This window comes from Microtus oregoni, unplaced genomic scaffold, assembly GCF_018167655.1.
Source record: "Microtus oregoni isolate MIOR12 unplaced genomic scaffold, Mior012 000012F_ref0000307, whole genome shotgun sequence".
In the NCBI taxonomy this organism is placed as follows: domain Eukaryota; kingdom Metazoa; phylum Chordata; class Mammalia; order Rodentia; family Cricetidae; genus Microtus; species Microtus oregoni.
This window is the reverse complement of record NW_024543071.1, coordinates 20,822,158-20,894,246: the sequence shown is the minus strand read 5'-3', so window position 1 is coordinate 20,894,246 and position 72,089 is coordinate 20,822,158. Positions and strand designations below refer to the sequence as shown.

Genomic DNA, 72,089 nt, shown 5'->3' with positions numbered 1-72,089 from the left:
GTATTGTGTGATCTGTGCATCTAGAAGTTCAACATAAATTCTCTACATTCAAAACGTGATCAAGGCAAAAGGTAAGCCCATTAAAATAAACTGGTCAAGGAAGTTTTAGACAACAATACAGAGGAGCCAAAGATCCCTTGTCATTTTTGCCAGAACTCAGTGTTCCGATAGAAGACTGGACAGTTTTATGCCAGACTCAAAATCAATAACTGATATACAGTTAGTTTCCAACTCTCAGTGTTTCAACTTCTGGCTTCTCTGTAATGAGTTAGTAGAAAATAGCTACATGATTGGTATAAACCATAATGTGAATATTGAATGCTCCTCTTTCTTTGGTTATTATATTCTATTATAATATGTTCCCCTAATGTTGGACAGCAAGCCAGACTTCCGAATCAGCCACACAACCATGGAAGATAGTAACCCATACTCTCCAATGTGCCATGTGAGACCGTGGTGTGTTTTGATTAACTACGGTAAGTAGTAAGTACATTTCCAACTTAGACTAGCTTTCATTTAGATGGATTTGCAGGGATGTAATCTCAGTGTGACCTGAGAAACTTCTGAACTTGCTTTAGAAGCATTTCCAATTGATGGAAACAGTTTCCTAGGGAAGACAATTTCTTCCATTCTGAACATTCCTCAGGTGCATGAAGTTCTGTGTGTAGTGTTGAGGATTTACAGTTCCCCTCACCATTCACTTTGGCATGTCTATTGGTGACATCCTTTTTCACCTCATATTAGGGAAGTCATGTTAGTAAGACTTCTGACACTATTAAGAGACACATTCTCACAGCAAACTCCCTAATCCTGTGGTTCTTCCATTCTTTCTAGCTCCTCTCCACAGTGTTCCCTAGACCTTGGGTGCAGAAATATTTTGTAGATGTTTCCATTAGGACTGGGCTCCACAACCCTGAGTATTAACTAGTTATTCAATAGCAAATGGTTAGCCCTGAAAATATATATACAAGTAACATCATACAGACTTAGCAGGATATATATATAGACATACATATATTTAGATTTTATATATATGCATATATATATTCATACAATGACAACTACCAAAAAAGTTAATGAATTTGAAAAATAACAAGGGGGAGTATATGGGAAGATTTGGAAGGAGAAATTTTGTAATTATATTATAATAATGTGAAAAATAATTTAAAAGGAAAAGAGCGTTTCCATTATCAGGGAAGTACACAAACACCGAGTGTCCCTGAGGCACTCTTAGGGGAGTACGGCTGTGCTTTATTGTTCCTTTGCATTGTATTCAAATATTCCTTATGACTTTTAAAGATAAAAGACTGAATACAAGTGTGTAAATATTCATATTTATACTGGTCCTCACGCTATACACACATAAAATCAACTAGATTCATACTCAGACCAGGAGACAGAACATTTGGTGACTAAGATAGTTTGTCCCTTTCATTTCTTTTCTCTGTGTCAGTATCTTTATCATTATGCCTTGACTTTAATATAAAATGAGTACGCTGGAGTCATAAGTTCAAACTTAATACTTCATGGGGACACTGTGTGTAAAGTTAATCAATTCTGAAAATGGTTTAACGATCCCTTATAAGCAGCACATATCATTAATGATCACTAGAGGTCAGAGGAGGGCCAGAAATGGTGAGAAAAATGAGCCAAATTCATCAGTAGGTGCTATATCTGTTTGCTGAAATGTCACACCAAATGCAACTTATATCTAATAATGCATTATAATCAAAATTTACCAAACATAAAGAAAATGAACACATTTACAGGGTGTAGTCAGTAGTTCAGTGTGTCAACTTGACACAAGCTCGAGTTATCAGAGGACACTCAGTTGAGGAACTGACTCAATGAGATCCAGCTGTAAGGCATTTTCTCAACTAGCAGTGCAGGAGGGCCCAGTCCATGGTGGGTGGTGCCATCCCTGGGCTGGTGGTTCTGGGTCCTATCAGAAAGCGGGCTGAGCAAGCCCTGAGAAACGAGCCAGTAAAGCAGCACCACCGTCCCCAACTCCCTGCCGTGGCATCTGCATCGTTCCTGCCTCTAGGATCCTGCCCTGTTCGAGTTCCTATCCTGACTTCATTCAATAATAAATAGCAAATTGAAAGTTTAAGTCAAATAAACCCTTTCCTCCCCAACTTACTTTTGGTCATATTGTAGCAATAGAAGCCCTAACTGTAAATTATTTGTTTCAAGTAAAGGAAGCCAGACTCAAAAACAAAACAAAAAACCAGCAGTTTTCTGTTATAGAGTTCTAGAGTGTACATAGGTGGCTGCACCTATGCATGTGAGTGTGTGCATGCTTGAGTATGCAAGTGTGTGTGTGTTGTGTGTGAGTGTGTGCATGCGTGAGTATGCAAGTGTGTGTGTGTGTTGTGTGTGAGTGTGTGTATGTAATGAAAGAAGAAAGACTATGAGAGAGGAAGGAGAGATCTAGGAGGAGGGGATAAAAAGAGAGGCTAATATGTGAAAGCAGAGATGGGCTATTGGGGGAGGGAAAGGGAATCAGTAACACAGACAAGAAGAGGGAGAGCAGTGGGCAGATGACAAATCAGAAAGAACAGAGATTTCACAAATATGACATAAGGAAATGCTTTTCCTGTGCTATATTTAAATTGTTTCCAATTTTTACAAATAACTCAAGAATTTATAAATTTCCTTGCCTTTGCAACTTTACTGCCGCATGTGTAGACCTGAATGTGCCCCAACACAGAGACATACCTAACCCTTGGTTTACTTGACTTAATATTGACGATTGTGTTTTGCCAGAAAACTCATCTCCCCGGTCAATCAGAGCTTCCTTCAATACATCGTATCCATACAGCACCACCGTGGGTTTCATGCCCAGATAAACGGTGAACACGGGGCCATATTCTTTTGCTAGCTGCAAACAGAGTATAAGTGGTCAGTGAGGGAATTATTTTCATTCATACTGAAGAGACGTTTCAATAATCACATGTTCATTGACTATAGACCCAATAGTTTAATAACAAATGACAGTTAACAGCCATTATCACTATGCTCTTGCCGACATTGTTACTAGTCCTCTTCTATACAATAGAGATTGTGATACGTATTTGCTCAAATTTTACTTTTATGCTTTCTTGTCAAATCTACATTTGCATTAGATTTCTCTTCCAGCCTATTCTTTTTTTTATTGAAAAGAAAAAAAAATTTCCACCTCCTCCCAGCCTTCCATTTCCCTCCCCCTCCTCCCGCCCCTCTCCCCCTCCCCCCACTTTTCTCCTCCTCCCTCTCCAGTCCAAAGAGCAGTCAGGGTTCCCTGCCCCGTGAAAAATCCAAGGTCCTCCCCCCTCCATCCAGGTCTAGGAAGGTGAACATCCAAACTGGCTAGGCTCCCACAAAGCCAGAACATGAAGTAGGATCAAAACCCCGTGCCATTGTCCTTGGCTTCTCATCAGCCCTCATTGTCCAGCATGTTCAGAGAGTCCAGTTTTATCCCTTGCTTTTTCAGTCACAGACCAGCTGGCCTTGGTGAGCTCCCAATAGATCAGCCCCACTGTCTCAGTGGGTGGGTGCACCCCTCATGGTCCTGACTTCCTTGCTCATGTTCTCCCTCCTTCTGCTCCTAATTGGGACCTTGGGAGCTCAGTCTGGTGCTCCAGTGTGGGTCTCTGTCTCTATTTCCATTCATCGCCAGATGAAGGTTCTATGGTGATATGCAAGATATTCATCAGTATGGCTATAGGATAGGGTCATTTCAGGCTCCCTATCCTCAGCTGCCCAAGGAACTAACTGGGGACATCGCCAGGGCACTTGGGAGCCACTCTAGGTTCGAGACTCTTGCCAACCCTAAGGTGGCTCCCTTAACTCAAACACACATATGCACACACATATACATGTATACACATCAAACACACTTATGCACACACATACATGTATACACATCAAACACACATATGCACACACACATACATGTATACACATCAAACACACATTCACTCTTCACTTGGGTCTGATGGGTAACTAAAACCAAGATAAATATTAACATCTCTGCCTTCAGCTTATACCTCTCTCCATGATCTTAAATTGTGATTCAGTTACTGTTGTACTCGGTAAGCACTCAAGTGTTTATATGAAGTGGCTAATCCTCCTACTTCAATGTTGAAGCCATTGACATGATTGAAGTCTTTTCAACCTCACAGGTTCTGTTAGAGCCTCTATAGCACCCTACAAACCATCCATAATTATCCTAAACCACCAAAATTCACAGAGCTCTGTAGGCAGCTCCCTCTATGAAGGAGATACCTCCAAAAAGGGCAGTTATATTATGGGAACTATAGTACTCCTTCCAGAAAACCAGGAGATTGCCCGTGACCAGTTGAACAACTTCCTGAACACAAAATGAAATCAGCTTCCTCTGTGCCAAATGAGCATTGTCCTCTACCCTCAAGGACCAGAAAACTCAACACTGATAAATTTTTAAAACTGTGTTATGCAAACTCCTCAAGTCTTGTCTTTGTTTTTTCACATGCAAAAACCCTCAAGATTGTCAACACAAAGAAAGCCTCTGCTTTTCTCTCTCAGAGTGGTCACAGTAATAGTAAAATACCTTTTCTTGCTGTACAGTTAACTTCTGTACCCACACTTCTGTTAAGGCAAGTGGCTAAGACTATTAAGTTGGGACCCCAAATGTTAGGGTTTTCTTCTTCATTCCTGGTAGCATCTCCAGGAGTCTAGGATCACATTTTATTTGTGTTGAGGATGTATAATTCACTCATTGAAAACCACTGAGAGGAAGCTAATCACTCTTACCGTTCTCAGAGATTTGCTGATATTTTTAACATCCACTTGCAGAATATTTCCAACAATTGGAAGAGGAGTGGGTCCAGGTGGGAGCTTTCCTTTGCTCCGGTGCTGATTCCATAGGAAAAAAAAGATCAAACAAGACAGGCAAATCCCCAAAATGGTAAAAAGAGCCATTGGTTCACGTTGAACAAATGCAATGGAAAGTTTGCTCTCCAAGAGTCTATAAATGCAGCTCCAAAAAGTACACAGTATTTGCACTGGGGGTGGAACATCTCTCTTTAGTACACTTTGGTCTGTATAAACAAAACTGCCCATTTCCTAACAGTTTTCTGTGTGTTTGCCATTTCACTTTAACACAACACTCCCTTCTTTAATGTGTGTTATAAATGGCTGGGTTTTTTTTCGTTTTATTCATTCATCTCTTAAACAATACATTCTGACAACAGCCTCCCCTCCCTCCACTCTTCCTAGTTCCCACCACACCTCCCCTTTCCCTTCCCCAGATTTACTACTTCACCATTTCCTTTCAGAAAAGAAGAGGCTTCCCAGGGATAGCAACTGAACTCAGCATAAGAAGATAGACTAAGATCTCATATCAAGGCTGGACAGGGCAACTCAGCAGGAGGAAAGGGGTCCCAAGAGCTGGGAAAAGAATCATGCTTCAGTCTCTATGAACCCTGCTTAGTTGGTTCTGTAGGCCTTATTCTCCCTGCATCTTTAACCTCTCTTCCCCTACAATACTTCCTTCACATCTTCCTCAGGTGCTCCCAAAATCTACCTAATGTTTGGCTGTGGGTCTACACATCTGCTCCTAGTAGTAGCTGAGGAAGTCTCTCTGATGATTATTGGGCTAGGCACTGATCTATGAGTAACATTAAAAATCATTACATTGACTTTTTTTTTGCCAGTCATGTTTGTTTCTTCTCTAGGTCTCTCAGCTGTCCAGCCTCTAGTTCCTGATCACTTAAGTAGTGTCAGGCAAGGGCTCCTTCTCCTAGGGTGGGTATTCAATGAGATTAGCCATTGATTGGCCACTCCCACAAACTCTAAGCCACCATTGCTCCAGGATATCTTGCAGGCAGGACATATTGTAGGTCAAAGACTGTGAGTTAATGTTCCAATCCCACCACTTGAAGCCTTGCCTTGAAGATGGCTGGTCCATAGCCTCCACTACTAGGAATCCTTACTATAGTCACCTCATAGGTTTCAGGAAGTTTCCACTCACTAGGGTTTCATATCACCGCTCAAATGACCCCCAATTCCAGTCATATCTCCCCATGTTCTCTCCCTCTATCATTCCATCCCCCACCTAATCCCATGGATGGCTATATTTTAATAATAAATTTAAACACTATTTGTTACTTTCCTGGCAAGAGTGAAGATAACTCTAAACAGAGATGCATGTGGCCCTCCATTTAATCAACAGACCATTAAAACTATGATTTGCAAAGTATTAAAATATCACAAGGAACTTCAGTCTAGAAGAAGGGAAAATATAAAGTCCTGGGTATCAACTTTGCATTCCAAGAGCTTGTCTTTATGAATAAGAACTCTTAGAATGATCATTGAACTTAGAAAGCTAATTGACTGATTAGAACTTCAATGGTGTAAGGATATAAGGATGCTGCAAATCAGAGCCAAATTACTTTAGAATACTTTTAATCCCTTTAATAGACAATTACTGCCTTATTCTGTCTGAGACCTAACAAATTTGTGACTAATAGATAAATCCTTTGGATGTAAAAGCATATACTCTAACTTCTATCAGTCATTACACCAAGAATGTCATCAGACTATGTCTGAGGCCTATGTAGGTTAAGAATTTCCCATTTTTTGTAGCCCATCTATTGAGGCACTCATCAATGTACTTGAAAAATGTCTTGATTTATGATTTTCTTTGTTCTGTTACTGTAAAAATTTATGGAAGTAGAACCACACAGAGACTTGCCATTTGACAAATTTAAGTCTTTTCTCAGGCCACTGTCACTCATATTTGGCCCTAGAATAATGTCTCTTTTCCTTTTGAAAATTAAGAGTAATGAGCTGTGTCTTTCCTGATGACCAATGTGGGGCCTCAAAAGAATGGCCTGCTCTTCCCCAAAGGACTCAACTGCACTGGCACCCGACACCATTACAAGGGATCCCTTGTTGCCAGCTATGTAGTCTTATCTTCTTGTTTAAAAGTATGTGAGTCCTTTCTGGGAGCTGGTTACTCCTTAGATTTGGTCATTAGCCCAATGTTGTACTTTGAGCTGTGATTTTTGTAAGATCCTATTCTTTGGGATGCTTGTTTTGCTTACAAAGCAATTATTTAAAGTTTCTGCTTTGTGTGCTTCCAGAGCATTTTGTTTTCAGTTTCATTGGTTCTTAGAACTTTGAAGGCATTCTAGTTTCTGTTTGGTTTGTCTTGATTTCGTGTGTTCAGTGTTCGATTTGCTCATTGCCCTTTGTCTCCTGATACTCTTCAAATATCTATTTCTGCATTCCTGCCCATGACTTCTTCTTGACACTAGGTTCCCTTCCACTTAGGAATTTCTTAAGCATCTGATGAGAAACATCCTTAAAATATGAGGGACCAATCCAACAGGGTGGTGAGTGGCTGCTAGACGAACATGAAATATACAGAATCTTTATATATACAAATCCTCACAGTGAATCCAAGAAAACACAGTAGTGTTCTCAGCCTAGAAAGAACTTCAATGTCTTGTCCCAGAATACACAGAAGAGTTTGGTCATGCTCATGTCCCTGTAAAACACATAGGTTTATCAATGACACTACAGGAGGGGATGATACTAGGATGATAACTGAGATAGTTAGTCCCAAAAGCCAATCCCATAAGACTGAGCCATAAAGCACATTCCATACCTGACATAGTAAAAGCTACAGTTTTTTAGGAGGAAATGGGAGACACATATTTGAAGAAGGAGGAAGTGTTCACATATATTCACCATCAGGAACTCCAACCTGTGGTATGTGTCGTGACTATGGATTTTCTTCTTACAAGTTAGTAAAAAAAAAAAAAATAGAGAGCTGTAACCAAGACTTACAGTTCCCTCTATGGGGAATATATTTGATGCTCCAAAATTGATATTTTTGTGTGCAAGCCTGGAAGTCCTATAGAATAAAGCAAATGATACCAAAAGGATCATTGTTAAACCTTTTTTTTTTTTTTATGTTTATTTATTTATTATGTGTACAGTATTCTGCTTGCAGCACCAGAAGAGGGCCCCAAATCTCACTACAAATGGTTTGGAGTCCCCATGTGGTTGCTGGGAATTGAACTCAGGACCTTTGGAAGAGCAGTCAGTGCTCTTAACCTCTGAGCCATCCCTCCAGCCCCTGTTAAACCTCTTTTAACTGGAATTTAGAAACATCTAAGAGAAAAAAATAATAAAATTCATAAATTTCAAGAAGTGAGTCAGTTGTGAATAAGTATCAGAATTAAAGAAAGATATTGAGGGATAGATTATTATAAAATACTAGCAATTGTGTGAAAACTAGTCTGCAGAATTTGACCTTTCTCAACAACTATGTCCATTTATCTCTCTCTACTCCTTTGGTCAATAACCCAATCCCGGTACTAGAAACTTCATTTGGTGACAAGAGATGGCCAGTTTGTACTCTGACTCCCCCACTATTTGGTGACATCATTTAGATCGCCATCATAAATGTATATGTTTGAGGAAGTTTCTACTGTATTAGGTTTCTATACTACCTCTCAATTGTCCTTAAAGTTTAACTGTTTATCTCCATATTCTCTCCTTCAACCCTCTACTCCTCCCCCATTTTATCCTTCTGTTACAGCACCCACCATCCCTTCATAATTATCTATTCTATTTCCCTTTCTTAGTAAGGTCTATTCGTATGCTCTAGTACCTTATTTTATACCTACCTTCTATGGTTATAGGTATTATAGTTTTGTTAACATAGACTTAAGAACGAATATTCACATATAAGTGAATACATACCATATTTGTTTTTCTGGATCTAGGATAATTTTTTTTAGTCATATCATTTGCCTGTAATTTCATGATGTCATTTTTATTGGCTGAGAAATACTCCTTTGTGTAAATGTACATTTATACATTTTTTATCCATTCCTCTGTTGAGGGACATCTAAGTTGTTTCCTATTTCAGATTATTATAAATTGAGCAGTGATGAACATGGTTGAACAAAGTCACATTGTGGTGGACGAATCATCCTTTGGGTATATGCCTAAGAGTCATACAGCTGAATCTGGAGATAGATCAGTTCCCATTGTTTGAGGAAATGTCACACTGATTTCCATAGTGGATATATGAGTTCACACTCCCACCAGTAATGTGGAAATGTATTCTTCTTGCTCCACGTTCTCACCAGCATGGGCTGTCATTTGTGTTATTGATCTTAGCCATTCTAACAGATGTAAGATGAAATCTCAAAGTAGTTTTGGTTTGCATTTCCTTAATTGCTAATGATGTTGTACATTTTTTGTTTCTGTTTTATTTATTGAGAATTCTATGTTTATATCCATACACCATTGTTAATTTGATTGTTACCTTGATATCCACTTTCTTGAATTCTTCTTAAATTTTCATTTTAGCTCTCTACCAGATATCAAATAAAAATCTTTTCCCATTCTGTAGGTTATGACTTTGTTCAAAGGATAATGTCCTTCACCTTGCAGAAAATTCTCAGATTCATGAGATTCCATTTATTAATTGTTGATCTTAGTGCTTGTACTAATGTGTTCTGTTCAAAAACTCCTTTCCCATACCAAAAAGTTCAAGGCTATTACCCACTTTTTCTGCTTTCAGGATCAGTGCATCTGATTTTAAATTGATACATTTGGGGTCATTCCCACCAGCAGTGTACAAGCTTCAAATTGCTTCTCATCTTCAGCAACCCTTGTGCTGGCCAGTCTTCTAATCTTTGTTACCATAGCAGCTATGGAGAGTTTGGATCTCATCCTTTATATTATGATTAGCCAGTTCACAAAATAAAGGTAGAAGGTAGGAAAAAGGAGAGACAGTGGCCAGAGAATACTAGTTAGGAAAAATGATTCTAGTCTTGCATTGCATTTTATGGTTACTAAAGTTAATAACACATATACTTAAAAATCTCAGACCAGGATTTGAAGCATTCTCACCAGAAATGAAAGACAAATATTGGAATATTTAATAAATATTCTGGTTAGCCTGATTTGCTTATATCACATGTACACATGTATTGAAAAAAATAATAGTATATTCTTAAGTTTATACAATTATTAGCTATCTATTGAAAACAGAACAACAAAAAAGTGCCTCTCACCTCATGGAGAAGACTCATCATGCCACCCACAGGAACCTCTATGCAATGATGTGGGATTCCCTTCTGTAAACTGTGAACATGGTTTATTATCATTGGTTAATAAAGAAGCTGATTTGGCCTATGGTAGGGCAAAACAGAACTAGGTGGGAAAACTAAACCAAATGCAGGGAGAAAGAAGGTGGACTCAGGCAAACACCACACAGCTGCCAAGGGAGAAAGGTGCCAGAACCTTACAGATAAGTCACAGCCTCATGGTGAAACACAGATTAATAGAAATGGGTTAATTTAAGATGTAAGAACTAACTAGGAATATGCCTAAGCTACTGGCCAAACAGTGTTGCAATTAATATAGTTTCTGTGTGATTATTTAGGTCTGGGAGGCAGTAAACTTAAGTGTAGTCTCTTTTTAAAATGCATATCTCTTCTTACCTTCTCACCTAACACACATGGAAACACTGCTTGCTTGCCTGTTGAGTAAGCTATAAAGTAGTCACTCTTCTTGAAGTTACCTCTCTCATAAAGAAATTTGTACAAATTAGCGCCAATGTGGTGGATTAAATCCACGTAAAACCTGAGAGGATTTGAAAAAGAAATTCTAGACACTAAAAAACAAAGTTTAGACTCATTTGTTTTGCCAAATGAGCTTTGTTTGCTGGTGGCACGCTGCAGCTCCTTTAAGAGAGGTTGTCCCGATTCAGTGGTAGCAGAAAGAAATGCCAGCTTTCTGGGTTGTGCTGCCAGCATGAACTCTGACTCTTTCTGGAGTGTTGGACAGACTGCTACAGCTTGCTTAATAACAACATAGAATGGCAGTGTGCCTAGAAATGGGGCTCTGAGCATGGCTCTCAGAGGCAACAAAAGCTCCCCCATGCTGAACTGGGTGAGACAAGCAGGCAGTAGCATATTTCCCTAGCAATGGTGCCACTTAAATTTTTAAGAAGCATTTAGCATTTTAGGAAGTGCTCCTGGACAGTAAAGAATTACAGATACACAATAGGACAGATTCAGACATAAAAGGCCTCTAAGCAAGACACAGTGTGTTTTTAAAATGTATGTAGGCTTGGGACAGAGTAGAAAAAGAGTTAGATCAAAGGAGTAATAAAAAATAAGCCACGTAAAGATGGACTATACATAGAAAGTCTGGTTTATGTATATTAATGTGTTTTCTTTGAAATTTTTTTTACTGTGAAGGATTTAAGTAACCAACATATGTACTTTAAAGGTATTTATACTTGCAGTATAAACCATGAACACAAATGCAGCTAAACCCAACAGTTTTACATTACCTTCACTGAAATTATTTCCAAAATTCTATTCTTAGAAATAGTCAGAGCTCGATAGGAGGAGATGGGCAGGCGCCAAGGCAAGTATTCACCCAATAATCTGAAAAACAACATGAAAACACCAAAACGCAATGAACTTACAACAGAAGGACTTGAACACCCTAACACAGAAGAAGTGGAAAAAAATGACTTTATGAAAGCAATAGAGTCCCTTAAACAATATGTAAAAAATGCCCTTATAAAAATGGATGAGAAGTATAACAAAAAGTTTGAAGAAAAGAGTAAATGCATAAATGATACCCTGGGATGTAGTAATAAGAGGCAGCGGCGGGGCTGCGTCCCCAACACCCCAGCCGCCTGCCCGGCTAGCTTATGCCCGAAATAATTACACGGAAACTGTATTCATTTAATCACTGCTTGGCCCATTCTCTTCTAGGCTAATTCTCACATATTAATTTAGCCCATTTCTAATCATCTGTGTGTAGCACCCCAAGGTGCGCTTACCGGGGAGATTCTAGCCTAGTCCATCCTGGGTCGGAGCTTCATGGCATGTGTCTGCCCGGAAGCGGGGCATGGCGTCTCTGCTGAGGCATCTGCTCAGGAGAGCAGAGCTGTGGAGTCTCTGAGCTCACTTCCTCTTCCTCCCAGCGTTCTGTTCTGTTTACTCCTCCCACCTATCCTTTAACCAATAAAATGGGCCAGAGCAGTTTTTTTATTAGCCAATGACCTTCCTCCATCATTTCCCCTTTTTCGGTTTAAACAAAAAAAAAAAAAAAAGCTTTAACTTTAACATAGCAAAATTACATATAACAAAACAGTTATCAAGTAAAAGTTACAATAATCTTTATCATAACTAAGGAAAACTATAACTATAACTAACTATTCTTAACTCCATCAAAGACTCCAGAAAGATACAATACTACCTAAGCAAACAGGAAAAAAGCAACTTTTAAAACTCTAGAAATGACAGAGACATCTTGCTGCCTGGACAGTCACCCAAAGTTCCTCTGTACCGTTGGGCATCCATCTTCAGCCTTCAGGCCCATAGTATCCAGCAGACATTTCCATAAAGCAGGAAAATTCAAAGTCAGTTCAGTCACTATCTGTTGTGTCCTGCAGAATGTATCGCAGACTCTCATGAATCAGGAACCCCGAAAGATCATCTCACCTTAGGCAAGTTCAGTAATCCTCTCTCTGTGGGTTCTCTGTGTCCAGTTTATGCAATAGTCCAGGCAAGAGCAGTTTCTTGCCCAAATGGCTATCAAACTCCATAAAGATCCTCTTCGATGCCCATCTTCTTCCTGAAGTAGATTGGTGTTGCCAGGAGCAGAGTGTCTCATTGTCATGAAAACCCTAAGTTATTAAAACATTTAATGTCCTATTCTGTAATCTTTGAAAGACATGAAGAATGTCTATCTAAAATATATCTACGCACATCTAGAAAATATTAACTAACATGACTACAAACTTGACTATTATTTATGATTATCTATTAACAACTTATATTTCCTAATTATACATTACATTTTTTAATGAACTACACAATCACAACACCTTAATCAATATCAGAAATACATATACATATAACAAAATTGACCTTAAATCTCTATCAATAAAGCAAAATCTACACTAATACAAATTATTCATATCTATATCATATCCCCCTTTAAATGTTAAAGAACGTTTATAAACCATATTTGGGAATATGGGCGCAGTTATTTCTCTCCAAACTGCTTCCTGCTGAATGGGGGCGTCGTTAATTAGGTCTTTCATGGTATAACCTGTGTGTTAGTTTCATCTCAGTTGGCAGTTGAGCGAAGCAATTTTCTGAAGATGCTCACAACAATCCTTCAGGAGGGCGTGGTCCATCATACCAAATCGGAATAGAAGAAATGAACAGCGTCTCATCCTCTGTGAAAACAAAATAAGAAACTCCTTTCCAAAGCATCATGTCCTTAGATCCAAATTTCAAAGTCAAGGCATCAAAATATCTATGTCGGATTAGTTCAGCAACATTTATAAATAAATATCTTTTAGCAGCTGTTGCTTCTTCCTCAGCATTCAAACAATTCAAAGAGAGCATAATAGCATACAGTATCAAGATTCTCTGTGTATTTTCCATCTTTGTACAGCTTTGTTTTAACCTCTATTTCATTTATTTTTACTTTTAACTTTTTGCTTTTTGAGACAGGTTCTCTGTATCTTTGACCTGAAGTAACTCTGTAGACCAGGCTATCTTTGAACTCTCAGAGATCCGCCTGTCTCTGCCTCCCAGGCATTGGGATTAAAGGCGTGTACTACCACACCTTGAAGTCACAGAGGTCTATCTCCCTCTGCCTACCAAGTGTTGGGATTAAAGGTGTGTACCACACACAACAACTCTCTTCCTTTTTTTTGTTACTTTAAGAACTTTAAATTTTAGTCTGCATATATTTTTAACACACTTCAAACCATTTAGAAATTTTTTTGTCTTTGAATCTCTCTTTACTGTATATCTCTCTTTTTCTGACCACACGAGTCTTTAATTTACCAAGCAATATCAGTAGGATTAAAGGCGTGGCTTTGCCGGCTGAATCCAGCCCATTCCTTAGCTTTCCAGCCTCATGGCTGAGATACTGGCTGTAGTCATGTTTACTGTGACAACTCTAAGGCATTTCAAGGTCCCTACCAGCAAGCGAGCTTCAGCAGCCTGTGCTTGCAAACCGCACAAACCGCCTGCGTAAAAGAGTCAGAGTTTGCCCTGGCAGGACAACCCAGAAAGCCGGCATTTTTAAACAGCACAGCTTTTTTCCTGCTACGGCTGAAAACCGAAAAGCATGCGTTCAGCTTTTCGTCAACACCATTTAAGTGTTTCGTGGCAGGACCTCTTAAGAGCTGCAGGGTTTTGCACCTGAAGCTGAGTCAGGAAGCTTCTCTTAGAAGAAAGCGCATGCTTGCCTCTAACAAGCAGAGCAGACCCGAGAACACAGCGAGTCTAGTTGCCATCAAACAAATCATAGCACTTTACTCCAAATGCTTTATTCAAAAGCTCTGTCTCCCTCAGGAGCCAGACAGAGATTGCAATGGCGGCAGAGCTCCAGGAATTTGCGCTTTAAAATGACACAGCGTTTTTTTCTGCTACTGTTGCCGAATCAGGAAATCTCTCTACAGCACGCCACCAACAAACAGCAAAAATCTGTGTTAAACTCTCTTTCCCTTATTTTTAAGCCTTCTCAGGTTTTTTAAGTGGGTTTAGTTGTCCACACATCTGGGCGCCAATTGTAGTAATAAGAGGCGGCGGCGGGGCTGCGTCCCCAACACCCCAGCCGCCTGCCCGGCTAGCTTATGCCCGAAATAATTACACGGAAACTGTATTCATTTAATCACTGCTTGGCCCATTCTCTTCTAGGCTAATTCTCACATATTAATTTAGCCCATTTCTAATCATCTGTGTGTAGCACCCCAAGGTGCGCTTACCGGGGAGATTCTAGCCTAGTCCATCCTGGGTCGGAGCTTCATGGCGTGTGTCTGCCCGGAAGCGGGGCATGGCGTCTCTGCTGAGGCATCTGCTCAGGAGAGCAGAGCTGTGGAGTCTCTGAGCTCACTTCCTCTTCCTCCCAGCGTTCTGTTCTGTTTACTCCTCCCACCTATCCTCTAACCAATAAATGGGCCAGAGCAGTTCCTTTATTAGCCAATGACCTTCCTCCATCACTGGGAAACCAAGAAAAACGATCAAACAGGTAATGGAAACAGTTCAAGAATTGAAAACTGAAATGGAAGCAAGGAAGAAAACACAAACTGAGGACCAGCTGGATATGGAAAATCTAGGTCAATGAGCAGAGACTACAGAAACAAGCATAATCAATAGAATACAAGAGATAGAAGAAAGAATCTCAGATTCTGAAGACACCATAGAGAAAATAAATGCACTGATCAAAGAAAACAGCAAAGCCAACAAATTCTCATCACAAAACATTCAGGAAATATGGGACACAATAAAAAGACCAAACCTAAGAATAATAGGGATAGAAGAAGGAGAAGAGTCACAGCTCAAAGGCCCAGAAAATATTTTTAACAAAATTATGGAAGATAATTTTGCCAACATAAAAAAGATATTCCTTTGAATATTCAAGAAGCATACAGAACACCAGACTGGATCAAAAAAAAATCCCCTCGCCATGTAATAATCAAAACACAAAATATACAGATTAAAGAAAGAATATTAAGAGGTGCAAAGGAAAAAGGGCAAGTAACTTATAAAGGTAAACCAATCAGACTTACACCTGACTTCTCTATGGAAACCATGAAAGCCAGAAGGTCCTGGAAAGAGGTACTTCAGAAACTAAGAGACCATGGATGCAAACCCAAACTACTATACCCAGCAAAGCTATCATTCACTATCAATGGAGAAAACAAGACATTCCAGGATAAGAACAAATTTAAACAATACGTAGCCACAAATCCACCACTACAGAAAGTAATAGAAGGAAAATCACAACCCAAGGAATTCAACATAGCCAACAATGCCTATAATAACTCAGGCATCTAGCCACCCTTCACCAGCACAACTCAAAGAAGGGAGACACACAAACTCTACTATCAAAAACAATAAGAATAACCGGAGTAAACAACCACTGGTCATTAATATCACTTAATATTAATGGTCTCAATGCACCTATAAAAAGGCACAGGCTAAGAGATTGGATACAAAAACAGGATCCAACATTCTGCTGTTTGCAAGAAACACATCTCAACCACAAAGACAGGTTTGTAAAGGGTTGGGAAAAGGTTTTTCAAGCAAATGGTCCTAAGAAAAAAGCAGGTGTGGCCATACTAATTGCTAACAAAACTGACTTCAAACTAAAATCAATCAGAAGAGATTGAGATGGACACTTTATACTCATAACAGGAACATTTCATCAGGATGAAGTCTCAATCCTGAATATCTACGCCCCTAATGCAAAGGCACCCACTTATGTAAAAGAAATATTACTAAAACTCAAGGCAGACATTAAACCACACACACTAGTAGTAGGAGACTTCACACCTCTCTCACCAATGGACAGGTCAATCAGACAGAAACCTAATATAGAATTAAGAGAATTGTTGGAGGTAATGAAGCAAATGGACTGAACTGACATCTATAGAACATTCCACCCAAATAGGAAAGAATATACCTTCTTTCGCAGCTCATGGAACCTTCTCGAAAATTGACCACATACTCGGAAACAAAGGAAACCTCCACAGATACAAAAAAATATCAGTGTCCACCTGTGTCTTATCAGATCACCACGGACTAAAGTTAGAAGGCAACAACAATGCTACCCCAGAAAGCTGACAAACTCATGGAAACTGAACAGTCGACTGCTGAACCACACCTGGGTAAAGGAAGAAATTAAGAAAGAAATTAAAGTCTTCCTTGAATTTAATGAAAATAAAGAGACAACATACTCAAACCTATGGGACACAATGGTAGCAGTGCTAAGAGGAAAGTTCATAGCACTAAATGCCCACTTAAAGAAAACAGAGAAAGCATACATTGGGGATTTAACAGCACACCTGAAAGCTCTAGAAAAAAAAGAAGCAGACGCGCCCAGGAGAAGTAGAAGACTGGAAATAATAAAACTGAGGGAGGAAATCAACAAAACAGAAACACAGAAAACAGTCCAAAGAATCAATGAAATAATAAGTTGGTTCTTGGAGAAAATCAACAAGATCGACAAACCCCTATCCAAACTAGTTAAACGACAGAGAGAGAACACACAAATAAATAAGATCAGAAATGAAAAGGGGGACATAACCACAGACACAGAGGAAATTCAGAGAAGCATTAGATCTTACTACAAAAGCCTGTATGCCACAAAACTGGAAAATGCAAAAGAAATGGACATGTTTTTAGATAAGTACCACATACCAAAGCTAAACCAAGACCAGGTGAACTATCTAAATAGACCTGTTAGTCGCGAAGAATTAGAAACTGTTATCAAAAATCTCCCTTCCAAAAAGAGCCCAGGACCAGATGGTTTCAATGCAGAATTCTACCAGAACTTCCAAGAAGAGCTAATACCTATACTCCTTAATGTATTTCACAATATAGAAACAGAAGAGGCATTGCCAAATTCCTTTTATGAAGCTACACTTCCCCTGATACCAAAACCACACAAAGACCCAACCAAGAAACAGAATTACAGGCCTATCTCACTCATGAATATCAATGCAAAAATTCTCAATAAAATACTGTCAAACCGAATCCAAGAACACATTAGAAAAATTATTCATTATGATCAAGTAGGCTTCATCCCAGAGATGCAGGGCTGGTTCAACATATGCAAATCGATCAATGTAATCCACCATATAAATAAACTGAAAGAAAAAAAACCATATGATCATTTCATTAGATGCTGAAAAAGCATTCGACAAAATTCAACACCCCTTTATGATAAAAGTCTTGGAGAGATTAGGGATACAAGGGTCGTACATAAATATAATAAAAGCTATTTACAGCAAGCCGACAGCTAACATTAAATTAAATGGAGAAAAACTCAAATCCATCCCACTAAAATCAGGAACACGACAAGGCTGTCCACTCTTGCCATACCTCTTCAATATAGTGCTTGAAGTTCTAGCAATAGCAATAAGACAGCATAAGGGGATCAAGGGGATTCGTATTGGAAAGGAAGAAGTTAAGCTTTCGTTATTTGCAGATGATATGATAGTATACATAAGCGACCCCAAAAACTCTATTAAAGAAATCCTACAACTGATAAACACCTTTAGTAATGTGGCAGGATACAAAATCAACTCCAGAAAATCAGTTGCCTTCCTATACACTAAGGATAAGGAAGCAGAGAGGGAAATCAGAGAAGCATCACCTTTCACGGTAGCCACAAATAGCATAAAATATCTTGGGGTAACTCTGACCAAGGATGTGAAAGATCTATTTGACAAGAACTTTAAGTCTTTGAAGAAAGAAATTGAAGAGGACACCAAAAAAATGGCAGGATCTCCCTTGCTCTTGGATTAGGAGGATTAACATAGTAAAAATGACTATTCTACCAAAAACAATCTATAGATTCAATGCAATCCCCCATCAAAATACCATCAAAATTTTTACAGATCTAGAGAAGACAAGAATCAACTTTATATGGAAAAACAAAAAACCCAGGATAGCCAAAACAATCTTATACAATAAAGGAGCGTCTGGAGGCATTACCATCCCTGACTTCAAACTCTATTACAGAGCTACAGTATTGAAAACAGCTTGGTATTGGCAAAAAAACAGAGAAGTCGACCAATGGAATCGAATAGAAGACCCTGACTTTAACCCACAAACCTATGAACACCTGATTTTCGATAAAGGAGCTAAAAGTATACAGTGGAAAAAAAGAGAGCATCTTCAACAAATTGTGCTGGCAAAACTGGATGTCAATCTGTAGAAGAATGAAAATAGATCCATATCTATCACCATGCACAAAACTCAAGTCCAAATGGATTAAAGACCTCAATATCAGTCTGAACACTCTGAACCTGATAGAAGAGAAAGTGGGAAGTACTCTACAACACATGGGCACAGGAGACCACTTCCTTCATATAACCCCAGCAGCACAGACATTAAGGGCCTCATTGAATAAATGGGACCTCCTGAGACTGAGAAGCTTCTCTAAAGCAAAGGACACTGTCACTAAGACAAAAAGGAAACGCCCTTACTGGGAGATCTTTACCAACCCCGCAACTGACAAAGATCTGATCTCCAAAATATATAAAGAACTCAAGAAACTAGACCGTAAAAGGCTAATCAACCCAATTATAAAATGGGGCACTGAGCTGAACAGAGAATTCTCAACAGAAGAAGTTCAAATGGCCAAAAGACACTTAAGGTCATGCTCAACTTCCTTAGTGATCAGGGAAATGCAAATCAAGACAACTTTAAGATACCATCTTACACCTGTCAGAATGGCTAAAATAAAAAACACCAATGATAGCCTTTACTGGAGAGGTTGTGGAGGAAAGGGGTACACTCATCCATTGCTGGTGGGAATGCAAACTTGTGCAACCACTCTGGAAAGCAGTGTGGCGGTTTCTCAGGAAATTTGGGATCAACCTACCCCTGGACCCAGCAATACCACTCTTGGGAATATACCCAAGAGAGGCCCTATCATACAACAAAAGTATATGCTCAACTATGTTCATAGCAGCATTGTTTGTAATAGCCAGAACCTGGAAACAACCTAGATGCCCTTCAATGGAAGAATGGATGAAGAAAGTATGGAATATATACATATTAGAGTACTACTCAGCAGTAAAAAACAAGGACTTCTTGAATTTTGCATACAAATGGATGGAAATAGAAAACACTATCCTGAGTGAGGTAAGCCACACCCAAAAAGAGGAACATGGCGTGTATTCACTCATATTTGGTTTCTAGCCATAAATAAAGGACATTGAGCCTATAATTCGTGATCCTAGAGAAGCTAAATAAGAAGGTGAACCCAAAGAAAAACATTTAGGCATCCTTCTGAATATTAACCTTCACCAGGCGATGAAAGGAGACAGAGACAGAGACAGAGACAGAGACCCACATTGGGGTACCAGACTGAAATCTCAAGGTCCAAATCAGGAGCAGAAGAAGAGAGAGCACGAGTAAGGAACTCAGGACCGCGAGGGGTGCACCCACACACTGAGACAATCGGGATGTTCTACCGGGAACTCACCAAGGCCAGCTTGCCTGGGTCTGAAAAAGCATGGGATAAAACTGGACCTGCTGAACATAGTGGACAATGAGGACTACTGAGAACTCAAGAACAATGGCAATGGGTTTTTGATCCTACTGCACGTACTGGATTTGGGGGAGCCTAGGCAGTTTGGATGCTCACCTTACTAGACCAGGATGGAGGTGGGCGGTCCTTGGACTTCCCACAGGTCAGGGAACCCTGATTGCTCTTCGAGCTGATGAGGGAGGGGAACTTGATCGGGGGAGGGGGAGGGAAATGGGAGGCGGTGGCAGGAAGAAGTAAGATATCTTTAATAAATAAATAAATTTAAAAAAAATAGTCAGAGCTCTGAAACCATTCATACATGTTCCAATGTTTATATTAGTCACATCAAACACTAGAAATAATTCATCTAACCAAAAGCCAAACAATGGTTAAATAAACTGCATTATATAAAATGGAGTATTACATGTTCAGTTAATGAGACTCTTGAACAGTTTTTTAAAGATAAGCCCATAGATCACACACATTGCAGGCTATTTCCATTGCTCTTGCTTACCCTCAAGAACTTGACTGTAAGCCCCATTATTGAAGACACCAAACACTTGAGTCATAAAACATTGAAGAAATGAAGCTGGTACTGACCTAAAAGCTTCATCTTTAGTGACTAATTTTCAGAGTTCTAGAAGTTTCTATAGAACAAGCTGCTGGGAAAGAAAAGTCATCAACAGTTTTCTGCAGCTGTGAATTCTACAAGCTATCCTAATGATGTACCTGGCAAGATATGCCTACTGGCACAGTACTGGAATAAATGTCATAGGGGTACCAACGACCTTCTGAATGGACTTACAGCCCACTACACAAAATGGGACCCATATGAAACCATTAACTGGACTTAAAACCTATGAGTGACAAGGCCATAAGCCCTAAGTGAAAATTTGTTATTACTATGCTGCTAACTGGATGTAATAATCAACTTCTTCATAAGTTCTTATCTTTATACCCACAGATTAATATACCTGTCAAGCCTCATCAGAAAAGTTTCCTTTTTCAGTAGATAACTTAATTAGTTTGTTTTCTACTGTTTTGATAAAGAACTGACCAAAAACAACTTGGGAAGAAAGGAGTTTATTTTATCTCACAATTCTCAAGTCACACTCCATCTCTTAAAGAAGTTAGAGAAGAAAGCCAAGACAGGAACCTGGAAGAAGGAACTAAAGCAGAGGCCATGGAGGAATGCTGCTTCCTGGCTTCTTCCCTATGGCTCTCTCATATATATGTGTATATGGCTTTATATACATCCCAGGGTGGCACTGTCCACGGTGGATTGGGTCCTCTCTCAATAATCATTAATCAAGTAAATATGCCAGAGCCTTGGCTACATGACAATCTGATGACATCTACACAATTGAGATTTCCTGTTCCAGGTGACTCCCAATTGTTTTGAGTTGACTGGTGTAGGAGGTCCTTCTGTATTTGTGTTGCTTTCATTGGTTATTAAAGAAACTGCCTTGGCCTAGTTGATAGGGCAGAACTCAGGTAGGCGGGGAAGACAGAACAGAATACTGGGAAGAAGAGCAGAGTGTGGCAGATGCCATGAATCTCCTGCCTGAGATGGACATAGTTTAGAATCTTTCCCGGTAAGCCACGACCTCGTGGTGTTATACAGATTGGTAGAAATGGGTTAGATCAGGATGTGAGAGTTGGCCAAGAAGAGGATAGATATAATGGGCCAGGCAGTAATTTAATTAATACAGTTTCTGTGTGGTTATTTCGGAGGTTAAGCTAACTGGGTGGCAGGAAGCAGCCCTCTCCTTCTTACTAGAGTTGACCAAAAAAAATTACCCAGAAAATGACTATTAATAAGGACCCACAACTAGTCGATTACATAGCTTAAGTAACTGTGGAATACTCAGTCATAAATTGGACATGTCCATCACAGCCCCTCCTCCTGCAGGGATCAATATAGAAGATACAGAATGGTTGTAAAAGCCAGAGAGAATAGACATCTGAACAAAACAAAAATATTTTCTGGACATGACAGTGCACAATGGCTAAGACTAAATATCCAAAAACAAGAAGCATAGACAACAGCATAAGAAAACAGTCAACAACAATCAAGGCAATATGTCATAACCAAAACTCAACTATTCTACTACAGCAAGCCCTGAGCATTCCAACACAGTTGAAGGACAAGAAAATGACCTTATGGCCAACTTTATGAAGATGATAAAGGTCCTTAAAGAAAAAATGAATAAATCCCTTAAAGAAATCAAGGAAAAGACAAACATGCAATTGGAGAAAATAAATTCCTTAAAGAAAGCCAAAGGAAAAAACATACAGATAGTTAAAAGAAAGAAATAAAACTATTCAAGACATGAAAAGGAAATAGAAATCATAAAGAAAACACAAATTGAGGGAGTCCTGGAGATGGAAAATCTAAGTACTTGAACAGGAACTAAAGACGTGAGCATCACCAATACAATACAACAGAAAGAAGACAGAATCTCAGAATCTCAGGCATTAAAAATTGAGAAGAAATAGATACATCTACCAAAGAAAATGCTAAATATAAAAGAATTCCTGACACAAAGCATTCAGAAAATCCAGACACTATGAAAAAACAAAACCTAAGAATAATAGGAATAGAAGAAGGAGAAGAATCCCATCTCAAAGGCCCAAACAATATTTTCAACAAACATTCCAGATTCTTTGGATAAAGGGGGTGCTGGCTCAAATCGCTACTTCCTGCAGGCATGGGGCAACTTGGGAGAGGGGGGAGTTGGGTGTTGGAAGACTCATACTCAGTGAGAGATGTGGTTGGAGAAGCATCAGGTTTACTGCCATCCTGGAAACCTCAGGTATCTGTTCCTTGGGGGAGATGAGAAGGCAGGTGGCCAGAAGAAAAAATATATTGTTATTATCAGCCCTATAAATGAGACTAGTTATGGGAAGGGTCATTAACTGAAAGAATGGGACAGAGAAGTGCCCTGGTTGTACAGGACAGGCACAGGTGAATAAGTGAGAACCGAGTACAGATAGGCCCTTTAAAACCAGATCTTAGTTGGTAGGTGTCCCTTTGAGCCAGGAAAGTTGGTACCAATGGTGAAGTCCCAGGAGCTGGTGCAGGTGTTGGTGTTGTCTGGAGGACCCTTTGTAAGTTGGTCTTGACCCAGACAGCAGGGGAGACCTGTAAAATATGCTTGAAAATGGGTGGGATTAAAATAGGCTATGGAGACTGTTGGTTTTTACCAGACCAGATTTTTGATACAACAATAGAACTTTTCCCAGAAACCTGCAGGTATCTGTAAGACAACTGAAACAGGAACATTTTAGAAGACAATTAAAGGGAATTGGGAACTTTGGATCTTTTAAGATACACCTGAAATCTGTTAGTCCTGGACAATGAAGGAGGCACACCTGTCTGTTATACATGTTATATTGTAATGGTTTTTTAAAATCATAAAACTTTTATATACTAAAATTATTAAGTAACTAAATATAGGCCCAAGAAATAAGATACTGTGATATTTGAAAGATTAACCTGATTGCCAAAAGTGAATACAAATGAAACATAAATTTTAATTTTGTAAGTTAATTGTAAAAAAGATATTTCTATGTTGTATGAGAAGAAAACTAGGTTAGATGAGTAATAGAAGTTACTTAAAGTAAGTTAGATTTTTCTTTCACTTTTATAATGTGGGAGTCCCCTCTGTGTGCTGTGATTACCATTAATGAATAATGGAACTGCTTGGCCTATTGATAGGGCAGAACTTAGGTAGGTGGGGAAAACTGGACTGAATGCTGGCAGGAAGAAGTTAGAGTCAAAGAGACACCAAGGAGCCACCATAAAGAGATGTGCTGAAACTTTGCTGGTAGGCCACAACTTCATGGTGATGCACAGATTAATGGGGATGGGTTAAATTAAGATATAAGAGTTAGCCAATAAGAAGCTAGAGCTAAGCCGGGTGGTGGTGGCGCACGCCTTTAATCCCAGCACTCGGGAGGCAGAGACAGGCGGATCTCTGGGAGTTCGAGGTTAGCCTGGTCTACAAGAGCTAGTTCCAGGACAGGCTCCAAAGCTACAGAGAAACCCTGTCTCGAAAAACCAAAAAAAGAAGAAGAAGAAGAGGAAGAGGAAGAGGAAGAGGAAGAAGAAGAAGAAACTAGAGCTAATGGGCCAAGCAGTGGTTTTAATTAATACAATTTCTGTGTGGTTATTTTGGGGCTAAACTAGCCGGACAGCCGGGATAAACAAGTGGGCCTCCTTGCTACACTTTTATGCATGAGAAATAAAATAAGATTTTACCCCCAAACTACAAACAGGGGGGAAAAAACAAAACAGGGAAGAGGTCTTGTTTCCCTGCTTCAGTGGAGCACAAAGCAGATGTGATTTCTAAAAAACCACGTCCATTCAGCCTCCAAGCTCTGGTGCAATAGGAAACACATACCATCTTGTGGAATGTTGGGACATTGCTACTCCAGAGGTACGAGTTCGCCTACATTTTCAAATCTGACCATAATTTACTCAATCCTTGAATTTTAAAAATGAAAAAGAATTTCTTTTTCAGTTAGGTGCTTCTTTATATTGCTATAGGAATTAGACTAACAATCAATTTTTCAACCTATTTACCCATTTACTTGGGCTTAAAAAAACAAGCATAAACTAATATGAAAAGATGGTTTGGAAAACAAGGTAACAATCAGATCATTGTATGAATCTTGGCCCTTGCCCAGGGAAATGCCAGCTGGATCATTAGTGCTGCAACCAGAGCTAAATAGTTATGAATAGTAAATACAAGGTGAAAATTGCAAAAAGAAGCCATAAAACAAAACAAAAAGGCGTTTGGGACACGTGGGAACCCATTCTACATGTCCTTGATCTACACATGCAGCAGAGGTGACAGACACAATACTGCCGACTTCACAGCAACACCTTCACATGCTGGCTCATCCTGCCATGTCCGTCCCATAATTACTTTTAAAGCAATCAGTAACCCTGCTGGCTCCATCACACAAACACACATTTAACTTACCGAATTTTATCAGTTAGAATAAATGTTAAGACAAGTAATACATTTTGAAACTGAGGTGTTTTTTTTCCTTTTTAAAAACATTTATTTTATTGATGCACATGTGTTTTGCATGCATGCATGTCTCTGTACTACATACATGCAATGCCCATGCAATCCAAAGGGAACATCAGATCATCTGGAACTGGAACTCATAGATTGTTATTAGCTGCCACCAGGGTGCCAGTAACTGAACCCAGGTCTTCTGGAAGTATATCAAATGTTCTTAGCCACTGAGCCATCTCTCCAGCCGCCTGTAATTGAAATTTGCAGCTGTGTAGCATGGCTAATCTATTCTTCAAAACTCAGCTTCCCATCCCATTCTGATAGCTTTTGATCCACCTGCAAATTCTTGTTGGGACATGTGGACTTTCACAATTTCAACATTTGAGATTTAAACCTTCCAACATTGTGATTTCCAGTTTGTATTCCAGAGATCATTAAAAAAAAAAAAAAACAGGATTTCAACATTGCAGATTATTTGTCATAACAGATAAATCTGGGTTCATCTGGTCAACCTGGTCATTCAACCCCTTGTCCACCACAAAAAGTCCCTCACAAATGAGTGTTACCAAATGTCTACTCCTATTCCTCTACCCCACACATCTTTTATAACCTTGAAGATTTCAGACACTTAATAGGCAATGTATTTACCATGCCTACAAGTCCATGAACAATAAACTTGAACTGTTTCTCCACCCACACAAGGTAGAACATTCACACTGTGCACCACTGGAAGCTCTGCCCAGTGGATTTATGACCTTATAGGGTCAACCCAACTGAGTTGTAAGCACTACTCAATACCAAATTAACTCATCCATGAGTCAAGTTTGGTCTGCTTCCTCCACCTCCATAAGGACACAAGGGATGCTTAGCAGTCGCAGGAAAGAGCCAAGGAGGAGGCACAGATCTGGTAGTGACAGAAGGGCTCGGGCTAAGGTAGCTTGTATATATCCTCAGCCCTTCCACCTCATGAACGATTGATCTTGTAGATGCCTGACTTGACTGATGAGATAACAGAACCCAGGTCATAATTGATCATCCTGACATTTGTTGTATCTCAGTCAAGGTGTATGCCCCCTGACACTGTGTAATGGCATGCCAGGGGGTATTTTATGAAAAGTGGAAAATTCTTTGAATCTCCTTGGTCAGGAACCCACGGTAGCTGCCTTTTGATTCTCCCACTGACATCCTATCATCAAAACTCTGGGGTCAGAGGGTATGTGAGATCTTGTGACACAAAGAGCTGGGCAGTGGCACAAACAGCCTGAACCTGTTTCATCAGCCTTTCCCCCAGTGAGCTATGTCCAAGCTGGCAGGCTGAGTGCCAGCCCAGTGTGTGGGTTAAGGCAGTGTTCCAAGGGAGGAATATTCTATGTCAACAATCCAATGCGGCCTTTGTTCCTGGGCATGAAATCCCACCAATCCCTGAGCATAGAGTTCCATCAACCCAGAGCTTGCCCCAGAATCATGCTACAAAATCCCACCAATCCCAAACCACCCTGGAAAAACTACCCAATCCCCCCTCCCAACAAGAAACCTTATATAAGCTCTCAATGTTCAGTTTGTTGCTGCTTCTCACCCTAGAGGCAGTGACCTTCCTGGACACCTCCTTCCCAATACATTTCTTGAAAGAGGTTTGCTGTGCAATGTGACAGTTAGTTGACTTCTTGTTGCCTTCTGGCCAAGATGTAGCCAGCACCACATCTGCCTGCATGCTGCCATGTTCCCCATCATGATGTTAATGGATTGAACTTCTGAAACTACAAGCCATCACCTCAATTAAATGGTTTTTTTTTTATATAAAAGTTGTCATGGTCATATGCACTTGGAAAGCAGAGGGGGGGGGTGTCTCTATGAGTTCCAGATCAGACAGAAGCACATAGAAATAGCTTGGGGTGGGGCTTGGGGAGCTGAAGGTGGTAGAGCCCTTGTCTAATAGGTACAGGGTCCTTCGTTCCATCCCCAGTACACACATAGGATGGGGTTGGGCAGTAGGGAATTCTGGGAATAGGAACGTCTTTCTTTAATAACTAAAACAAACAGTAGTCTACCAGTCAACTTGTTGCTTTCCTTGGGAGGTCCTTCTGTCTATGTGTTGCTTTTATTGGTTATAAAGAAATTGTTTTGGCCGATAGCAAGGCAGAACTTGGCTAGGCAGGGAAAACTAAACTGAATGCTGGGAGAAAGGAGGCGGAGTCAGGGAGAAGCCTCATAGCCCCACCAGTGGCAGACGCTGGAACTTTACCTGGTTAGCCACAGCCTCATGGCGATACACAGATTAATAGAGATGGGCTAATTTAAGATATGAGTTAGCCAGAAATACACATAAGCTAATAGGCCAAGCAGTGTTGCAAATAATACAGTTTCTGTGTTATTATTTCAGGTCTGGGCAGCCAGGAACAAACAAGCGGCCTTCCTACAACAGGCAACAATTACTTCACAAGCAATTTCCTCAGGACAAGACAAAAATGATGAGGAAGGGTGGTAGGTTTGGGGTGGTGTGGGGTGGGGTGGGGGTTGGAGCTCCAGTGAGTGGAATCCTGGCTTTATTTACTTTGAGGCCTTATTAAGACACATTCACCAAGAAATAAAATGGTTTTCTGTTGGGACAACCCCCTCCCCCCCAAAAAAAAAATTGCCATGGTCATGGTGCCTCTTCCCAGCAATAGTAAACCCTAACAAGAGAGGAGCCCAGCTGTAGCAGCTTTTGCTGGAGCAGGAGCAGAGCAGCACTGTAATGCCAACACTGGGGAAGCTTTCCCCTTGTGGAGCGCAGCTGTAACTCTTCAGCAGAGCAGAGCTGAAACAACTTCGCAGGGGAAGCCCTCTACTCCCGGAGCCCAGTTATTCCACTTGCACTGGGGAAACCTTTCCCTGGAGCAGAGCTGTAAGCTGCAATGCTTACAGGGACTCTGTGGTCTTCCTTGGTTCCTGACTGCTAGGATACCGTTTCATCTGAGCTCCAATGTTTACAGCCTTCTCTATAATAAGATGCAATAATTACAAGATGCAATCATTTTCCCCTTTATTGATTGTTTCAGTTAGGGTGTCCATGGCAGGGAAGAGACACCATGACCAAGGCAACTCTTACAAAGGAAAAGATTTAATTGGAGCTAGTTTTCAGTTTAGAGGTTTAGTCTGTGATCATCATGGTGGAACATGGTGGCATGCAGACAGACGTAGTGCTGGGGAAGGAACTGAGAGTTCTACATCTTAATCTGCACAAGGGCCAGAAGGGGAGTAGAGATGAGTGACGGAACACTTGCCTAACAAGCACAAGGCTTAAACCCAGCACTACAAAATAAGCACATTACTGCAGACTGTTACTTCTACAGCCTTGAGTTTCTAAGAGTGACAATGATTGTGCCGTTCCAACCACACCCTCTTCCCTGAAATGTAAAAGCTTATTTATTTATTTATTTATTTATTTATTTGTTTATTTGTTTGGGAGTTGTGGTCCTTACGGATGTGGGAGAACTTTTAAAGATTTATTCTCTTATTTATTATGTATACAGTGTTCTGTCTGCATGTATGCCTGCAGGCCAGAAGAGGGCACCAAATGTCATTACAGATAGCATAGCGAGACAAAAAAAAAACAGAAAAACAAAAAAACCTAGTCTATCCCTGGGAGTTGGGTTTCAGTTCTTGTTTGGTTTTCTAGGACTGCAACATTTAAACTACCTCACCTTTTACACACTTTAACAAAGATCAGGTTTAAAGTTAAGACTAGTTAACTAGGAGGTGGGGACCTAAACATCCCTGTAAATACTATTAGACTAAGCACCAAGTTAGCCTGTTTGTCTGTGATTGTTGTAATGTGATTGCGATGGTTTCAATCATGAACTCTTTAGAAACCAACACCGTGTCACAATGTCAAAGAGCGGGATACACAAGCATCTAGCCGGACTAGATCAATGGCAAACATCTGATTAGCACATGGAGGAGAAAGACTGAAAAACATACTAATCACCTATTACCCAGCTCTGAGCTCTCTGAGGCTGGTGAGCACACTGCTGAGTTATCACACCTTCACACAGTCTGAAAATGGATTATTGAGGCATACTTCAAAACCAACCAAGTGAGATTTGAATGAGAATGGCCCCCACAGGCTCATATGTGTGACTACCTTATTCCCAGGATGTGGTACTGTTGGGGGAAGGATGAGGAGATATGGTCTTGGAGGAAGTGTGTCACTGGGGTCAGGCTTTGAGGTTTCAAAAGACTCACACCATCATCGGTACATCTATCCTTCTTCCTCATGCATGTGGACTAAGATGTAAGCTCTGGCTTGTTCCTTTGCTCTGCCATCACAGATTCTAAGCCCTGCAACTGTAAGTTAAATTAAAGATTTCTTCTATAAGTTGCTTTAGTCATGGAGTTCTATCACAGCAATAGAGAAGTTACTAGGACAGGAAGTTATATTCCCTCAAACTCCAGAACAACTTCACTAAAACAGAACCAAATATAATATATTCGTGAAGTTACTTGACTGAGAATGGCCCCCAAGGCCCTGAAACTTGGTCTCCAATTGGTGGTGCTGTTTGGGGAGATTTGGGGGAATGGCTTTGTTGGAGAAGGTATGTCACCGGATGTGGGCTTTGAGAGAGTAATGAGTCCACACAGTTTCTAGTTCACTGTCTCTGCTTATCGTTAAGAATATGAGCTCTCAGTTTTCTGCTCCAGCTGCCACATCTCTAGCTGTCGTGCCTGCCTGCCAAGACCATAAACCCAAATGAACGTGTTCTCCTATAAGCTGCCTTCATCGGCTTTACTGTAGCGACAGAAAAGCAAAGAAGATAACTAACATTATCCAACAATGCTTAGAGCAAGCCTCAAAGATGTAAAGGAAGACAGTACATTCACAGCATCTTTTCATGTCCAGGGGAAAGGCCTGCAGAAACCAAAACCAAAAGAGAGACCCAGGGCTTCATGAGACAGTATACAGAGCACAGGCAGGGACAACTAAGAGGCCACACACCGCTTTAAAGTCTAAATTTATTAAGTAAAACAAAATCAACATAAGAGATGCTACATTTGGCTTCATTTCAATGTGACCAAAGTCCGTTTGCAGCAGAGAAGACCCCAAGTGAAGTGCATGGTGGTGCTGGTGAGGGGACAAGGGACAAAACCATCTCCAGTAATGTAAAAGCAGGCATCACACTGCTGGGCGGAGTCAGCACAGGTGAACCTCACTGTCCACTGAGCAGGACTAACACTAGGTAAGCACAGGACTGTCAGGGAGGAGAAGCCAGAACATTCAGAGAACCAGGTACAGCAGGCTGGCTGGAGGGCAGCAGACAGGGCAGGTCCTCTCAATCACTTGGGGAACACGGTGACCACATCATAGCCCTCAGGGGGTGTGACACGTTCCCGGGCATGCTTTTCACAGTAAATCTGATCCTCTACAAAGAAATGGCCCTTCTGTTTCAAGTTGGTGCCACAGTCGGTGCACACATAACATTCAGGGTGGCGGTGATGGTCCCTCAGCTTCACAAACACTCCTCTGCAGGGGGAAGGGAAAATGGGGCTGCATTAGTGACATGAGGGCCCTGTATTGTCCTTCCTGAGCTGAGGCTTCCGGAGAAGCCCCACCACAGGCCTCTGGCTGCGAATGGGGCTCATCATTCTAGAAGCATCTCCCATGTCAACACAACAGCTCTGCATGGTCTGATTGATCTGTTGACTTTACTCCCAAGCTATGCAACACCCGGAGACTCCCACACGTCCATGGTTTGGCCAACCTCTAAGAGCAGGCGCAGTGAGTACTCACACAATGCCAGTACCACACTTTGCAACACCCGGAGACTCCCACACGTCCATGGTTTGGCCAACCTCTAAGAGCAGGCGCAGTGAGTACTCACACAATGCCAGTACCACACTTTGCAACACCCGGAGACTCCCACACGTCCATGGTTTGGCCAACCTCTAAGAGCAGGCGCAGTGAGTACTCACACAATGCCAGTACCACACTTTGCAACACCCGGAGACTCCCACACGTCCATGGTTTGGCCAACCTCTAAGAGCAGGCGCGGTGAGTACTCACACAATGCCAGTACCACACTTGTCACACATGGGCAGCTTCTGAGCGTTTCCAACTGATGCAGCCACTTTGGTGACCGGAGCTTTAACACTTCTGAATCCTGAGGGCTTGTTGGGATCCCCTGAAGGGAGGAAAACATCCACATTAGCCAGGAAGTGAAAAGCCAGTATGTATCACTGAGTTCTCTCAGAACCACCTGTGTATCTGCATACTCAAGCCAAGTCACAGCCCCTGGGACCAGACAGTCGGTGGCTCTGTGAATTATGGGGCAGTTGTTTAATCTTTGGTGATCTCTCAGTTTTCATGTTATAAAAAAAAATAATAAATCATTTCCCCCTTCATTGTAATTTTTTTGTTTTTGTTTTTTTGAGACAAGGCTTTGGTGCCTGTCTTGGAACTAGCTCTTGTAGACCAGGCTGGCCTCGAACTTAACAGAGATCCACCTGCCTCTGCCTCCTGAGTGCTCAGATGAAAGGCGTGTGCCACCACCACCCAGCTTCCCCTTCATTGTTATAAAGAAAATATTTTTTAAAAACCCAATACAGAAAGCCCTCCTACATTGCCTAGCATATGATCAGCCCTCACAACACAAATCGCTATCATACAACCCATACATGTGCCAATACTGACATCGGCCAGGAATGTCACCAGCTCCCAGGTGCCAAAATCCTGCTCTTGCTGAAGACCTTGGCTAGTGAACATGAGCAAACATGAGTCCGAAATTTATGTGTGTGGCTTGGCCCTGTCCCCATAGAGTTTCTGTCCTGTACTGTGAGGACAGCAAGCCTCAGTGGGGTCACTACCTTGTCCAGGCATCTGGAATGAGAAGATTTGAGGTGCCACAGCAAGCTGAGTCACCACTAACCAGTGTCTCCCCTACAGCATGAGTCACTGATGCTGCACAACAGGAGGGTGAGTTTGTGGGGCTTTGGTGGCTTGTGGACAACAACGAGAGTATTTCTAAGCACCCTGTACTTCCATCTGTCCTCCATGGCTACACATGACACTCTCGGGTTTCTCTCATTAATACTGGGTCCTCTCACATTGGGACCAGATATCCATCTGACAACCCATAAGAAGGAGCAAGATTTAGATATCATCTATAGATGAGCTTGGGGAAGGCTCAGCATGCCCTCACCTTGATGATCCCATACCCCAAAGCACAGGGGACAGTCTTTCTTTTGGAAGAAGTCCACAGTCCAAGCTTCTGTAATTGCAGACTTTTATATTCATTTGCTTAGGTATTAAAATGTTTTTATGCTTAAAATTTTTGATGGCTCAGTATTTAAGAGCACTGGCTACTCTTCCAAATAACCCGGGTTCAATTCCTAGCATCCCCACAGTGGCCCACAACTCTCTGTGAATCCAGTTCTAGGGGATCTGATGCCTTCTTCTAATTTCCGTGGGCACCAAGCACACACACAGCCATAGACATAAATGCAGGCAAAACACCCATACACATAATTCTTTAAATCTAATTTTAGAAGTTACATGTATTTAGTAGAGTGTGCGTGTGTATGTGTGTGTGTATGTGTGTGTGTATGTGTGTGTATGTGTGTGTATGTGTGTGTATGTGTGTGTGTATGTGTGTGTGTGTGCACCCATGTATGTACAGGTGTGTGCATGCTGTGCTATGCTGAAGGAAGGAAGTTCAAGGGACAACTTGTAGGACTTGGTTTTCTTCTTCTACCATGTGGGTTATGGGGTTCAAACTCAGGTTTGGCAGCACGCTTTTTTGCCTAAGGAGCCATTTCACCAGCCCTAAAATGTTTGGAACTGAACTCAAGACCTCACACATGCTAGGAAAGTGCTCTACAACTGAGCTAAATTCCCAGCCTATAACTGAGTGTATTGATGGTCCCTTTAGTTTGGTTTGGGTTGTTTTTGTTTGTTTGGTTGGTTGATTGATTGATTGACTGATTTTTGAGACAAGGTCTATGTAGCCCTGATTGATGATTGATTGATTGATTGATTGATTGACTGATTTTTTTTTTGAGACAAGGTCTCTCTCTGTGTGTAGCCCTACCTGTCCCAGAACTCACTATGTAGAACTCCACCTGCCTCTGCCTCCCAAGCGCTGGGATTAAAGGTGTGTGCCACCACACTGGCCCCTTTAGCTTTCTATCAAAGGCAGCCAATCTCTTCACCTCACCCAACCTCAGCCCTACATGAAGGCATCTCAGAAGGGCCAGAGTGAGCAGCTGCTCCAGGCATTCTGCCCCAAGCATAGCACACAGACTCCCTCACTTCCTGACTGAAGGGGGTTGTCTGCAAGGAAAGAGCAGCATCTCTGCACTCATGGACAGGGTGGAGAGGCTAACTGACCACAGAAGGGACCAACACAGGAAAGGCTGGGGTCTCAAATATAAGATATCCTCCTCCCACAGCTCACTCGGCCAACAGGAAAACCACCAGGAAATAAGAGACAGTGCAAATGGTAGAAAAGAAGGCAGGGAGAGATGTGAAATCCCTACTTGGTAGGAGGAGCCACATCCTTTTCTGAAACTAGACTGGAAGAGACTAGAGTTGGGAGCCCTGGAGGAGCTGTGTGCTGCAGCAGTCCTCATTCTCAGCCCTGCAGCGCCACCTGCTGGCTCCAGGTTGTTTTCTCTCACTTAGAGACCTTTCTTTTTTGGGAACTCCATACAACTACAAACATTCCCAAGTGTCTCTGCTTCCAGGAAACCCGTCATCCAAGTGCCATTTGTTTGCTTGTCGTGTGTTGTTTCTGAAGAGGAAGGGAAATCAGGCAAATAAAGTACAGCTGTTTCTCGCCTCATTTCACGGATTAATCTTCCATGGTTCCACCATCCCTACAGAACAAAGCTCATGATCCTAACAACGGCAGTTCTCTAGAACCTGTCTCCAGGTCATCTGCGGCCCCGAAACCCCTGACAGCAGCCAGCATGGACCTAGGAGTTTGCTGACTGCATCTCCAGCTTCTTCATCTGAGGGAGCCTGCAGCCACCACTGCTGCCTCTGCATTTATTGTCTCCTTCCAAACCTCCGCTCCTTCACGATATCCTTCTACTAACAGAACAAGCAAAACGAGATATTTACAGACACTGGAAGATGATTCTACTTTAGAAGGACAAAAAGGGGCCATCATGATGGTTCAGAGGGTAAGCCTGAGAACCATCCTCAGAACCCACATGGTGGAAGGGGAAACCGACACTCAGTTGTCCATATGCCCATTGGTCCATAAGCACACATACGTGCATGCATGTGTATGTGTGTGCATGCACATACACACAATAAATATATACATAAACAAATCTGATTTTAAAACTTTAAGGAAAGGAATTCTGGTGTGTGCTACAACATGTATAGATGCTGTACTGAGGGAATGAGTCCATCACCAAAAGGGAAATCATGATTCTGCTCTTACAGGTATATGGAATAGACAGTAGTTGCTGCGGTGGCCAGAGGCCGGAGCAGAGAACAGGGAGGTGGGGTTTAATGGGATCAGAGTTCCCGTTCTACCATACGGAGAGTTCTGAGGGTGGATGGTGGCAATGGCCGTGCCTCACACATGTATGTGGTGTAACTGAACACTGAAAAGTGAACACAGTGGGAAACTTTATGGGATGTGTATTTCCCAGCTAAAACAGTTTGCATGCCTCTTCTGCCGCAAATGTTATGATTTGCCCACAGCAAGATGAAGCATGAGAAAAGCAGAGGATGAGCCGCACTCAGAACAAGCAGCTCTGGTGGGATTTTCTGGGGTCTATCACCAACACTGCTCAGACCGTTTGGGCACCTAGCTGCACTGAGCAGTTCACAAACTTTCACTTAACCCTTCAAACAGCCCTGATGCAGTGGGCGGCCCTCTTACATGGGTTACATACAAACACTAGAGCACAGAGGGACCAGCAGCCTGCTCTAGGTGTCCTGCAGGTCACAGGTGGACATGAGATGCCAGTGTTTCCACCCATAGACTTCTCTGAACCATGGGTCTCTGCCCAACACAGCAGCACACATCTGAGTGCCTTGTTAACATTGGCCAGTGATCCAGGCTCAGAGAGCCTGTTCCACGTAATGAAGGTTTGTCTAGAATTTATTATTATGCAATGTCTCCAAGGAGAGCTGTCTCTGGAGACCCGCAGACGCATCAGAAGTCATGCATGGCCAAGCGAAGCTGACCTGGAGCCTCCTGATGAAGTGCCAGCATCTATAACAACCACGGAATGCTGACTCTGTGGACAGTGATGGCTGCTTCGTATGCTTTGTGATTTCTGAGCCTAGAGCAGTTCAGACACTAGCCTAGGGTTGAGGATGTGGCTACCCTAAGGCCTCCACGATGAGGAAAGGCCATATTCCCTAAAGCCAGAGCAAACCTGGGGGGTCCCCGTGGCGAAGGAGGACTCCCAGATTCATTGGCCTACAGGTATATTCTTCCTTCTGTGGCCTCCACGTACTCTGCCTCACCTGCCATCTTGGGAGCAAGGTATGTAAATTAAAGCAGCCAAGGGACAGATTGGCAGAATCTCACAAAGGTCACAGTCACTACAGCCTCAGCTCTCTAGCGCATGGGTGCAGGACACAAAGCTGCTTAAATAAAGCCTGTATGCCACAAGGGATTGATATTTAGAATATACAATAAACTAAAAATAAAAACACCAAAACCAAAAACCCACCATCCAATCAATAAATAAGCCAAAGTAGAGATGGCCAATAGGGCATCAAACAGTGCTCAGCATCCTTGGTCATCGGGGAAATGAAAATTAAAGCTGCACTGAGATTGCATCCCACCCCTGTCAGACTGGCTGTCTGTATTAAAGTAGGCAGCAACCAAAGCTAGCAAGGATGTGGGGTACAAAGGCACCCTTATATACTGCTTGTGGGAATGTAAAATGAGCAACCACTAGGAAAATCAGTAAAGCGTTCCCTCAAAAAATTAAAAATAGGACATATGATCCAGCTATACCACTTGTGGTAATAAACCCTAAAGAACCTAAGTCAGCACAACAGACAACTGGTCATCCATGTTTATTTTGTAACACTCTGTTCAATCGATAACCAACTTATAAAGTCAACCTAAATGTCCACGGCTAGGTAAAAAAGATACGATACACATGACTGACTAGTGTGTGGAAGGGCAGGAGAGCTTAGTAAGGTCAAAGTATGTGATAAAACCCATAATTTTGCACAATGAATCTATAACAACGTAAAATAAGGGCTGGAAATATGGCTCAGGGCCAAAGAGCTCTGGCTACTTTTGCAGAGGACCGAGTTCAGTTCTTGGCACCCCTATGGTGAATCAAAGCAACTTCCTGTAGTTAATTCTAGTTCCAGGAGATCTGATACCAAGTTTTGCCTCCACAATCTCCCACATACACATACACACACAGAGAAATAAAAGCAAACTAAATCTCTTTTTAAAAATTAAATCATTTGCCAGGTGGTGGTGGCACACCCCTTTAATCTCAGCACTTGGGGGACAGACCCAGGTGGACCTCAAGAGCTCAAGACCAGCCTGGTCTACAAAGCAAGTCCCAGGACAGCCAGAGCTACATTTTTTCAAACTCTGAAAAGACTGGGCAACTGGCTAGAGTAGAGAGATGGGAGATGGTTCGTTACTTAGAAGCAATTGTTGCTCATGCCGAGGACCACATGGTGACTCACTACTGTTCTCAACTACAGCTTTCTCCCCGCCTCTAGCGGTAATTCGTGCATATAGTAAACAGACATATGTGTGGGCAAAGCAATCACACTTGTAAAATAAAATTAAATAAATACTTGTAACAACAGAACCAGAAAGTATAACCCAGAGGGGGCGCTCTTGTACCAGCTCCTACTGCCAAGACTCACATCCACTCCTAACCCTGTAACCGGTCACCCCAACTGCTGAAAATAGAACCCAGGGTTTTATGTATATTACATAGATTCTACCTTAAGCATTCCACAGCTGATCTGCATCTGAGTCCTCTCTCCCTCCGCTTTTCAATACATGCTTTGTCATCTAAAAAAGTCAATGCCAGCTGGGCAGTGGTGGTACACACCTTTAATCCCAACACTCATGAGGCGGATCTCCATGAGTTCTAGGTCAGCCTGGTCTACAAGAGCTAGTTCCAGAACAGGCTCCAAAAACTACAGAGAAATTCTGTCTCAAACCCTCCCTCCCCGCCAAAGAACAACAACAACAAAATCAATGCCAGGGCAGAAGTGGTGGTGTGTGCTCATATAACAGCAGACTCGGGAAGAAGGCAAGGTCTATACAGAGAGCCCCAGTCTTTCACAGCAAGCTGCACTCGCTCTCTCTCTGGGCTGTGCTCACCTGTGTTCTAGCAGCGAGACTCCCACAGGGCCCCTTACCTTTCCCATCTGTCTCCAGGATCTCCTGCAGAAGCAGGAAGGAGGTGGACTGTTTGGGGGGCTCGTTTAACTCCTGCTTCTCCTGGAGCATCTTGTAAACCTCAGATTCCTTGTTGATGATGAGGCTGCCTGAAGGATGAGGCTGATCCAAGCTAAGAAGAATGTTTGGAAACCCATTAGGACAAGGGTCGAAAGTTAGGCTCAGAACTCCACCCGGCGCTCCCTCCCAGACAAACCCACACTCATGAAAAGAGCAGATAGCGATTATCCCATGTCCCCAACCCTCTGGACAATGTTATAATGGGTCCTGGTCAGCAGAGCTGGCTGCCACTTTAATACAGTAAGAGGCTATTTTCCCAAATCGTCTCTGTAATTCAATTACATTTTGGCTAACTCCCACAGATGGGGAATTTGTCCCTTCTTTTTAAATTACATAATCAACATTATGTCAAGAGAAAATTTTGAAGAGGAAAAATTCCAACCACAATCTGACCACTAAAGCTCGGCTGGGTCCGTGTGTGTGTGTGTGTGTGTGTGTGTGTGTGTGTGTGTGTTGGGGGTACATGCATTCCTTGCACCAGCAGAAGCCTCGTCTTTCTCATTCCCCCTGTCAAAGGGCTTCTCATGCCTCCAGACGCTCCTCGTCATTCAGAATGGAGCTCAGGCCTCTGTGTCCCTTGCTGGAGGCAGCAGTCTTGACCTGCCCCGTCCACAGGCACTGCAGCGAGAAGGAAGTATTCGCGTGCTTTTCTGTGTAAAGGTTCAGACCCCCGGGAACAGGCAAGCCAGACCTGTCACTCTGCATGCCCCAGGACGAGCTGAGGCAGGCACTACTGTGAGACTGGTTTTCACTGAGCCAAGGTTTGTGCTGTCTGGATGCAGCAGAGCCATGGAAGGAAGGCAGCCCTTCAACTGTAGCTGTCTTGAGCCTGTCTGACTCCTTACGTACTCCCCCGCATGACTAAGCCAAGCTGTGGCTTACCAGCAAGACCCACCAGCTGTGTAACCTGTCCCTCTGCTGCCGTGCTCAGTCTTGGAACGGTTACATTTTCAACCAGAGACCAGAGACGTATTTCCAACACATGAATCCAGACGGTTCCATGGTGCGGATCAATGTAATCTCACCTGACTTAGAACCAAATACTTACAGTTTTGATAACACAAGTCTAAGCAAGTTCAACTCCTTTACATTAAGGAGTAAAGACCCTTAAGCTGTAGCCTTTCCTCAGAAGAGTGTGACTGAACCAGGCAGCCTTCTTCCAGGCATTGCGCTCACTCTCCTGCCTACACTGTTACCCTCATGTATGTCCAGGGCCCCATTTCACACAGGATGCACCCCTCAGCGAAGATTTAATGACCTTGACTTATGAGAGTCCCACACATCCCCACCCCTTGCTACCCTCTAACTCACTCTCCTACCACGTACTCTGCTTACACTTACTTCTGTATTTCTGGCTTCCCCTGGAATGTAACCAAGCATATTACCTTGCTCTCTGTAAATGCCCAGGTCGGGCTCAGCGCAGAGCCCATGCTCAAAGCTTGGCATCAGGTAAGTAAGTGTGTAAGTAGAGATGACACTTCCTCCTTGCTATGCTGTCCCTCATCCTGGGAGATCACTCTGAAACTATCTAGGGTTGGGGGGACCCATCCCCCGAGCCCACATGCACTCTTTCCTCTCACTTCCATAGCTCATTCAGAAGCTGCCTGAGGGACACTGTGCCCATGAGGAGCAAAGCACAAAGACCAGATCAACTACCGGGAGGGGCTATGAGCAATGCATACAGACAGATTTACTCATGCACAAACACACAGCTGCAGCTGCGAGGGATGCGCTCTCAGCCTCCACTGCACTGGAGGACACAGGCAGGAGCAAAGGAATTGCAGCAATTGCGTTCATTAACTCATTTCCCAGCCACCATTGTACAACTGGTTCACGTCTTTAAAAGAAAAAGTATGTTTTCCACGGGGAATTTCCTCTAAGGTACTACCCCTCCCTGTTCCTCTCTCCCTTTCTGTCTCTCCTTTTTCTCTCCTCTGAGACAAGCTGTAGGGGCAGCCAGGACAGCCTCCTGGGACACTTACAGATTCAGGCCCCAGCTGAAAGACTTGAGCACAGGGATAAAGCCCAGGTGTTTCCCTTGGACTCCAACCATATTCTGACAGCAAAGACAACAAGGCCCATAAGGGAGACATAAGCTCTGCTACTGCTGGGCAAGGTTGACGCAGGCTGTTCCTGCCACCTTTGGTTTGCAATAACAGGGTGGAAGCAGCCACCCTTGCCTGGCCTGCCCGCAGCAGCTGGTTTCTATCGACCCTTGCCTAGCTCTCTCCCTCTCCCTGTAGGTTAAGTGAATACTTGGTAAAGTAGTTTTGAGTCAGGGTCTTCTACCAGCTCAATTTGCTTTTTTTTTTTTTTTTTTTTAGTTAGTTACTTGATTCTTTGAGTTTTGAGCTTGGAACCTGGCCTATAATAAGCATATTACATTATTCTTTATTAATCTTTTTCCTATTACTCTTAGGACTATTTTAAAATCAAGATTGGGCCATGGAATGTTTGGGGGAAGAATTTTTTCTCTTATTTGTTGCATGTTATGTCTGGAAGCCACCAAGGGAACACTAAAAATAACAGAACTAAACCACAAGGTCATCATATATTCATTCTTCCAGCAAACAGCCATGGGAATCCTTCCAAGGAAGGAAAGAAGAAAGAGACAGACAGAGATAGAGAGAGACAGAGACAAAGAGGCAAACCAATTTACCATTTATTTCCAAACAACTGATAACATCTTTATATGCTGGGCATTTTATGCAGTATTTTCAATATCCGTTACTCTAACCAAATCATCGTCAACCTAATTCAAAAAACAGCACAAGACTCAGAAATTCTAAGTCTTGGACATTAGGCTATAAGATATTAACACAATATCTGAAAAAAGTAATTAGGATAAAAGCATGCATACGAAATGGAGAAAAAATATTCTTATTTGTATATACAAAAAAATTAAAAGTAAGTAAATAAGGATTCTACAGTGAGCCAGGTCTATGCTCTCGACAGTCAGGAGGCTGAGACAGGAGACTCAGAGTTCGAGGTTAGGCTGAGCGACACAACGAAGGCACATGTTTCAGAGAGAGACAGAGATCAAATTAATTCTACATAGCCTCTTCCCTGTAATAGAGGAAATTATTTCCTGACTTACGTAATGAAGTAATTATCATACTAAAATAAAACCAGATGACAGTATTAAAAAAGAAAACAGGTGAGTATTCCTCATAAACATATAAATTTCATAGCAAATAAAATTCAACAATATATAAAAAGAATTATTTTTTACAGCCAAGTAGTGTGTACTTGGTTTACTATACAAAAATCAGTCAAGGTGTTAATCATTTGACCACATCAGCAGATGCACAAGAAAACAAAACAAAACAAAACAAAAAAACAATTGACTACATGGGATGCTGAGACAGGAGGATCAAAAGTTCAAGCCATGTCTAGTCTCCAAAGTGAGTCAAGGCCAGACTGCCTTGTGAGACCCTGCCTCAAAATAAAACGTAGAAGAGGGCTAGGGACGTAGTTCAGTGGGGAGCACTTACTTAGCACACAGAAGGCCCTGGGCCAACCCTTGGCACTGCAGAACAGCTGATGAAAAAGCTGAGGACAGGCACCTCTATTCCTAGCACTAAGGCAGGAAGATTGCCACCAGTTCGAAGACCAGCCTATCTTACATGGTGGGCTCCAATGCTAGCCTGGACTATAGTGGAGACCCTGTCCCACCCCCACCCCCTCAAAAAAGGGGAAAGAAAGAAGAATCTACAGAGAGCCAAACGGGCGAACTGGATTCTACAGTTCATATGAAGAGGCAATGAAAAGGCAAAGTTAAGAACAATTTCAAAAGAGAATAAAATGGGAGGAACTGGTCCCCAGGATTTCAAGGCTCCTTTCACTGCTATTGTGGTCAGTCCCCCATTGTTTATCTCACACCGACTTGATTAGCTCAAATGCCTAAGACTGAAACATAAAAAAGGAAAAACTTAAGAAGGAATTTTTAGCCTCTAGGTTTAGGCAGAATTAAGATGCCAAAAGAGCATCTGGTGAAAGGACAAAGTCAGATTGGCTTTGCTGAGGCACTTCCCTCTGCGTTCCTCTAGGTTCTGCTTTTCCTGTCTGCTGTTAAGTTTCTGTTGAACCAATGGCTGGCGGTGAAATCCTGATCCTCCTGGCTCAGCCTCCCGCATGCTGGGATGCCAGACATGGGATGCCAGACACGCACCACCACCTTAGACCCTACTAAATGCTGGGAATGTTTGTCTGTTCCCATTTGTCAGAATCGCTCCTAACTTCCCCCTGTGATTCTTACATTGTTTGTTCAGTTGTGGTGTTCAGTGGCCACGGATTTGTCACTTTTCCAGTTCTCTTTTTGCTAAATTCTAGTTTCAGTTCATTGTGGCTGGAAAGGATACTTGCTGTTATATCAGTTTTAAGTTCATATACGATGTATTTTAAGTCTTACTTCTGCCTCTTTTAGCAGACTATTCCACATGCACCTGAGAAATGATGTGGGGTTTTTTTTTCTAACTTGATCATTCATTTATGATGATTTTATTGGCAATTCTCTTGCATCATTATTTGGAGACATACAATGTATTTCTGTTCATTATTCACCCTATGGTGATACATGGCACTGGAATTAGCCGCAGCTCTCAAACAATAGCACTGTTCAAACTGGTTGACCTCTCCTCCCTTCCTGCTATTCTCCCCACTCCTCTGGCAAACTCGGGTCTACCCTATTGAGAAGTAACTATAAATGGTATATTTTAATGTCAGTGTTCACATGTTTACTGCTAGCATGAAGAAACAACACCTGATTCTATGTCTATCTCTTAGCCTGTGTGGGTTTTTTTTTTTTTCTGATACATTCTTGCTGGATGTAGCAATTAGCTCCAGGTTCGTCCCTTGCCTTGCCAAGCTGGCTACAATCCACAGTACGATGCAGAAGAGTAACCAGTGTGCACGGTCTTAGCTCATTCTCCACCTTTGTAGGAAAGCCTTTAGTGTTTATCATTAAATGGCATCTTTAAAAAGATGGAAAGAAGCCTAAACATCCATCAGTAGACAGATGGATTATTTTTTTCATGTGATAAAGAATGGATTTAGTCTTTAAAAAGAAGAAAATCTTGACACACACTTCCAGGGTGAAGCTTTGGAGCAGCATACGAAGAGGAATATGACTGTACCAGCCAGCAAAGACATTACTGCATGACTCCACTTGCAAGAGGAGCCCGCAACAGAAAGCTCAGCGATGGCTTCCAGGAGCTTGGGGAGAGGCAGAAGTTGTTCAATGGGTATAGCTTTCCAAGCTGAACAAATTCAACAGATCTGTTGCATAACTTTAAACATGTAGTTACAATAGTAAATTTTTATGTCATGTGGTTTTTAACCACACTTTAAAAAGGACAAAAAAAAGGGGACACTCTTCGTATATAAAGAAAAGCTGGATGGCTTTCCAAGGAATTATGCTGCGGAAACTCCAGAAGGTTACATACTTCATGGGTCTGTTAATAAAACATTCTTGAACTAACAAAGCTGTAATGATGGGCGATTGGTGGGCTGGAGGCTGTGCCGTGGGGGATGTGGGTATGGTGGATGTGGCTAGGGGTGAATGCAGCAAGAGGATTGGAATCCTGGTGCAGGCCCAAATGCTTTTTTCTTTTTCTTTTGAGACAAGTGACCTGGCTAGCCTGGAACTTACTGTGTAGATCAGGCTGGCCTTGGACTTACAGAGATCCACCTGTCTCTGTGATGTGGGAGTCCCCTCTGTGTGCTGTGATTACCATTAGTGAATAAAGAAACTGCCTTGGCCTGTTGATAGGGCAGAACTTAGGTAGTCGGGCGGGGGGGTGGTTACTGGACTGAATACTGGGACAAAGAAGGCAGAGTCAGAGAGAAGCCATGGAGCCGCCAGAGTCAGACATGCCGAGTCTTTGCCAGTAAGCCACTGCCATGTGATGATATACAGATTACTAGAAATGGGTTAAATTAATATGAGTTAGCCAATAAGAAGCTAGAGCTAATAGGCCAAGCAGTGTTTTAATTAATACAATTTCTGTGTGATTATTTCAGTTCTGGGCGGCCGGGATGAACAAGCAGCTCCTCCTTTTACATTTTTGCCTCCCGAGTGCTGAGATTAAAGGCTTGTGACACTATGCTCAGTTGAACAAATGCCGTTTACACTGTGTTCCTACTCATCTTCTTCTACTTGATAATTCAGAATGTGATCCTCAGCTCAGCATAGTGGCTCACATCTGTAATCCCAAACTCAGGAAGCTGAGACAAGAGGATACCTGTAGGTTCTAGGTCAGCCTGGGCTTCAGAATAAGACCTTGTCTCAAGAAACAAACAAAAGAGTAAGCATCAAAGGAAACTGGATAAGGAATAAAAGACCTCTTTGCACTGTTTCCTACAACTTCCTACATATCTACAGCTATCACAGAAGAAAAGGCTTAACTCATTTTAAGAATTCCTAAGTCTCAAATAGAACTATTAACTTTAAGTGATGTAGAGATTTTAGTTCTTAGCTTGCCTGACGGCAGGGATAAGAAAAATAAACTGAGTGGCTAGAGAGATGGCTCAGCAGTTTAAAGTACTGATTGATCTTCCAGCATCCACACAACCACTAAAAACTGTCTGTAACTCCAGTTCCAAGGGATTTAGCGCCCTCTTCAGGACTCCGCAGGCACTGCACACACACAGTGCACAAACACATATACAGGCAAAACACCCATACACATAGAACAAAAATAAATCTCAAAAGAATTTTAAAAGACAATAAGATGAAAGATGGGCATGGTGCCACACACCTTTAATCCCAGCACTCAAGAAACAAAGACAGGTGGGTCTCTATGAGTTCACGGCTAGCCTGGTCTACACAGTAAGTTCCAAGGCATCCAAGAAATGAGACCCTGTCTACACACACACACACACACACACACACACACACACGAATGAGCTGAAGCAGAAAAATCCTTCATGTTTCATGATGTCCTAGAAAATAAGAGTTTGGGTTTCAGTTACACTAGATTATTATCTGATAATAAAATAAAAAATGAATTTTAAAAAGCAATTCTGGGGAAGTTTATGCATTGAGTTCTAAAGGGAATGCCTGGTCTGAATGTTCCCTGTATTTTTGTCTCCTATGATAAGAAGCAAGGAATAACACTGGATATCAGGAGAAAAGGGAAGAACCCTCAGACACCAGACGTCGTGGTGTGCAAGCACGTTAGCTACAGAGACAAGCAGCCTGCATGTTGGAAGCCTTCTGATCCTGCTCCCAGTTAGGCGGGGCTAACATAATCCCTTGCTACCTTTTGAACAGGCAACAGAGACAAGCAGCCTGCATGTTGGAAGCCTTCTGATCCTGCTCCCAGTTAGGCGGGGCTAACATAATCCCTTGCTACCTTTTGAACAGGCAACAGAGACAAGCAGCCTGCATGTTGGAAGCCTTCTGATCCTGCTCCCAGTTAGGCGGGGTTCACATAATCCCTTGCTACCTTTTGAACAGGCAACAATGGCTCCTTCATCTCCACTGCACTTGCTTAGAAATCAGTCTCCTGAGTGTTTGGGGGACACACTGTATAATACAGTTTGGAAGACCTACTACTCTGGAATGTCTATGCTGGTTATGGGAGCTCAACCACTTGTACCATGAAGAGACCATCACCCCAGCAGGATGCTGGCTAATAGTGCCCATGGTTGAACTTAGGCAATGGCTCCAGGGGAGAAAGAAGTTCTGGAACGTGCTTAAAGGCTTCCAGTCTTTCACTCTAAACCCCAACCCCCAACTCAAAAGTGCTGAGGCAGAGTTCTCCCACAGCAATGAAGTCAGCAGCAACAAGAATTCACTCGTACCTTCCAGCATGGGTACTGCATTCCCTCGACAAGCTGGCAGAAAGGCATGTGGTTAAGGACCCACCTTACAAGGTTTCTGAGGATTTACAAGGTTTGCCTAAGGTCACTCAGCTGGCAGGGCCAGAGTCAGGTTCTAGGATGCTAATCTACAAGCCCATAGAAAGTAACAGACATCACATAAATTATGCAATCCAGTCTCTGCAGTCCCAAGCTTTAAGGGTCCTTTCGACACACAGCAGGAGAGCTGAGAGAAAAGGTGCTAGCCACACTTCTTTCCCTGGAATGGCACACAAAAGAACTCAGGAAAGGACCGCTGAGCTAATGTCGCCTAGATGGGAAAGTCTGCAGATGCTCCCTTCCCACTCTGCTGTGTTCAAGAAGGTCTACTGAGGAGACCCCACCTGCCTTCCCAGATGGCAAGGCTGCTGTTGACATCCTGGCTTGCCTGGGATGCAGCTGTACCAAGACCTACTAGGCAGAGACAGTCTCTCTCTCTCTCTCTCTCTCTCTCTCTCTCTCACACACACACACACACACACACACACACACACACACACACACACAGTAGAATGCTCTGAAGTGCTTGGGGAAAAAAAAAACAGAAACAGGGTGAGCCCCAGGGAATGGATGATGACCTCAGATACAAAGTATGTAGTGAGGCAGTTCTGGAACCTCAGCAAATTCAGACTAAACAGTGGGGGTGAGCCAGCTCTGGGCCTTGTGCTGAGCAGGGAGGGTTACAGGCTGGCTGCTGGGTTGGCAGAATCCTCTATCACTCCTTTCTGTGGACATGCTAGAAACAAACCAGCAGGCAGAGATCCCTGTGCAAGAAACATGGCGGCCTAAGCAGCCCCTTGGCCTCTGGCTTCAGGGATTTCCGCTGCTGCTGCTTGCAGTTAGTCCTCAAGGAGGTTGGACTGAAGTAGACAGCAGGCCCCCTTTGCTGAGGGAATCTGCAGGAGATTGGTGAAGATCCTGAGGCTGCTTCAGCTAAGGAGACTGTGACAGGAGCAGACAGTAGGGGAGGGGGGAGTGCAATCAGAAAGCTTGAGAGAAGAGAAGAAAGAAGACATTAATAAGGAAAAATATCTAATGCAGCCACACTAAAAATCCTTTCCAGGCACATGCTTCTCCCAGTGCTGCGCAGTTCTCAATTAAGAATGTGTCATTTCCTGGGCTATTAAATCCAGATCATGGAACATTCCCCACTCTGGGGCAGGAAAAGAAGGGTCATGGTCCCAGCCTCTTCAAGCACTCAGAACACAGGAATGGTGGCCTATGATATCAAACCACTCCTTGCTGAGCTACATGCAAGCTTCCCTTCAGGGAGCGATGTTTAGGGGACCTCTGGGTAAATTTTTCATGGGTCCCCAGCATCCCCACGACCATGTTGGGGGGCAGCAATGTACCAAGCAGATAAGGCCTCACAGGAACCATGATTTGGAATAAGAAGCAGTGGTCCTGGTCACTCCCATTAATGGCAGTGATCTTCAGCATCTTCTGAGACCAAAACCTCACTAGACTCTAAGAAACATACGGGATCTGTCCTGACCTGTCCTCTTCTCAGTGTGAGGAACGGAGACTTGCATGCAGTGGATGCCCAGCAGTCTTTCTGGTCTTTCTGTGTTTGTTTCCCTCCCTCTCTCCCTCCCTCCCTGCCCCACCCCTCCTTCATGTCCCCTGAAGACAACGGGGTTCCTGGAACAGCCCTCCAAACAGTTAAGGAGCCTAGGACTGCAGTTTCTCCTGACTTGCATTGGAAAACTCTTAGTTTACAACTAAACAATCTGGACAGATTATAAAGGTGAAAAGGGAAGAAACTGAATACCAAAATGGGCTTTTGGAGGTAACACCAATCTGAGTTAGCAAAGATCCTGAGAGATCAAACAACTTTGGAATGTACTGTTTTCCAACAAAATTTGAATGTCACCAACATTTAAAAGTCAGCAATTTCAGGATTAAAAAAAAAAAAAATTCCAACTCGTGTTCCAGTTAAAGTAACCAGCAGAAGGGGGGATCCTAGGCCTGCAGGCACTTTTGTCTGGAACTAAGGACTCTTATCCCCGTGGGCAGGGCACGAGTATGGGGCGCCACAAGTGCAATTCAGTTCTGTTTGATCCGGTAGCCCTGCCCTGCTCTCCTTACCCTGCAGACACACCATCAACTGCAAGAGCTGGCAACTTCTAATCTACTCCCCACCCTCCTAACTTGACACCCTCACACCCAGTTCCTTTGCCATAAGTAGAAGAAGTCTCTAAATCTGTCGCCAAAGAGTTAGGGACAGAGCAGATAGTAGGTCCCTCTGCTGGAAGATGCAGGAGACCCAATACAGAGATAAAGGCAGGTACAGCCAACAGGCCTGTGCCTGCCTGATTCCACCTACAGTGCCCTCTCTTCCCAGCACAGGTCAGAGCCCAATCCCATGAACAAGTTCTTGCAGCCTCAAGGATTCTCTCTATCATTTCTGGTCTGCTCTGGTGAGAAAGCAGGCACTGCTCCACCTCTGTACACACTGGGGTACACACACACACCCCGCTCAGACGGTGTGGGAGTCATCAACACAAACGAGACCATCCTCTCAAGGACTCTACAGTGAGGACTCTCAGGACACAACAGTCCTGTGAAAGACCATGACTAGTGACTGTGAGTGACCACAGCATTCAGGACAAGTACGAAGCTCAATCATTACAAGATCTGTGTGTCCGACACAGGGCGGGGCATTTTATATTATGTTTTCTTTTATTCCTCTCTCCCATGAGTGTGTGGGCATACATGTGTTCGAAGTGTGCAGGGCGCTCACACGCATGTGGAGACCGGAGGATGCCATCAGGAATCTTCCTCTATGGTTCCCCACCTTATCCATCCAACCCAGAGCTCACTCAAGTGGCTAGTCTGGCCAGCCTGCCTGCTCCAGATCCCCTGACTGTATCTCTGAAGTGCTGGAGTCACAGACAGGCCTCCAAGAAAGACCACCTAGCATTTCTGTATGCTCTAGGACTTGAACCCTGATCCTCATGCTTGAGCAGCAGCCAATGCTCCAGCAACACATTTTCTTATTTTTACTACAACCCTACAAAGAGGGAAGAATTTAAATGTCAAAAATTCCCTCCCAGGATGAGTGGTTCGATTTGTTAGAAGAAACTAGTGGAAAAGGCCTCTCCCAGGACCTGCCTGGAGGCTTGGAGTGGAGAGGGGTGGGTGTCTACTTACTGTCGGCTCTTCGCCTCCTCTCCACTGCCTGCGGTCTGCTTCTCCACAGCGCTGTTGAAGCTAGAGATGTTCTCAGCCGAATAGAGGCCCGTAGGGTTGTTGTACTGGTTTGTGATGATCCGGGGGGCAGTGCTGGGAGCAGGTGAGGCAGTAAATGGCATCGCACTTCGGTTGTGGGCACTTCCTATGTGCAGGACCTCCTGAAGGCAGGGAGCAGAGGAGAAATCAAGGAGGTGTCCACACTGTACCCCTATCGTGTGGTACAGGCCAAAGGCCAGGGAGAATTTGCAGCTAAACTATAGCAGCCCTGGTTCACAGCTAACATCAGCTGGGGACGGAGGGGTTCAGACAAACACAACGGGACAGTGAGCCATGACCTGAGCGTCCAGAGACGCACACTGCACATCCCACACACGCTCAGTCAGCCCCGTCTCTAGTTCTTCACGAGGCCCGGCAGATCTGATCTCTGGGTACTTCTGGGAGGATAACACTTCATGCCTTAGGCTACCAGAACCCAAGTCAGGGCCGAGGAAGCATCCTTTCAGGACACATTCCAGAGGCATTAGGAAGAGGAGGAGAACTGGCTTAGGTCATCCCAGAGTTCTCAATGCCAAAAGGTGTGGATAAATTCCCCAGGTTGGATCATCAAGGAAAGTAGGTAATAGGAACACGGGAAAAGCAGCTGCTGACTACATAGTCTCAGTCCTTACAAAGAAGGCAGAGGGGCTGAGGGCCTATTGTTCCCTGTGGGTGAAACACAAGGTGGAAGGTTCTAGAAGTCAGGTTAAGGCAGACCCTGTGGAGGGAGAACTTTTGAGTTTCTATGTCCACATACAACCTCTTGAGGCATCTGTACAAACACACCAAAGCCCTTGGGGGGGAGGGAGAGTCAAGACAGGGCTTCTCTGTGTAGCCCTGACTGTTCTAGAATTTGTTCTGTAGACTAGGCTGGCCTCGAACTCAGAAATTCGCCTGCCTCTGCCCCCCAAATGCTCAGTTTAAAGACATGCGCCATCACCACCCTGCTGTACTTTTTAAACTAACATTCCTTTAAAAACTAATCACAGGTTACCTGATGAATCAGCAAGGTTCTCCCTGCTCCAGTGCTCAAAATCAATTCTGGCTTCCAGTGCCACAAGCATTGTGTAGCCTACTGTACTTAACTCGTTTTCTTAGTTCCAAGGAAATTCTGATAACCCCCGGTTTCTTTCTTAAAAACCCAAATAACTGGAAAGAATCCCAAGCCCTCTATTGCTCTCTTTTCCTCCTTTAAAAAAAGAAACTCGGTGTTTAATTGGAAAACATTATGAATGAAAACTAACTGCCTAATTCATTATAAAGCTAATTTAAAGTAAAAGGTGGCATAGACATATTTTTATGATAAAAATTTCTTTTTCGTCATTCCAGTAAATTTTCTCTTCAAGATTTAGATGGTTTAGTAAGGTTTAGTTGACTTTGTCTGTGTCTGCACGTATAACCAAAAGAAGCTTGTATGTTTTTGGTTTTTTATTTTGTTTCAAGACAGGGTCTTTCTACACAGCTCTGGCCTGTCCTAGAACTCACTGTATAGACCAGGCTGACTTCAAAACTCACAGAGATCCACCTGTTTCTGCCACCAAGCCTAGCTACAAATAATCACAAAAGAAGATGGTAAAGAAAAAAAAATGGCCATCATCAAGGAACAGTTAAGTAGTCTTATGTACGCCAACTCAAAGGAATTCTGAAATCCCTGGCTGTGAAGGCAGCAGCTGGCTTACAGAAGAGGCCTGTGCTCTCACCCCATCGTAGGGCAGCGTGGGCAACATGACAGCATCCAGCAAGCATTCTTCTGTCTCCACGGCGATTCTGGGAGCAGCACAGGATGCTTATTCTTTAGCCTTGGCTCAAAGTTTCCCTGACACTTAGTGTTTGGCTGTGGGCAAGTTATGCCTCTCGGAGCCCATTTCTCTAAGCTTCCTCGGAAGGACACGTGCGTGACTTGTCAAAAAGCACAGTGCCGGTTCTCGCTAGGGTTGGCCTTTTCTCCCGTAAAAACAAAAATAGTCCTGGTGTGAAGAGAAGTTCATCGAGAGTCGTGTCGCAAATTCATATTTATTTATTCACTGCCCGCATTTACAGATCAGAGGACAACTTAGGAGAGTCAGTTCTCACCTTCCATTTTATGGGTCCCAGGTGTCAAACTCGGGTCCTCAGGCAGCCTGGCAGCAGGCGCTATCCCCCCAACCTCCCTGCCCCACCCCCGCCCTGTTTTCTTTGGTGGGAATGCTGGAGTTTTTTTCTTTGGGGTGGCTGTTTTTTTTTTTTTTTTTTTTTTTAATTCTTGAGTCTGGCTTTCTAAAGCATCTTTCAAGAATGCATCTGGTTTGTACATAAAAGAAACATCTCTACCCCCATGTGGATTCTAGTCTTTCCAGAAGGCAGGCGGATTTAGGGCTTGCCTTTTGGAACGGATGATGTCATTGTTTGGGCTTTGTATTTATCAGTCTCCAAGGAAACTCAATAATGAGGAAATACAAACTAGGTATGTAACTGTGTTGACCTCAGATAAGCTGGGGTGTTGGTTAGCTTTATGTGAGCTAGCAGATCTCTACAACATCCGTGAACTCTGTTCTCACCGTTTGTCCTCTAGCTAAGAAGGCTTAGAAATGGAAGATCTGGGAAAATGGGAGGTGGGAAGACTTCTGTACAAGTAGAGAGAAAAATACACTCAAGCTAGCCTTCAGAGTAGCTTGAATGATTATTTTTTAGTCTGAAAAATGATCTTCAACATATCAACATTAAAGAAAAAGTATAAACAAGGTATGAAAAGTGAGTATTTTGGACCAAGTTAAACCAAAATATCCCTCTTGTTATGAAACATATGAAAACTTAACACATCAAAAGTTAATAAGTCACTAGACTACCAGAAAAACTGAAATTAACACTGGCATGATTTAAGTTTGTGTATACAACTGCCAGTTTGCAAAATAACATTTTATGAAGTTCCTTATAGGGCTTATACAGAATAATAAGCTTGCGTCAGTTTCGACATGGCAGATGCAAAACAATCCTCAAAAGTTTGATTGCTATTGCATAACAGAGAAAAACTCTAACTACATTTCTGAAATTTTAATGGAATAACGTTTAAGAAATAAAGACTTGCCAGGTGGTGGTGATGCACGCCTTTAATCCCAGCACTAAGGAGGCCGAGGCAGATGGATCTCTGTGAGTTGGAGGCCAGCCTAGTCTACAGAGTGAATTCCAGGACAGGCTCCAAAGCTACAGAGAAACTCTGTCTTGAAAAACCAAAAAGAAGAAGAAAAGAAGAAGAAGGAGAAGGAAGAAGGAGGAGGAGGAGGAAGAGGAGGAGGAGGAGAAGGAGGAGGAGGAGGAGGAGGAGGAAAGACTTATAATCAACCACTCAATTTATACACACCAAGGTACAGAATTCAATTTCATCCAATTTCTATACTATACATAAGATAGTTGATTATGTTAATTTTTTATTACTATATAAAAACTTGTGTCTCAAACTTAGAAAAGAAAATTTCAATTTCAAAACTTCAATTATTAAATATTTAATAGTAACAAGACTGTTTTGAAAATTAAAACATATCTATTAATTGGTGGGGTTTTGTTTGTTTTTGCATGTGGGGTGGACGCACATGTGCATGGAGGCACAGGCACACGCGGGCACACTCCCGCCTGCAAGTGGATGAGGAGGCTAGAGATTGACGTGTGATGTCTCCCTCAATCACATCTCCGCATTTCAGACACAGTGAACCGGAAACGTGGCCGTCTGGTGAAACTGGTGGACCAGCTCGCAGGGATCGAGCTGCAGTTGAACACACGGGTGCTGGGAATTCAAACTCCAGTCCTTGGGCTTGTGCGAAAGCACTTAACCCAAAAACTGCTTCCTGAGGCCCCTCACTTATCAATAATCCATTCATTTATCCAAGAGAGACTATATTTTGTTATGAGCAATATGGGGAATTTTACGAAGATGTTCTAAATATTTCTCTATTTCAAAACATACCCACACAGTGTAGATATTGTAGAAGATACAACTAAGAGAAAAATTAAAACACCTAGAAGCAGTTATCTGCTGAGAAATTTAAAAGGGGGGGGGGTCTCAGAACAATCTACTGTTCCAGAAAATTCAACTTGACCAACAAACAAAGCAATGACTCCTTATTACATTTTTTTCAATATTAGCCACAATCTATTTTAACTAATTTTAATGTCTTTCTTCAAGTTTCACTGTAACAAGTGAATAACAATAGATATCCACCTCCAGACTCACAGGGAAAGAAAGGTTACTAGTAAATGCTAGTGTTTCTTTTTCACTCTACTTCAGGCCTAACCATCCTTGCCACTGGATGATTCTTTTGTATCTAAAATCTTTAAGAGCAGAGTTAGTACTCAGATACCCTAGCATCCTACCAACCCTGCTAGCGTCCTACCAACCCTGCTAGCATCCTACCAACCCTACGTGCAGAATGACTCTGCCCTCTTCTCTCATTGCCTGTCTTCCCGCTCCTAGCTTCCCAGGCCAGGCCAGGCCCCTGCCCTGGGGTTTTCCAGTCCTTTCCTCCCGCAGTTCCCTTACGGGAAGAACTGAACTTGAGCCAGATCCCAGCAAAGACAGTGGAAGGCTCTCCCTGCCGCTTGATCCCCAGACCTCCAGTGCAGGAAAAACAAGAGACTAGCTGAACAATGCCCAGGCAGGAAAGCCGCTGGCAGAGGAGGGGCAAAGATAAGCACTTACTTGGGGTTCCGACGCTAAATTCATCTTGTATGGATGCCGTTTCCCCTCCTCGCTCACTAGAGGAGACCAAATTTTCTGTTCAGACCTGCGAGAAATGAGCAAAGCTGTTGTTCCCTTCTGTTTTGTTTTATTTCATTCTGTTTTGCGATGCTGGTGATCAAACTCAGCATCTCACACATGTCAAGCAAGGACTCCAGCACTGAGCACCCTCCCCAGCCTAAAGCTGCTTGCTGTCTCATTCATGTTAAATAAAGAATCCATTTCGGTCCGGTGCTCCAATGTGGGTCTCTGTCTCTGTCTCCTTTCATCGCCTGATGAAGGTTAATATTCAGGAGGATGCCTATATATTTTTCTTTGAGTTCTCCTTCTTATTTAGCTTCTCTAGGATGGCGAATTATAGGCTCAATGTCCTTTATTTATGGCTAGAAACCAAATATGAGTGAGTACATCCCATGTTCCTCTTTTTGGGTCTGGCTTACTTACAAGACCTGGATGGAGGTGGGTGGTCCTTGGACTTCCCACAGGTCAGGGAACCCTGATTGCTCTTCGAGCTGATGAGGGAGGGGGACTTTATCAGGGAAGGGGAGGGAAATGGGAGGCGGTGGCCTGGAGGAGGCAGAAATCTTTAATAAATAAATAAATTTAAAAAAAATCCATTTCGACCTCTGTGTCTACAGGTTCTGCTTAGATTCAGTCAGATGTAGAGAGACAACTCTGCAGCATGTATAGATTTTCCCCTTGCGGTTATTCTCTAAATAATATGGTATAGCAATCATGTGTGTAGCACTTACTTTGTATTAGATATCATAGGTAACCCAGAGATGACTTACAGAATGCAGGAAGACACACATAGAGTATGCATAATATTAAACTGCTTTGTACAGAAGAGACAGGAGTACTCACGAATTTCGATATCCTCAACAATTCTGGGCACTGACCCCCCATGGATACCAAGAAACAACTTTACATGCTAAAAGCAAATTAGTAAAACTTCCCCCTTTTCCTTGACTTTTCCCCTCTGAATTTGTACCCTGCCATCAGACCTAGTCTCTGTTTGTCAGTTAGATGACAGTCATTTTGGACGGCTCCTACTTACAGTCTCAAGGGATTTCCAAAGCTGCCTTCTGATCTAGTCTCAGCCTCCCTGGGTACAGTCTGGGGAACTGACAACAGCCACCAGACCCCTCTGAGTTGCTCGATCTGCCTCATCCTGCCACCTCCACTCAGGGTGGGACAGACTTCTACTGTATCTTGGCTCAATGTTCTGAGCCTGAACCATATCATAATTATGAATCGAGGATCTCTTTCTTTCTTCCTGCCAATCACACAACAACAGTCTTAGTTCAGTTTCTTCATCAGTACTGGGTTTTTTTTTTCTCTCTTCGCGGTGAAGAATATTTAAACCTTCTTCATATTCATCACAGTAACCAGTGACAGACAATTATCAGACACACCTGCACAATTTGTTGGCAAGTGAACGAGAGAAAAAAAATGAACCTACTAATAAACGCATGAATGACCTGAACATGAATTTGAAGGAGACGGACATGGGCTGAGATAGAACAAGAGACAAGAACAAAGCGTCAATGTGCTTTTCGAAAGAGTCAGAGTGAAACGGTTCACCTCCCACCAAGGAAGGAGAGCTCCAAAAGGAGGAAAACGGTCTGGCATTTCTCATGGGCTCTTGATCTGTCTACCAACCGCATAGCACAAGTAGGAGGGGAAAAGGTCACAAAATGTACCTCACAGATGAGAACCTTAGGCAGAACTATACAAGCCAAGGTTAGTAAGCCATTAAATAAAACAGGTTCACACAGCAACAAGAACCTGAACCTGATCCAACAGGAACTAGGAAGCCACTAAAAGCTGAACCAATCACTCCTGACATCTTGGCTTCATACAGCCACTTCCAAGACCAATTTTGAGAAAGAAGAATGGAAATTCTACCCTAATTACAGCTTCCAAGGTGCTTTCCTCACCTGCCTGTTCAATGTCTGTTCTCCTTTCTTGCGGTGCACCTGAAGTTACACTGGGCACTCTGTCTAACAGGCTCAGGTCCTTCCCTGCTGCTGTGATCTCACGACACAGCACCCACTATTCAAGGTCCGACAGCATCCTACACTGAAACTCAGCGGTCCCCAGGAAGACATTTCAGTTCATTCTACCTTAACGGTGTTTTAGCTCACTTTACCTCCTCAGGATTTTCGTTAGTTGTATTAGATCAAGTGGAAATGTGGTAACGTAAGAGAAAGAGACCTAGCTGATGAGACATCCCGTGAAAAATGATTAAACGAGCAAACTCAAAGTCAGAAGCCTTCCGGAGTGCTTTCATCACGAATAGTACAGAGCTGCGGAAAGCGTCACGGCTTCTGAGATGGAGAGATAGATGCTGCCCACAAATAGCTTCCAGTCTATCAAGCATGAACTGACACTTCCACAGGCTCACCTGGATACTGTGAGGGTCATGTTGTCTGTGCAGCCCTTGATTTTATTCTGAGCTTCCAAGTGTGTCATATTGCTGGTATCTTCCCCATCGATGGCTGTGATTAAATCGCCGATACATAAGTTAGCTATAGCAGCCTTGCTTCCGGGAGTGACCTGACAACAGAGGGGAGGGCACATTAGTTACTATTGGTCTTCAGGAAAATCGATGAGTAAATACCGTCAGGTTAAGTAGTCACTAATAAAGATCAAAACATGGGAAAAGGAAGGCTTGGCATGGTGGCACACACCTATAATCCCAGCTCCGGGGAACTTGAAGCAGGAGAAAATCTGAGGCTAGCCTGAGCTATGTAGTGAGTTTGAAGACAGTCTGGGATACATAACAAGACCCTGCAAGGATGAAAGAAAGAGAAAGAAAGAGCAGGGAGAGAAGCGCTCAAGAAAGTGTGCTAAGATCATAATTTAACCAGCAGCAATCCTTCATGTTTGTACAATCTGTTACCATTTACCAAGTCCTTTCCTGTGCGTGACCTCGTTGTCCTATTACAAGAACAACCTTGTGCGACCCAGGCAAGCTCTCCTGCTCTGCCCCAGCTAGCTCACCCCAGGCAGCTTGCAGCAAAGAGTGGGACCAGTTCTCCTGCTCTCCGGTCCTCAGGTCTGACTCACCCACACTCACACCATCAGAGCCAGCTCTACTGTTCTGCCCAGGTGAGGTGCGGTGCCCACTCTCCTGATTGCTGTTGGGGCATGCGAGGGAAGGGGGTCAGCTATCCTGCTCTCACCCGTGTCCCTGCCAACAGGGTCAGCTCTAGTGTGCGGCCCAGACAGGGCGCAGGGCCCGCTCTCCTGCACAACACGTTTCTTAAGCTCATGCATTTAGAAAACACTGTGTACAGTAACTTCTATTTCTGTACAGTCTTAACACATGTCATGAACTAGGAGCACAGACAAAACTGGAATTTCTCAAAGTCACACATTTCAGCAGCATGTTAGCTTCTTTACAACTAGCCTGAGCTACTTTACAATAAAAAAGCAAGCAATAAAGATAACTTAAATATGGTAGCATGGGTTGGCACCAGGAAATCAGCTATGGTTAGGGTCCCTCCCCACAGGTGGCTGGTTTTCTACAAGCTGATGCTTCCAAGCCAATAGTTTCAAATGTGTAGACCTCAGAGGCCTGGGGAGGCCAGTTAGTCACTGCCACGGGTCCTTAAGTCCATCTGCTCACTGCGGATTCCCTGTGGACAGAGTAAATGTGCCCCACACAGACCTGCTTTGCGAGTGGACACAGATGCTGGCGTGACGAACAGCACCCACTCTGAAACAGCGCTGGCCTCAGACGGACTGCTGTTGGACATTTTCTCAGGCAGGATAAACCAAAACACTACTATCATCACACCAGGGCCAGTCCATGACTGGATGATATTAACAGGCCATTCTGGATGGGAACCCGGGGGCTCCTGGGAGCTAGTAGCTGTTGGAAACCACAGGTGGTCTCCAGAAGCTGGTTCTTCCAAGTGTCAAATAAGGATACAAGACTACTGAGGCCTAAGCCTCAGTTTTCCACAGCCATGTTCCCAAACAGCCCTCACCAAACAGAAAACACAGCCCTCATAGGGCTGCTGGTGTGGGGGCCCTGCCATGGTCCACCCGTCGCTGGTACCCTGACCCCACAAAATGAGGGGTTGAGTTAGCCCTTTGAGGTCCCTTCTGGCTTGAGGATGTTCTGGCTTCACCAGGAAAAAAAAAAAAAAAAAAAAAAAAAAAAAAACTTGGAATGTGAAGACGTGGAACCAGTACAGAGATCCTGACCTCTAACCTCCCTCTTCCACTCTCCCATCATGTGTTTACAGAGATCTCTCTCACCAAACAAGAGCTGTGCTCCAGGCAACCAGGGAGTGAGCTGTCTGACGCTGGCCTTCCTCCCTGTCAGCAGGAGGAAACTCACTCTGAGTGACTCAGTGCGGCTGGCCTGGTGTTCTACCATCTACAGTCCACTGTTTCTAAAGGGCAATGCAGAGTTTTGCTTTCTTGTTTTTGCTTGTTTGGTGTTGTGGGAGAATGTCTGATGTATCCCAGGCTGGCCTCAAACTCTCTCTGTAGCCGCTGGCTCACTTTTTAACCTAAGAATGCCTTTATTTAGGATTGGTAATGCTCTAACCCGGCAAATTCTATCTCCAAGCACACTAGCTGGAAAACCAGGAGAATAATGCCAGCCAAAGCCACTTATTTATAATAATATAACAGCATAAAAGAGCAGAGCAGTTCCCTTAGAATACCCCAAACCCTCTAGCAAGGCCCTCCCCTAAAGCTACCCCTGACTAAGTTCTAGTTTCCTCCTCCCTAGGTACTCTTAACTCTGCCTGACTGACTTTTCTCATCTTTTAAGTCTCTACTTAAATCACCCTTCTGAGTGTTCCCTGAGCACCAATCTATGGCACCTATCACATGACAGTAGGAGTTCAAAATAAATAATCAATGAATGATTTGAATTAAAATACCCACTGCGGTTAAAGATGTTATCAAGAGCTGGGAAGATTATCCAAGGGTTAAGAGGTCTTTTGGTATAAACATGAGAGAGAACTTGAACTCAGGTTCCCCAAACTCATGTAAAAGCTGGGTGTGTCCGCCCCCCATAACCCAATGCTCAGATAGTGGGAGAGAAAGGAAGATTGCTGAGGCTTTCAGGAAGCCAGCTAACAGAACTGGTGAGCTCCAGGTTCAGTAAGAGACCTTGTCTCTCAGGGCTCAGGGAACTACATGGAAGAGGAGGTGGAAGATCGTAAGAACCAAAGGGCACAGACGCTACCAAGGAAACAGTGTCTTCCAGACACAACAGAGCTGATATCAGGCCTGCACAGGTTCAAACCAGACAGTCCAACTGTTCCTAACCAGAAGCTATCTCCAATTAACAACAGTTCACAAAGAAAAGTCAGCGTCTCCAAGGGAGTCACTGTGTATACAAATCACACTTAAAGGCCCACCCCATGTCCAACAGCAGATTCAACTCAAAATGAACTCAAAGGTATTTTTGGACTTGTGTTTGTTTTGTTTCTTGTTGGCTTGTTTGTTTGTTTGTTTTTGTGTCATATTACTTTGTTTGGGCAATTATTTCTTAACCTTACTGGCCTCTTGCTTGTATATTATGGTTTTCAGTTTTGAGTTTTTACGGTGTGTGTGTGTGTGTGTGTGTGTGTGTGTGTGTGTGCGCGCGCGCGTGCGCGCGCGCGCACGCGCGCATTTCTCCTGCTCTTGGCTTCTTTTCTGTTTGTTTGTTTTCTTTTATTGTCTTTGTTTGTCTTTTTATTTGTCTGTTTTCTTGAGAGAGAAAGATGTAGAATGGGAAGGGTGGGGAGTTGAAGAGTCTGGGAGGAGAGGAGAGAGAGGAAACAGTGATCAGAATATATTGTACAAAAAATAACTTTATTTTAAATTTAAAAAGAAGAGAGAGAGTCTGTCTGGAGGGGATGAGGTGGAGAGGGCTGGGCAAGGCACTGACTACCGCTGTACCCACATGGCCACAGACTACTTTACTATTTGAAAGGAATATTTCAAAATAATCAACAATTTTTTTTAAATTAAGTAACCATTTCCCTTAAAATGACTATCCTGAACTGAAAATAAAAGGTTTTTTTTATGCTTTATGTTCAGTTGCTAAGAAGTATGGAATTTCCAGCATTTGGTTCAAACTCTTTAGTAGGAGAGGCGTTTCTGCAGAGAACATCCCAACAGGCCCCAGACAAGCTAAAACCAGTCCTAGGAGCCCCACACATGAGTAATTTGGACCTAGCCTGCCTATCCTTCAATCTGATTTCCTTTTCTTTGCCAAAGGAAAGTTTTGAAAATTACAAGAAAAGATGAGCAGCTCTGACTCTGATGGAATATTGTTCTTTTATGAGCTATCTCTCTTTTTTTTTAAGGGTTGGGGCTGGGGATAGATACAGCGCAAAAGGTTGGCTGCTCACCTGGCGAGTACAAAACCCTAGGACTGATTCCCAACACCACATAAACTGGACTTACTATCACTTGGGAGGAGGAGGCAAGAAGATCAGAAATTCAAAGTTATCGTTGGCCACACAGTGGGTTTGAAGCCAACTTAGGCTACGTGAGACCATGTCTCAAAAAAAAAAAAAAAGATGGGAGGGTGTTAGATCAAATAAATCACAGAACTTACCTTTACAGAGCCTATTAAAACCACACATTTAAAATAAAAATAAGGAGCTCACATAGATAAGATGAGCAAGAATATATTAGACAACATTTTAGAAACAGGACCAGAGAGCAGCTGCGAGTGGTTCAAGTTCACATCACTAAAGGCTTATGCCTGGTTTTAACACAGAAACCCTCGTAAATTCTACCCTTTTTTGCTTCAGTGCAATACCATAACAGAGACTGTAAGCCCACTGTCAGAGCTGAAAAGAAGCCCAGAATTTAAGGAGGTGTATTTGCCAGGGCCTTCTGTACAAAGAACGAGAGTGCCACAAAACCCTGTTGGCCAGGTGCCTCCCAGGCATGAGACAACAGCTCCCCTGCTCTGTACTGAGTTGGGGCCCAGAGCCCCACCCATTATCAAACATACCAATTATAAGACAGAACAGAACAGGGCTGCATGGGAGAAGACCTGGATCCTGCTGCTGGAGGATTCCTGTCCTGAATGGAGGACTCTTTATCACACACTTCCTCGACCACAGTGAGCTTCAATTCTAACAGCAGCCACGATTAATAAGTGCGTATTACATGCCAAGTGCAATCTAAGTGGTTAGTAAGGCTTGGCTTATGACCCTTTCGTGGTGCTATCAGGCAGGCAAAGTCACTTGCATCACTGAAGATGAGGGAATGGAGGAACAAGGGTTAAGCAGCTTGCTCAAGGTGACTCAGCAGGTAAGTAGCAAGCCAGGGCAGGCTCCAGGGTCCGCTACCCCACAATGTCTAGCCTAATTTCTTAGAAGCAGCCATCAAATTCCATCAGAACCAGCTCATGATGGAGTCAGCTTCAATTTCTAAAAAAAAAAAAAAAAAAAAAAAAAAAAAAATGAAACCCTATACTTCCCTCCAAAAACCCAGACCCATTAGTTAAGTGGACATGTCCCCAATTCCCTCAGTCAGGTCTTTCCCCTAGAGATCATGCACCTAGAGCAGACAACCCTTGCTATAAAAACTAGTGTGGCTTAGGTGCAGCAATTTCTATTAGGGAAAGAATGCTCTTCTGGTTTCTGTAGCAGTCACTCAAGGTGAGCTCATCCTTGGGCCCGCCCCCAGCCCCAGATGGCCACTCCTTACCTGGAGGCCACCACTGCCCACAGACTCTACACTTTATGTCCATAAGGGGCCTTCAAACTCTGCTAAGACCTTAACTTCAGTGTAAGTAATGCAAACGGGAACTGTGGTGTAGCTCTCCCCACTCCTTCAATGAGGCCTGTTCACAGAGTCAGCAGGGGCTTAACACGGACCACAAGGAAGAGTTAACCCCCTCCTTGGCACGCCTCATCCTCCCCCATGCTTCCTTTCTCACTCACTCACTCATGGTTCATCCCCATGAATATTCTGAAAAACATCGCAGCTTGTAGGTTAAGATACATCTTAGAGAGGCAGGAGGCCAGGACTTGATTTAGTGCCTCCCTGGGCCTCACTCTTCAGTGTGCCTGACTCGGAAGGCTGCTGTGAGGGTTAATGAGATGACTCAAAACAGAGCAAGCGCCCAGAATTCAAAAAATGTGGAGCTCTTCGTGGTGAACTCCGGAAACCACATGCTATGAAAAGGGCCACCAAGAAGCTCACGGTCCTTGGAGAGACAGGCCAGAGATAAATGTTGTGCTCAGAGGTACAGTGCAACCCAAATGCTAACAATGGGGGCTGGAGAGATGGCTCGGTGGTTAAGGGTGCTTACTGAACAGCCATGAAGATGGGAGTTTGGATGTCGGCACCCATGTTACAAGATTGACATGGTCTTGCTGAGAACCTGCAACCCCAGCACTGTGGGGAGGAGAAGGGGTGTAGAGGCAGAAAGAGTGCTGGCGCTTGCTGGCTGGCGCCCTGGGATGGGTAGGTGTAAGCTCCAGGTTCAGGGAGAGACCCTGCCTCAAAGGAATAAGGCTGGGAGTACTAGAAGATACGGGATGCCTTCCTCTGCCCTTGTACCTGCCCATCTATGTGCGCACACACACATGTACTTACACACACATACATACATATATACACTAACACACACACACATACACACACAGATACAGAAATGACTCCCAAAAGGTGGTGCTGTTTAAAACCATGAAGCCACAAAAGGGGACGTGAAAGAGCAGGCCAAGTGTCAAGAGCGCTCTGTGAACTGCGCAGGTGAAACCCAGGGAGCACAGGGAGGGGAAGAGGATATGAGACTGGAGAAATGGAGAGCAGGCTATGACAGCCCTGTATTTTATCTGGAAGCAGCAATGAAATCCCCACATAGTATTCACTGTGCTCCGTTACTACGAAGAGACAACCAGACACCATCAGCCGTGCTGAGGGTCAGATGACCTCACTGCACAGACACTTTCTGATTTAGTTAGGGTTACTATTGCTGCGACGAAACACCAAGACTAAAAAAGCAACTTGGGGAGGAAAGGGTTTTATTTGGCTTATACTTCCCCATTGTAGTCCATCACTGAAGGAAGCTAGGACAGGAACTCAGACAGGGCAGAAACCTGGAGGCAGGAGCTGATACAGAGCCCATCGAAGGGCTTATTGGATTTCCCCCAATGAACTCAGCACTACCATCCCTGAGATGGCACCACCCACAGTGGGTTGGGCCTTCTTCCCATCAATCACTAGTTAAGAAAATGCCCTTCAGGTTTGCCAGAAACCCAATCTTATGGAGGCATTTTCTTAATTGAAGTTCTCTCTTCTCAGATGACTTTAGCTTGTGTCAAGTTGACATAAAGGTAGCCAGCATACTTTAGAATGACGATTCAAATTGGACCCATTACAGAGGTCACTCACTCAACCCCTAGCTCAGCCATTCCTTTAGTGCAGTGGTTCTTAACCTGTGGGTAACAACACATCTGGAATTGCCGATCAGATATCCTGCATATCAGATATTTACATTACAACTCATAACAGTAGTACAATTATAGTTATGGAGTAGCAACTAAGTACTTTTACGGTTGGGGGTCACCACAACATGAGAAACTGTATCAAAGGGTCTCAGCACTGGGAAGGTTGAGAACCACTGTCTTGAGTGGATCTTTGGAAGGTCCTACCTAAAACCCACATTCACCTAGCAGCTTTAACTTTCGACAATTGAAATTGGAAGCTGAGCCCGTCAAGGAATCTGGTCTACAATCAAGACTGCTTTGAATTAGTTTTAAAATTTAAATCACATACTGATAAATGTACCTAAGCCCAGAGATTCTAACTAAGCTTGAGGAAAATCTGGCAATTCTGGGCTTAGATTTCCTTACGGCCGGCCACAATCAGCACCAACTGAGGAAACTCGGTCCCTCTAAATGCAAAACACACCACCCACTCAGCCACAAGCCCCATCGTGCTCTAACTGCCCCAGCACAGAAACCCAGTTTTCAGGACCAGTTGTAATCAGTCCTGCAGAGATTTATCTTACCACTTCACCCTCCAGCCAGCCTCTGGTTGCTACAAATGAGTTTGGGACTGAAAGATGTGCAAAGCACAATTACCCATCAAAGCCCTTTTTATAATAGTTTGAGGTGGGACTCCATGCTGATGAAGCCCCGGGTTCAATGCCCAGCACCAAAGAAAAGAAATACTTCCTATATAGGATTAGAAGACACCTTTGTTTACCCAGGTCAGTAACCTATTTCCTCTTAAGCATGGAAAGCACCCCCCCCCCATCCTGTTCTCAAGTGTTCCAGTCACCCTGGAGTGACGGGACACACCTACAATTCCAATACTCATGACACCATATTAAAATTGAAAGCCATTCTGGGCTCCATCAGGAATTCAAAGCCAGTCTAGGCCACCAAGGAAGACCTTGTAACAAGAGAAGGAAGAAAAATGAGAGTTCCCTACTGGATGATGAACTAACTGCTATCCTAGGATAGGTGTCAGAGTTCCAAGCAAGCATTTGTCAGCTGTTTTATATATTCTGAGAAGTTGATTTTTTCCCCCTCTTCCCTTTGAAGAAAAAAAAATCCTCTCTATTCAAACGATTTTCTAACTTTTCCTTTGGTTACTACAAGTCATTTTCCTCAGTGTTACAGAACACCACTCACTTACCTTGTTGCTTGGAGCTGGCTACTAAACCTGGGGCCAGAAATCAACCCAGCTCAGAACTGTATTTGCAAGGATGTGGTACTGATTTCCAACTTCTTAGCTACCAGATACCCTTGGGGGGGGGGGGTAGTAAATTATACAAAGAGCCCTACTCCATCTCAAATTAATACAGAATGATCCAGAAAGATTCATGCATTCATTCATTTTATTTTATTTTGTCCTGGGGGCCAAACTCAGGGCCTCGGGCATGTTAAGCATACATTCTTACTACTACACCCTCAGCCCCTAATCTCTGCTTTTTCCACTTCCTAGCAAAGCCTAATTGACGTTCACTGGGTTTGGAAACTTCAAGGGGGATATTGACTATTTCTTTCCCCAATACTTTCTTCCTGAATGAAGTTAAATTACTGAACAATAAACATTTAAACCTAAAAGACCAGCTTCTTAAGAAACATCCTGAAGGACTTACACTCCTGTACATAAATGGCCCTCTGAAGACACTTCAGTTAGAATAGACTCACTTTCTCTCTTCTCTCTCTCTCCTCTTCCTCTCTCTCTCTGTCTCTCTCTCTCTCTGTCTCTCTCTCTCTCTCTCTCTCATTAAAACAGAAGGCAAGAAGGAAAGAAGGGAGAAAGGAAGGAGGGAGGGACAGAAGAAGAGAGGGCAGGAAGGAGAGAGAAAACAGCCCTATCCATGCCGATTAACCTCTGAGAAGGAACTAAAGTCGAGTATTATAAAAGGCATATCAGCCCAGAAGTCCAACACACTCAACATGGTTCCCATTTTGCCCTGGCCAGAAAACTCACAGCTAAACTAAGTGTGCAATTACAGAAACCAACTGATTTAACATTCCTGAAACACTGCTGCTTCTGCTTCCATGTTCCAAATATTTCGTTAAATCTTAAGTACGTCCTTGCGTTTTAAATATCATCTTTGTGTGCTTTTGGAGTTGTAAATTCCCTTAAGTCCATGCAGAACGAAGTGAGAAAGGAAGCATAAACAATGACATATGTCCTGGTGGTACCAACAACACATGAAATTCAAGTTCCATCGCGATGGCGGGCAGACCTTGAAGCACAGACTCTGATCTAAGGGCCATAGCCGGGGTTTTAGGCATAAATCTGAGAGTCTAAACAGGGGGTGGGACAACACGGAAGCAGCCTGCCTGCCTGCCAGCCACGTTAAGTGGTGAAGGTGAACTCCTCCCTGGGGCTCTCTTGGAGGTTGTGGGTCCAGGCTGCCACCCAGACCCTGAAGCCACATCAAAGTCTCAAACGCTGCACGAGGATACAGAGGTTGGCCTGAAACAATGCAGCTTCAGAATGTTCTTGGTTAGTCTATAACCACTTTCTCCAGGAAATGAGGCAATTAAGTAGGCTGGGCACTTGTAGATGAGCTGTGCCCTAACCCAGCTTCCTCCATGCAAAATAGAGTTGTCAGTCCGCAGAGGCGGGAGTTCAGAGAGACTCGCTGCTTTCTTGGTCTGAGCAATCACCGCTCTGAAGACAGGAAGTAAAAGGCGCTGCCAATAGAGAGAATACCCTACCTTCTCAGAGAGAGACGTCAATTTGAGAGCGTCCAAAAGCCTACAATGACTGTGCATGCTTTAAAGCCGCCCTAACCACCACCACCCACGACCAAAATCTGACATTCACTTTTGCAGGCTATTCTGGCCGTTTCTGTTCCTTCACTGATCAAATGAAATTGGCAACGGTATCAGTCTCATTAGCTTGTTGGAAAGGCATTCTTAAAGGGTTCAAAACAGTATCAGGGCTGGAGAGATGACTCATGGATTAAGAGTGGATATTGGTCTTACAGAGGACCAGAATATGGTTCCCAGCACCCGTGTTACACAGCTCACAACTGCTTCTGGCTCCAGCGATATGGGGATCCGACACTCTCTTCTGGACTCTGTGGCTACTTGCACCCACCCATACTTATACCCCTCCCATACACACATACGTACACATAATTAAAAATAGAATACATCTTTGTGGCTGAAGAGATAGTTCCGTGGTTAACAGCACTGCTGAGTGCTCTTCCAGAGGACCAAGGTTCAATTCCCAGCAACCACTTGGCAGTTCACAAGCATCTGTAGCTCCAGTTGCAGGGGATTCAGGGGCACTACACACACACACACACACACACACACACACACACACACCACACACAAAATGCACAGATATACATGCAGGCAAAGCACCATTCACATAAAATAAAAAAAATTTTTTTGAAAGGAAAAACTTTTAATTCCAAAAAAAATGTAGCTACCATTAACACTTCTTTAACAGTAAGCTTCATCTCGATGCCTGCTATGGCTTACCCAGAACACTGGGCACCCAGCAGGCACCACTCACCTTCACAATTACCTTTGGTGGTAAATACTGTTATTCCCACTGCTCAAACAGCTGCTGAGCTTTCAGGAACTGACTTGCCCGCCACCACCACCCCTGGACATATAGGTAGGAATTGGGCAAGACAGGGTTTAAACCTACACTCAGCTGAAGCCAAAAAAGGCATTTCCCCAGGATACCGAGCTACCTTTGATTCTTCATGTGTTGCAATAAAATTATGACAGAAAATACAGAACAATGACGTCTACATGATCCACCATGATACAGCAACTGACTCTGAAAATGTAACTTAGAAGAAAACAGGCTGGAAAGTCTTAGAACCAGACTTTAACAGCGATTGCTCCGTGAAGTACAGCTGGGAAGGGCTTTTTCCTTTGCCTTCCCTTACTTTTCCCTTCGACCTTCTGTTGTGAGGGATTTGGGGTGTTTCTTTGCTTTTCTTCAGACAGGACTTCACACTTATAGCTTGGGCTGGACTAGAGCTTACTGTGTAGCTCAAGGTTTTGGACGTGCAGCAATCTTGCCTCAGCTTCCTGAGCCTCCATGCCTGGCTTCTTCATCATTTATGACAACCACATGTAAACCTACTAAGTGTAACGTACACACGGACAAGAACACAAACTGTCACCTAATGCCTGGTGAATTCTCCCCTCCCCCCAAAAAAATGTACTGACGGACGCAGCACCTCATAAAGAAACTGAACGTGAATTTTCAAACCGCATTTGTCACAAACCTTTTGACAGAGATTAGCCCTAATTCTGCCATCTAAGACTCGAGGTCAATTTTGAACCCTTACTTGTTGAGCCATCTGGCCAGCCCTGTTGTGGGGTTTTGGGTCATGTGACTCAATCAGTAGGCAATGAGAGATGTCTACCTTGCTATCCTCCACAGAACATCAGCAAGTCACGGCCTGGAGGAAAGAAGGCAGCTTGGGAGGCAGCCTTAGCTGGGCCCTAACACAGCAACCACTGGGTGCCTTTCCCAGTCCTGATCAGCCCAGGCGGGCACCACCCAAGATGCAGTATCTGAAAGCTATTCTCCCTGCTTCATTCCTCATCCAAATTAACCAGCATAGAGCTGGGGAGTTGGCTCATATATTGCTCTTGCAGAGGACCTGGGTTGGATTCCCCGTACCCACATGGCCGCTCATAACCACCTGTCACTCCAGTTCCAGGGGATCCAAACCCTCTTCTGACATTCACAAGTACAAGGCACACACATAGTTCACATATAGGCAAAACACTATACAATAAAATAAATTAAAATTAATTCATTAAAATTTAAAGAGCAAACAGAACCTAATTTTGAAAAGAAAATTAGCCTCCGTGGTCAGTATCCTAGAGGTTTGGGAAGGGAGGCTCATGTTTCCACCTCAAGTCATTTTCTCAGATTCCTCTGCCTCCCTTCTTCCCAGGTCAACCTCGATCAGCTGGAACGGCCAATGCTTCTGGGGTGATTTAGGGCATACGACGCATGCAGGCATGCAGCAAAGGTCCTTTAAGCACACGGGGCAGTGTTACGCTGGTCTTCCTTTTTATCACCTGACTGACGAGCCCTGCTCTTCCAACCTTTATGACACAACGTAAAACCCTACTTGAATCTAGAAATAACCCTCTTAAAAATCAGAAAAGACCTTCTGGCTACAGAGTAATCATTATTAAGCACCCCCTTGGGGTCCTTGGGCAAAGGACACAAGCACGTACTATAAAACCACAGGCTCTCAGCAAAGGGTTCCCCAGTACTCAAGGGGGAAATAAGTGGCAACTCCAACTAAGAGCATCCCCTTATCACTGGCCCCGCCCCTTCCTGTGTTTTTTCAGTTGTCAGCACAGTGGCAAGTAATTTCAGCATGGGTGTGGATTCTCTGAAGGTTTCCCTTGAAAGCTACCAGAGGAAATATGAAATAACACAGAGGAGGGAACACACACGCACACACGCGCGGTGTGGGGGAGCCACAGGGTTGGAACAGGAACCAACAGAAAAAGATTTCAGAGAGCAGTTAAATACTATGTGGCTTCAGTAGCAGGGAGTCGAAGGCGAGCCTTAAATGAGATACTAGATAGAAAAAAAACTAGTTTATAGCCATTTATGGTGAGAAATTTGGGCTGTGATAATTAAATTCCTCACCGAAACATAGATGAAGGCATAAAGGTATAATAGAAGACACACACACAAACACTTATATAAAATATAAAATACTCTATATAAGTCTGTTTAAAAATAGGCAAAATTCAGCATCTAGGTTTAGGATGCCTAGTCAGTAAATATGAAGAAGAGCACAGAGGAATTACTGGATGTCAGGCAGGGCTACATCACCAAGAACCTATGTGCCACCAACACTGGAGATCCTGATCAGGGTGGGGCTGTACAGGTGCTCATTCTATAGTCAGGGGAATGCAGCTAGAAAAAAGAAACATCTCCAGTGCACACAAGTATGAGCTCTATCCGGCTTCATCAGTTTAGCAAAAGACGGGAGCCAATACCAGAATAATTCACGCAAGAGAAAGCAAACATGGTTATTTAAGTAAGAGGCACTCCTCTCCCTGCCTAATTCTATGGTTTGCTTTGGTGTGGAGACTTAAAGTCTACTTACACAAAAACATGCTAGCAAACTGTATCTGCCCAGGATACTAAATGTAGCACACACCAGTCAGAAGGTGGGCAGAGCTTACCAATGCTCACACCTCACCATTATTCACTGTTTACAGAGCACTCTACATTCTTCAACTGGTGGCCAAGGGCTGCTGTTACCCTACTGCAGTGATAAATATAAACTCTGGGTGCTCACCTTAGGCAGCGCTTGGATAAGAACTAGACGCCAGACCAGCGCCAGATCCCAGGCCACCCAGGCCCACGTTCAAGTCATAACAATCACTTTCTCATTCCCAAGAGCTGAACAGGGGCAATGACAGGATGAAGAAACAAGTAACTTATAGCCATTGTCACAATGACAATGCCTCTGAGTCATTTTCACTTTTCAATGAAAGCACTTGCCAAAGGCGTAATAAAGATTAGCTTCCCTTCAGGTCTGAGAAGTTTGCATATGCATATGACATGTGCTCAATCAACATGAGTGTGGAGTGTGAAAAAATACATGAATCGGGTGTGAGGGATGTAGCTCAGTTGGTAGAGTGCTTGCCTAGCATGCATGATGTCTGGGCTTAATCCCTGAATTACATAAACCTACCACGTGCCACATATCCCAGCACTCAGAAAGTGGGAGGCAGCAGGATCAGAAGTTCAAAGTCATCCTTGGCTACACAGAGTTCAAAACCACCCTGAGATACATGAGAGTCAGTCTCAAACAAGGAGTAAGATTAATAAATGCTTGAAGGTCCAAAGCAATGGATTCGGAGTGTTTTCCACCCCACGCCATCTTCATTTCTACGATGTGCCGAATGCTTCACTGTGCTATATTCCCAGCTGGTGTTAAGGCTTTTAGAAGCTGCCAAAATGCCAAGCCAAGACTACCCTTCCAACAGACTGCCCATATAGTCTCCCCTACTTAAAAAGAAAGTTTCTTGGAAGTGGAGAGGCCTGACAGGTTAATTATAGTCACAAAGAGCGGGAAACAACTGGACTATGAGGTAACCAACTCCAAATGTGCAGAGGCAGTGCCCTTGGTGGGCAAGCATTTGTAATCTGTCTGCAAGGATACACTAGGCACAGTCAAGAGCAGTCCTGGGCCAGGCTTGGTGTAAGAGCGCCAGACTGGGTAAGGCACAGTTCCCATACTTGAGAACTTTGGCTGGAGGCTGGAAAAAGAGTTCACATCTCCAAAAACAAAGAAATCTCTGGAAGACAAGATGGTCAAGTGGAAAACTCAGCCTTAAAGCCTTAATCTAGGCTGCCTGCTCATTTGGAGTAGGGTAGTCAAAAGAGTCAGTTGCTCGGCCAGGCCACCTGTGAGAAAGCCTGAGCCACACTGCCACTAGCAGAAAAACCAAGAGGAGGCAGGAATGCTTCCACAACCCCCATCTAACTCCTTGGGCCGCTGGAAGCAGGGCCATCAGGATCTTTCTCTTCTGTCTCCATCCCAGAACCCCTCTAAGAAAAAGGGGGATATTTACAAGACTGAGAAAACAAGTTTAAGGTCAGTCTTAGCTAGCAAGTGTACCAAAAAACAGAATGTGGTCCCTCTAGGCTATAGCTGCAGTTTTCCCCTCTCCTTAGTCAGAAGATATTTAGTAACACACACACACACACACACACACACACACACACACACACCCCTTCTATCTGAAGGGGCTAAAAATGTTGACTAGTAGTGGGAAATAGTCCTTGTTTGTTCCAGATCACACGTCCAAAGTGTGGACCTTCAAATACGGAGCTCAGTCTCACAGGGGGTTACATTTCATTTGTGGGCCACAAGTCTAGCAGCCTGCGATGGTTTCGGGCCCTCCCAGAGATGAGGCAGAGCTAAGAGGTTTTCGATCATGACCACCGTGCACAAGGTTGGAATTACTCACCCCAGAAGGAAATGAGTTTATCACAGATAACCTGGAGGGCAGAAAGGTGATCTAACCACCTAATGCAGGGCGAGACTATGAAGATTTATCGGGGGTTACTTTCCAAACTCCAGTTTCCTATGGAAGGCTTTACTGAGCTGAAAACCAGCTACGGGTCAAACCTTAAGAGTGTAAAATAGTTTCAGTTCTTAGTTACAAGAATCCCACTCGCCTTCCTGAGAACTCCTCTGTACTCCCATTCACCTTCTAGGATTCTCTGCTGTTTCCAATCAGTTCTCCCTGACTCTTCCACGGTGAAGAGCAGGGCGTGCTAACTCCCAGCGCGCGGGGTCTGCGGAGCTCCAAGTCTCCACGGGCACAAAGAGCGTCTGCGTGCCGGCAGCGCCACGCTTCCGGGGCGCAGGAAGAAAACTGTCGTTGGCCTTGGCACGGCACGCACGGAACCCGCTTGTCCCTGAGCGAAGTGGCGGGGAAGGGGCGGTGGATGGCACCGAGCGCTCAGCGCACAGCACATCTCGTACGCACCGCCGCGATCGCCGCGGGGCTCCAACCACCCCGACTCCCCTCCGTACGCAGCGCGCCGCCACCCTACGGAAGCGCCTCGTTCCCACGCGCGTCCCAAGACACTCTTACCCGGGAAATGGCGAGAGGTTGCTCGAAGTCCTTGCCGCCCACGAGGCGGAAACCCCAGGGTCCCGAGCCCTGGAGAACAATCTGCTGGGTGGTCATGGCTTGGCACAGTCAAAGGGGGACAGACGGGCAAGGCACGGAACAGCACGGCGCGCAGAGCTCCCAGAGCAGCTGTCTGAGAAAGAGCGCGCGGCGCGGGTTGGGAGATCCTGGGGCGGGCGGGACGAGAGCGAGGGCGGGGACAGATCCGCCCCTGGCCGTGTCGCTGCCTGCAGCCCCGCCCGGCCTGCGCCTCCACTCCCAGTACCTCGCCAGACTCAGGTCGGCGGGTCGGGTTCTGCGTCTCCACCCAGCAGCCCCGCGTCTCCTCCCGCACCTCCTCCGCCCTACCCACAACCGCCCTGCCACTCCCAGCCCAGAGGGCGCAATGGTGAGACAGGAACCGTGTCCCTACCCACAGGGGACCCTACAAAACCACGCAGCGTGTTTTGCAAAATCCGAAAAGTGCTGAGCTAAGTCAAGAGTCGTTTTCACTTTTGCTTTTGGGAAAAGGTAGAGGGGTGGGAACCGGTAGATAGGTTTAAGAGGCTTTTCAGGTGACCTCACGTGACGTTATAAAGAAGGCTCTCTAGTCTTTTTAGAG

The 72,089-nt window shown here is 43.7% G+C and overlaps 2 protein-coding genes across 2 annotated transcripts in view; both read right to left on the bottom strand.

Moving 5' to 3' along the window:
* LOC121454325 (cytochrome P450 2C70-like) overlaps nt 1-4,977 on the bottom strand; it is a 23,751-nt gene extending 18,774 nt beyond the window's left edge. Inside the window, exons 1-2 of the mRNA XM_041661610.1 lie at nt 4,774-4,977; nt 2,719-2,881 (exon numbers count right to left, since the gene is read on the bottom strand). Coding sequence (XP_041517544.1) covers nt 2,719-2,881; nt 4,774-4,941 — 331 coding nt within the window. The 5' untranslated portion in view covers nt 4,942-4,977. The remainder of the gene's footprint in view (nt 1-2,718; nt 2,882-4,773) is intronic.
* Nucleotides 4,978-30,086: 25,109 nt separating this feature from the next.
* Pdlim1 (PDZ and LIM domain 1) lies at nt 30,087-71,655 on the bottom strand. The gene is made up of 7 exons (XM_041662061.1): nt 71,450-71,655; nt 55,774-55,925; nt 53,328-53,412; nt 48,581-48,780; nt 37,465-37,616; nt 31,153-31,270; nt 30,087-30,612 (listed from the first exon to the last, which is right to left on the bottom strand). The coding sequence occupies exons 1-7, from the start codon at nt 71,543-71,545 to the stop codon at nt 30,426-30,428; spliced, it is 990 nt and encodes a 329-aa protein (XP_041517995.1). The 5' UTR covers nt 71,546-71,655; the 3' UTR covers nt 30,087-30,425.
* Nucleotides 71,656-72,089: the final 434 nt, after the last annotated feature.

Coding starts and splice junctions, on each gene's coding strand:
- Pdlim1 (XM_041662061.1), bottom strand. CDS start 71,545: ATGACCACCCAGCAGATTGTTCTCCAGGGCTCGGGACCCTGGGGTTTC. Junction 53,413..55,773: donor ATGACCCTCACAGTATCCAG/GTGAGCCTGTGG, acceptor CATTTCTCGCAG/GTCTGAACAGAAAATTTGGT. Junction 31,271..37,464: donor CCTGGAGACAGATGGGAAAG/GTAAGGGGCCCT, acceptor TCCTCCCTTCAG/GGGATCCCAACAAGCCCTCA.